Source organism: Chiloscyllium plagiosum, unplaced genomic scaffold (genome assembly GCF_037043375.1).
Source record: "Chiloscyllium plagiosum isolate Xiang-an unplaced genomic scaffold, Cpla_swu_hap1 HiC_scaffold_10, whole genome shotgun sequence".
Classification (NCBI taxonomy): domain Eukaryota; kingdom Metazoa; phylum Chordata; class Chondrichthyes; order Orectolobiformes; family Hemiscylliidae; genus Chiloscyllium; species Chiloscyllium plagiosum.
The window spans coordinates 6,841,597-6,913,685 of NW_028270148.1; the positions used below are offsets into that span (position 1 = coordinate 6,841,597).

The following is a 72,089-nucleotide window of genomic DNA, read 5'->3' on the forward strand; positions in this document are numbered from 1 at the left end:
TGACCTTATAGAGGTATTATGATGGGCGTGGATAGGCTAAATAGACAAAGTCTTTTCCCTGAGGTGGTGAGTCCAGAACTAGAGAGCATAGGTTTAGGGTGAGAGGGGAAAGATATAAAAGAAACCTCAGGGGCAACTTCTCTCACAGAGGGTGGTACGTGTATGGAATAGCTGCCAGAGGAAGTGGTGGAGGCTGGTACAATTGCAACATTTAAAATGCATCTGGATGGGTATATGAATAGGAACGGTTTGGAGGGGTATGGGCCGGGTGCTGGCAGGTGGGACCAGATTGGGTTGGGATATTTGGTCAGCATGGACGGGTTGGACCGAAGGGTCTGTTTCCGTGCTGTACATCTTTATAACTCTATGACTCTGTGGGTAAGGGGGCACTAATGTATTACACAAAGTACACCCTCAGGACAGTGTCACAGCAGCAGCCAGGCCTGTGCTACCATTACTGGTCAACCAGGATCAGACAAAGTCCAAGTCAGCAATAGTGGTAGGTGACTCACAGGTGTTTCTGTGACTGTGTTTGAGACTCCAGCGTGGTGTGTTGCCTCCCTGGTTCCAAGGTCAAGGATTCTCTGAATGGGTATACGAAATTCTTAAGGGGAAGTGTGAGCACCCATAGGTCATTGTACACATTGGTACCAATGACATAGATAGGAAAAGGGGATGAGGTCCTGCAGAGTGAGGCTAGGGAGTTAGGCAGAAGGTTGGACCTTAAGGATAGTAATTTCCCGACTACTTCCATGCCACGTGTTCACAAGGCTAGGAATAAGAAGGTTTAGCAGTTGAATGGAATGTGTGGTTTGAGAGCTGGTGCAGGGGTCAGGGATTCAGATTCTTGGATCATTGGGATATGGATCTCTTCTGGGGCAGAGGTGACCTTACAAGAGGGGCGGTTTGCACTTGAAATGGAGGGAGAGATTTGCTAGAACAACCTCCAGGAGGGTTAAAACCTATCTGACGGGTGGTGGGATCCGAAGCGGGCGAAAGACAAAAGAGGTCGAGAACAGTCCACTGGTTAATGAGAACAAGATAAGCAGTAAAGGCAGTGTTGGTTCTCCTAGGACTAGACCGGGCGGAAGGGAAGCCTGGGTTAAACTGCAGTTATTTCCACGCAACAGGCCTAATAGGTAAGGCGAATGAACTCGGGAAATGGATGGGTACATAGGACTGGGATATTGTAGCTATTACAGAAACATTGAGAAAGCAGATGCTGAAGATCAAAGTGAAGACGTATGGTGCTGGAAAAGCACAGCAGGTCAAGCACCATCTGAGGAGCAGGAGAGTCAATGTTTCAAGCAAAAACTCTTCTTCAGGAATGGAGGGGGTCGGAGTTCAAGGGGGCTGAGAGATAAATGGGAGGGGGTGGGCTCAGGAAGGTAGCTGGAAATGCGATAGGTAGATTAAGGTGGGGGGGGGTGATGGTGATAGGTCAGAGGGGAGGGTGGAGTGGATAGGTAGGAAGGAAGATGGACAGGTAGGACAGTTCAAGAGGGTGGTGCCAAGTTGAAGGATTGGATGTGGGATAACGTGGGTGGAGGGGAGATCAGGAAACTGGCGAAATCGACATTGATCCCTTGTGGTTGGAGGATCCCAAGGCAGAAAATGAGGTGTTTTCCTTGGGTGTTGAGTGGCTAGAATTTGGTGGTGGAGGTGGTCCAGGAATTGCATGCCATGGTGGAATGAGAGGGGGAGTGAAAGTGTTCATCCTGTCTCCCCAGCGTAGAGGAGACCACATCGAGAGGACAGTATCTCACAGAATGTGGAAGTGCGCACTGTGGAAGTGTATGGTGAAAATTTTAAATATAGTGACAAGGACTGCGTTCTGGGACATTTTGAAGAAAAAGTTGAGGTCAAAAGCTGATAACTGCGAAATACAACTTGCCCCTTTATTTCAAATTTAGTCTTGAACAAACTGTCATCCATATGACACCTACATTTAATCTATATGCTTTGTACTAGCTTTCTGTGTTTACTTGGGTATGTAACTAACTGTATCCATTGCTCTGGATGTGGTCTCGTCTACACTGGGGAGACAGGATGCCAACTTGCAGAACGTTTCAGAGAACATCTCTGGGACACATGCACCAGTCAACCCCATCACCCTGTGGCCGACAACTTTAACTCCCCCTTGATGGAGTGGGAGAAGGATTTGAAGTGTTCGGCTACAGGGCAGTGGGGTTTATTGGTGCGTGTGTCCCAGAGATATTCTCTGAAACATTCTGCAACCTGTTTCTCGCACACTGCCTGACCTGCTGTGCTTTTCCAATACTTATAGAAACATGGCTGAGGGTGGGATAGGACTGGCAACTCAATGTTCTGAGGCACAGATGCTACAGAAAGGACAGAAAGGGAGGCAAGAGAGTGGGGGAGTTGAGTTTTTCATTCAGGATATCATGGTCGTACTGAGAGAACATGCTGAGAGTGTGCCCACTGAGTGAACTTGGGTAGAAGTGAGAAATAAAAAGTGGGGGATGGGGGAGGTGGTGGAATCACTTTGACAGAATTGTACTGTGGGCCTCCCCAATAGTCAGTGAGAGATTGAGGAAAGAAATGTAAGGAGATCACAGATAACAACAAGAATAATAGTGTTATAATAGGGGGTGATTTTTAACTTTTATAACATCAACTGGGATTGCCACAGTGTTAAGGGCTTGGATGGAGAGAAATGTGTTAAGTGTGTTCAGGAAGAATTTCTCATGCAATATGTAGATGGCCCTTCTAGAGAAGGGGTAAAACCTGACCTCCCGTTGGGATATAACACATGGCATGTAACAGAAGTGTCAGTGAGGGAGCACCTTGGGACCTGTGACCATCATTCCATTTAAATTGCTATGGAAAAGGATAGGTCTGATCCACAAATTAAAGCTCTAAATTGGGGCAGCATGGTGGCTCAGTGGTTCGCACTCTTGCCTCAGTGTCAGGGACCCAGGTTTGATTCCCACCTCGAGTGACTGTCTGTGTGGAGTTTGCACATTCTCCCCATGTCTGCATGGGTTTCCTCCGAGTATTCCGGTTTCCTCCCACAATCCAGGAGTAGGGACCCCTGGATAACTCAAGATATTGAGGCTCTGGTCTTGAAAAAGGAGGCAGATGACACGTACAGGTAACTGGAGTCAAGTGAATTCCTTATGGAGTACAGCGGGCATCAGAGTACACTTAAGAGAGAAGTCAGGAGGGCTAAAAGAGGACATGAGATAAGCTACAAGAAAATCCAAAGGGATCCATGAAGTTCAAAGAAATATCTAGGGAGAGAATGGGGTCTCTTAAAAATCAACAAGGTCTTCTGTGTGCATAGCCACAAGAGGTGTGAGATCTGAAATGAAGTCGAAGGTGTGTACTATACCTTTAAGAGAGAGAATGCTGTTCTGAACTGAGAGATTACAAACACCTGTGTATATGACTAGATGTCAATCTCAGAGTGTACTGGAAAATTGAAAATATGTAACATTTGGCTGTGAAATGGATACCTAGGTTTTGGTTGCTGTTTTGACAACAATTCAAACTTAACCAATCAGCTTAAATTATACCCAAGGATACTGAAACCCAATTGACTTTAAATTTATTGTTTTGCCAACATCAAACCAATGAGATGATCCGATGTTGGTAGTAAAAAAATGCGGACATTTTGAAAATTGGTCAAAGAGCAAGTGCTGTAGGGAGAGCAACTCATGGCAAGCTAATTACCCATTGAACATCTTGCTCTCAAAGAAATTAGAAAAACACTCTCTTTCAAAGGTACCTTTTCATGTGAAACATACTCACAGCAAAAAGAAAAGATGACCCAGGGAGATCAGCAGCTGAAAGAGGGAAGACACAGAAGAAGACCGAGACTGTGTGGTTTTGAAATTAAGTTGATGTAATTTTAATTAGTGTATTATTGGAATAGTATATTGTGATGAAGTTGGAGGCAGGTAATAAGCAGTTATGAGAAAAGGGGACTTAGAGTTGTCTAGGTGGTACAGGTTCATAGCTCCTTGAAAGTGGGGTCTCAGGTAGACAGGTGATTCAATTGATCAAATTACTAGGCTTCAGCAAAATACATTTCATGCTTACACCACATTGAAAATAAAAACAAAAAGATGGCATAACTTTTTAATTCTGTGGAAATATTTCATAAAATAATATATTATGTAACTACTTCTCATCAGCTGTTTCACTCGTAGAAGTAGCCCATAAACATTATCTTGGCAAAAGCAAATTCAGTAAACAGTTCTATTTTCACATGAGGTCATCATACTCTAATCCAGTGGAATGAAATACTGACAGAAACGGTTGAGTCCAGCAGCAGAGAGAGATCATGAGATTTTCTGCAGCAGCAGAGGGAGAGCTGTATCTAGCAGCTTCAACTCCAAAAGCACAACATCAACAACTGAAAGCAAAAACTAAAAGCCTGGCTCCATCCATCCATGTTTCTTTCATCTAATTTTGCTTTTAAACCCCAAAGCTATTTCCCCTGCTTTCCATGGAGCAGCCATCCCAGTACCAGTTTTACAATACCCCTCTTCTAGAGAAATAGCATGGAACAATTCACACTGAAAGGCACATTTCATCACCAGTTGCTAAGAAATCAATATCAATGTCTGTAGAGCAATGCATCATCCATTAACTGCTTCAGTAATCTGGCCAGTTTGGTTATTTCTCTTTTTTGATTTATCCCTTCACTGTTAATTTGTATCTGTTGTATGAATGGATCTCGCAACAAATGTTCTTGGGTTTAAATCGTAGACATCATGTCAGGAATCTATTATTCTCAAAGTCTGGATTGACCATTCAAAAATTTGGACACTAAACCATTGTGGTTCCTGAAGAAAGGCTTATGCCCGAAACATCGATTCTCCTGCTCCTCGGATGCTGCCTGGCCTGCTGTGTTTTTCCAGCACCACATTTTTCAACATTAAACCATTGTGGTCAATTTTGAGGGTCTTTGAAGGTTGTAATTTTACTGTGCTGCAAATACAGATCTAGAAAGGCAGATTTGATTTGGCTGTCTGTCTGTCGTAAGAAAATAAGTGAAGGAAATAAAGTTTGAACTGTTTAGAAATATTTAACATGATTGTCTAAGTTTAACAACATTGATAATGCCAGCAGATGTGCGAGATACAAGAATAATGCTCAATGATAATTCCTGATCTATCATGTGGTCTCAGTTAATAGGACAGTATCATATACAGAAATGGAATCTCCAATGCCCCTGGTTTTAAATCCACTGGATGGGAAACTGTCAGTGCATCCACCTGCTGTGGACTTGTTAAAGACCATTGATCAGCCTTTGGTGGTTATTGCTCTGATTGGGAAATATCGTACAGGAAAATCATATCTGCTGAACTATCTTGCTGGAAAAAGGAAAGGTAAGTGTTGGAATGTGAAAGAACGTCGACTCACTGTCCACTTTGGAAATGATTCTGACAGTGTGTATCGGGAGAACTGAGCACCGATGGAAGCTTGCTGATTGAAGATCGATTGTTTGAGCGATGATGGCCCAGCAACAAACAGGAGTAAGTTTTCATGAAGTAGAAATATCCAAATCAATGTGATCGGTGACAATGGGGATCACTGACCATTGGTTGAGAAGTCTAGGAATATTTGTGAATATCTCCCATAAACATCATCACCCAATTAGAATAGATGTAAAAACACAGAATTAAAGCATTAATTCATAGGACATTGCATTGTGATAAGTGACACACCTAAAAATGAGGTGTCAAACTGTTGAAGTTATGAAACAGGACTCTTTCTGTGCTAAATGGCATAGACAGCATGTGACAGACAGAGCACAGCGATCCCAAAACCAAAGGATCAGATCCAATCTCTGCAATCCTACCACAGTCAGTGTGCAATGGTGGTGGATAATTCAACAACTCACGAAAGGCAGAGACTACACAAAGACCCCCCACCCTTAATGATGGGGGAGCCCAGTTCCTCAGTCCAAAATATAAAAAGGCTTAAGCATTTGCAACAGTGTTCAGCAAGATATGCCAAGTGACTGAACCATTACAGCTTCCTTTGGAGCTCCCCAGCATCCCAGAAGCCAGTCTTCAGCCAATTTGAATCACATCACATGATGTCAGGAAATGGCTGAAGGTACTGGATACTGCAAAGGCTATAGGCCCTGACAATATTCTAGCAGAACACATGAGCTGCAGAATTTGTAACACACCTAGCCAAGCTGTTCCTGTACAGCTGCAGCACTAGAATCTGGCCAACAATGTGAGAACTTGCCCAGGTGTGTGCTGTGCATAAAAAGCAGGACAAATTCTACCTGGTTTCTCATAAATCTACTCTCATCATCAGTAACATGATGGAAGGTGTCATCAACAGTGCTATCAAACAACACTAACTCAGCAATAACGTGCTTAGCGATGCCCAGTTTGGGTTCTGCCAGGGTCACTCAGCTCCTGCCCTCATTAGAAAGCCTTGGTTCAAACATGGACAAAAGAGCTGAATTCTAGAGGGGAGGTGAGTGTGGCATCAAGGAGTCAGAGCAAAACTGGAATCAATGGGTATCAGGAGGAAGGCAGTCTGCTGGTTAGAGTCATATCTGGCATATAAGAAGATGGCTATGATTGAGGTCAGTCATCTGCAGAGATGTTGTGGAGCTGAGGAGTTCCTCAGTAGTGTCCTAGGCTCAACCATCTTCAGCTGCTTCATCAATGACCTTCCCTCCATCTCCCAGTAAGATGGAGGCAGAGTAGGGCTTTTTGAGCCCTGGGCTTGTCTTCTGTCTGTATTTCTTTTCATTTCTTCCACTTTTTTCTCACTCCTTTCTCCTTTTTCTCTTTAATTTTGCTTTATTTACCTCTTGGTGAAGAGCTTGGTCACGGTGATAGCAGTGAGTAGGCCCGGCAGCACAGACTCAAGTGGGCCCAGCTGTGTGTCCTCACAGCAGTAACATTGGAAATGAGTCTGGGTTGCCCGCAGCTTCTGCATTACTGAGGCGGCCCTAGTGCCGACTCAACATCAAGTTCATCTTCCCTTCATTTGGCGGCTTTGGGTGAGGAGAGAGGTTCTAGGAGGTTGCCGTAGCGGAGCATGTGATGTGGATCCAGCTGTTCCTTGTGGCTGCTTCAGCAGACGCTGAAGACAAGGTAACAATGGGCATGGGATTCCAGTGGTCCGCATTTTCCTTGAGGCTTCTGCAGCATCTTTGCAGCAGCATGGTTGGTCTGGCCTAGCCTGGGACTCCTTTAGGTGGCTTCAGTGGCTCTCTACGTTCGTGTGGGTCTGGGTCTCCACATGGAGATTTCAGTCGGTCTGTGACACTTTATTTTCACCATCGTGGAGATCTGGCCTGAGATTCCAATGAGGGATTGGGTCTGGCCAACCCAGACCAGGAAAATGGATGAAACAGACTCCATCTTAAATTCTCTTTTTTCTATTTTTTTTCATTATTACATTTTCATGGAAGGATTATTATTCTGCTATATCCTTACTTTTCTAATTTATTAGAATGATTTTGTAGTTTTGAAGGTGTGTAATGTGTTTTTTTTCCTAATAATGTGTCATGAAGGTTTTGTACCTAGGTACCTTTGTCCCTCAGATGGCACCCCGTAAGTGGTGACTTTAAACTTTTCACTGCACTCAAAGCTAATTCAATTCCATTCAGAAGAGGGGATGTTCACCAGTTATTGCTATTGTTCAGCACCAGTCATGACTCCTCAGAAACTGAAGCAGTCCATATTGAAATGCAGCCAGACCTGGAAAATATCCAGGCTCATGCTGAAAGGTGGCAAGTAACATTCACATGTCACAAATTCCAGGCAATGACCATCTCCACGAACAGACCATCTAACGAGTGCCCCTTGGTGTTCAATGTTGTTACCATCACCGAATCTCCCTCTGTTGACCTTCTTTGGGTTTCTATTGACCAGAAGTTGAGTTGGATTCACTTAATGACAGGAGACAGAGACAGAGACTGATGATGGAGGCCAGTGGTGTTCCCCAGGGATCAGTACTGGATCTACTTGTTTGTCACTTGTATAAATGATTTAGATCAGATTACAGAAAGCATGGTTACTAAGTTTGCAGATAACACCAAAATTGGTGTTGTAATGGACAGAGATCTTGATCGTTTGGAACAATTGTCTGAGGATTGGTATATGGAGTTTAATTTGGGTAAATGCAAGGTTTTGCATTTTAATAGAACATATAAATAAGGCGAAGACGTATGCAATTAATGACTGGGCATTGGGTACTGTTGTAGAACAGAGAGCCAGGGTTTGGGTACAAATTCATTGACATCTGCATGGTATTTGAGAAAGTGGTTAAGAAGGTGTTTAACATACTTGCCTTCATTGCTCAATCTTTTGAGTATAGGAGTTGGGACATGTTGTTGAGGTTGTACAGGATATTGGTGAGGTGTCCAGTTCTGGCCACCCTGTTATTGGAAGGCTTTTATTAACCTGGAGAGGATGCAGAAGAGATTTACCAGGATACTGATGGGTATGGAGGGTTTGGCACTTTTCTCAGTGGAGCATAGGAGGTTGAGCGATGACCACATCGAGATTTATAAAACAATAAGCGGTATAGACAAGGTGAATGGCAGGTGTCTTTATCTAAGGGTGAGGCATTTCAAGACTGGGTGGGTACAACTCCAACTACACTCAGGAAGATCCACACCATCCAGGACAAAGAAGCCCACTTGATTGGCACCACATCCATCACATACAGGAGCAGAATTAGTCGAATTGGTTAATTGAGTAAACTTCACCATTCTATTGTGGCTATCATGTCTCCCTGTAACCTTTGATTCCCTTACTAATTAAGAACCTCATATGACCACTACTCACATGACAAGCCTTTCATCTGCAGGGTCATTCTTGTAAACCTCCTCTGGGCCTCCTCCAAAGCCAACATGTCCTACTTTAGATATGGGACCAAAAACTGTTCTCAATATTCAGAATGCGGTCTGACGACAGCCTTATACAGTTTCAGTGGACATCTCTGCTCACAAACAAAAGGAGAAATTGCTGGAAAAACTCAACAGGGCTGGCAACATCATGGAGAGAAAACAGAGTTCACAGTTCAGATCTAGTGACCCTTCTTCATAACTGGTTGTGAAATGTTAACTTTGTTTCCTCTCTATAAATGCTGCAGATCTGCTGAGTTTTTCCAATATTTTCTGGTTTTGATCCTGTTTCCAACATCTGCCTTTCTTTGGATTTTCTTCTTTAGTATATCCCTGTCCTTGCGCTCTAGCCCTCTTGAAATGAATGCTAACACTACATTTGCCTTCCTAACCAGGAACTGAACCTGCAGGTTAACCTTAACAGAAATTAGCATCGGACCCTAATTCTCTTGATGCATCAGATTTACAAACCCTTTCCCTGTTTGGAAAGTAAACTGTGCCTCTATTCTTCCAACCAAAGTACATAACCTCCCATTTTCCCGCATTGTATTTCATCTGCTACTTCTTTGCCCACTCTCCCAGTCTGACCAAGTCCTCCTGTAACCTCCCCACATCTTCAACATTAGCTGTCTCTCCACCTGTCTTTGTCATCTGCAAACACAGCAACAATGTCCTCCGTTCCTTCATCCAGATTGTTAATGTATAATGTAAATAGTTGTGACACTGACCCCTGTGGAACTCCAGCAGTCACCGGCTGCCATGCTGACAAAGATCCCTTTATCCCATTCTCTGCCTCTGCCTCTTCCTTTATCTAACCTGCCCATTACCACCCCAAAGAATTGTAAACAGGTTGGTCAGGCATGATCTTCCCTTGATGAAGCCATGCTGACTCAGCCCTATTTTCACACACACTATTCTACAATTTCATTCTTAGTAACAGACTCTAAAATCTTACCAGCAAATATGGTCAGGCTAACCAGCCTATAATTTCCTGTCTTCTCTCTCCCTCCTTAAGCAGGAGCGTTATATCAGCTATTTTCCAATCCACAGGGTCCATCCAGTAATTCCTGAACGATCACCATCAATGCCTGTATAGTCGCCTCAGCTTTTCCCTCCAGAATCCTGGGGTGTAGTTCATCTGGTCCAGGTGGTTTATCCACCTTCAGCCTTTTCAGCTTCCTCAGCACCTTCCCCTCAGCGATAGTCACCTCTGCTGTCCTGACTCTCTCGAAGTTCTGGTGTGCTGCAGACTATGTCTCTAGCTTCATTTACCACTACCTTGCTTCTTGTACCTTTTATATATCTAAAAGAACACCTGCAATCTTACATTGTCAGCTATCCTACACTCATATTTAATCTTCTCCCTTGTTATTGCTTTTTTGGTTATCATCAGCTGGTTTTTAAAGGCTGCCCCATCTTTTAGCTTCCTACTAACCTTCATAACATTGTATGCCTTTTCTGTTGCTTTATTCTGTCTTTAGTGATTGTAATGAGGTCAGCCAGCTGGACCTCAAAGAATATGAGTTCCCTGATTGAGGGTGTTAATCTGGCGAATAAAAGGGGTGAGTGTCAGAGACACTGATCCTCTGGTGCCTGTCTCTGTATGAGGCATTGTTTTAGTCCAAGGACTGTTCATGTGTAACTAAAGGGTGACTTGGCAATGGGATACCAACCTCTGTGAAGTTAGTCCACTGTCCCTGACATCCCTTGATAGCCGTTGTTGCTTCATCCTCCCCTTAGTTTGTTTCTTCCTCCTTGGAATGAATTTCTGTTTTTCCTTCTAAATTACTCCCAGAAGCCTTGCCACTGCTTTTTCTTCTAATTTCAAACCTATACTTTATTCGTAAAACATATCTTTATATACATACATAGTCATGAACCCAGTTCAGTTCTGTATGTAAGGAATAAAACTAACATTGGAGTTTGACTCTATTCAAACAAACCAAAGGCATTTCTTATTTGATCCAGACTATATTTATATGCGTTGAGGCACTAGGGGGAGTCTGATAACTGAATGGACTCCCATGTACCTTCAGCAGGAAGACCTTAGACATTGGCCTTTCCCCACTGCTCCTTGGCAGCAGCTGCCCCAAGATTTAGTGCGTCCCTCAGCACGTACTCCTGGACCTTGGAATGTTCAGGGCCAACTCATTGCTTCGGAAGACCAACAAGTTACCGACAAACCAAAGGGCATCTTTCACCAAGTTGATGGTCCTCCAGTTGATGCTTGTCTCGGCGTGCGCACAGTTCATTTTTATCAAGATGGATTATTTTTTGACCAGTAAAGGAATTAAGGGTGAGAGTGAGAGGGCGGGTAAGTGAAGCTGAGGCCATGAAAAGATCAGCCATGATCTTATTGAATGGTGGAGCGGGATCAAAGACCCAGTTGGCCTACTCCTGCTTCTGTTTCTTATATCCCTCTGAACAGACCTTAGAGCAGAGAGTCCCGTGTCACAGAGCTGCTCGGGATGAACCTTCACACCAACCAGTGCATCTTCCTCTAGACTTCCTTTACAAAGGTGCACTCCAGCAGGAGATGTGTGATAATCCACGAACCCCCACCCCCCACAGCCACTTTGAGGGCAACGTGTGGTGGTGCAGACTGACCAGGCGTATATGAAGGATCTGATGGCAGTGTCAGATCCACCAGCCAAGCAATGTCTTGTTGACAGGTGATACGGAATGGTCCAACTACTTGGGGCGTTCCATTTTAGTGAGGCTACTCCCATCCTTCGCAACACTGGGGACATCCCCTGAAGTATCTTTTTTTTATATACTTTATTCATAAAATAATTTGATGGTCTGTACAGTTGGTCATGCCATACATATGTAAACATGTACATACAGAGATCAGAATTTATCATTTTTATACAGGTCTGTACATTTTTTCAATCATATGCCCATATAATTAGCTGAGGTGTCAGCAGAGCCCAAATGACTGTATGGGCCCCCTGTTCTTCTTTAGGCAGGCAGACTTTACACAGTGGTCTTTCCCCACCGCGCCTTGGCGGCAGCTGCCCCAAGCTTCAGCGCATCCCGCAACACGTAGTACTGGACCTTGGAATGTGCCAGTCTGCAACACTCAGTCGGGGTCAACTCCTTCAGCTGGAAGATCAGCAGATTTCGGACCACCCAGAGAGCGTCCTTCACCGAGTTGATGATCCTCCAGGCACAGTTGATGTTCGTCTCGGTGTGCGTCCCGGGGAACAGGCCGTAGAGCACGGAGTCCCGCGTCATGGCGCTGCTCGGGACGAACCTCGACAAACACCACTGCATTCCTCTCCAGACTTCCTCTGCATAGGCACATTCCAGAAGGAGGTGTGTGACAGTCTCGTCCCCCCCGCAGCCGCTTTGAGGGCAGCGTGTGGTGCGGCTGAGAGTCCTGGCGTGCATAAAGGATCTCACAGGCAGAGCCCTTCTCACCACCAGCCAAGCCATGTCTTGGTGCTTGTTGGAAAGTTCTGGCGATGAGGCATTCTACCAAATGGCTTTGACAGTCTGCTCAGGGAACCGCTTTATAGGATCCGCCCTCTCCTTTTCCCGAAGGGTCTCAAGGACACTACGTGCTGACCACTTCCTGATGGACTTGTGGTCCACGAAGGACAGGTGATACAGAACGGTCCAACTACTCGGAGCGATCCGCGGCAGCGAGGCCAGGCCCATCCTTCGCAACACTGGGGACAGGTAGAACCTCAGTACGTAGTGACACTTGGTGTTTGCGTACCGGGGATCCACGCACAGCTTGATGCAGCCACACACAAAGGTGGCCATCAGGGTGAGGGTGGCATTGGGTGTATTTTTTCCCCCGTTGCCTAGATCTTTAGACAGCGAGTCCCTTTGGACCCGGTCCATCTTTGACGTCCATATAAACTGGAAGATGGCCCGGGTGACTGCAGCGGCACAGGTTCTGGGAATAGACCAGACCTGTGCCACGTATAATAACAATGACAGTGCCTCACACCTGATGACCAGATTTTTTCCCATGATGGAGAGTGACCGTAGCTTCCATCTACCCAGTTTCTGCCTCACTTTGCTGATACGCTCCTCCCAAGACTTGGCGCACGCCCCAGCCCCTCCGAACCAAATACCCAGCACCTTCAGGTGGTCGGTCCTGAAGGTGAAGGGGATCGAGGATTGGTCGGCCCAGTTCCCGAAGAGCATGGCCTCGCTCTTGCCTCGGTTTACCTTGGCCCCCGAGGCCCGTTCGAACTGGTCACATATGCACATGAGTCTGTGCACGGATAGTGGATCCGAGCAGAAAACGGCAACATCATCCATGTACAGGGAGGCCTTAACCTGCAGGCCCCCGCTGCCAGGAATAGTCACCCCTCTCAGGCTCGCATCCTTCCTGATGGACTCGGCAAATGGCTCTATGCAGCACACAAACAAGGCAGGAGAGAGAGGGCAGCCCTGCCTGACTCCAGATCTGACTGGGAAGCTATCTGATTCCCACCCATTGATTGAGACTGCACTGACAATGTTGGTGTAGAGCAGTCTGATCCAATTGCAGATTCCCTCCCCAAAGCCCATTTTGGAGAGAGCATTTCTCATATACATGTGTGATATCCTGTCAAAGGCTTTCTCCTGGTCCAGGCTGATCAGGCAGGTGTCCAACCCTCTGTCCTGCACGTAGGCGATCGTATCCCTGAGGAGTGCGAGACTCTCAGCGATCTTCCTGCCGGGAAAACACAGGTTTGGTCGGGGTGAATCACCGACCCAGAGCAGACCTGACCCGGTTGGCGATTACCTTTGACAGAATTTTGTAATCCGCATTCAACAGTGAGAGTATCCCCTGAAGTATCCCCCTTTCTCCTCAAGTACCTTCAGTAGAAGCTACCTTCATGAAGCAGGACGAGTCGACTGGCACTGTCCCTGCACCTTCTTCACTGTCAGCCTGACTGTATTGTGGGTCTGGAAATGTGTTGCTGGAAAAGTGCAGCAGGTCAGGCAGCATCCAGGGAACAGGAGAATCGACGTTTCGGGCATAAGCCCTTCTTCAGGACCCTGGTCTGAGAATCAGGCACTAGCCCAGGTTATAGCTCTGGTTGGCTGCTCACTGAATGGGTGTTAGGCCAATATAGCAAAGTAAACACCAATTGCAACTCAGTTAAGCTGACAATCCACCACGTTCTGCTCTCAATCACAATCCAGAAAATTTCAACTGGTCTTTTAGTTTGTAACCTGTAAACATTTCCCCTATTTTCCTTCAACCTGAATGTAACCAATAATAGTCCAATTCGTTGCACACACCAAACCATAAGGTTTGTGATATGACTCTTTTGTGCTGTGCCCCTTATCCTGGGCTTCCATTTATCCCATTGGATTCTCCCATTCTCCGCCAAATTCCCCAAACTATATATTCACTCAGACTGTGTCTAGCTCAGGATGTGATCTCTCCTTCTTGACTGTGTGAAGCATTCCACTTGGACTTTGAGAAATCAAATCCATTCACTCAGCCTCTTCCTGTCCCCCATCCTCACAAACTTTCTCCAACCAGGTCCCCACTGTCCCCATACTCAGAGGTTTCTTTGTCCTCTCTCTCTGAATCCCTGATTCAGTTTCTTCATCATAATATTTGTCATCTCCCTCCTGAAACTCCCTTTAAACTGTGGAAAATCATCAAGCTGAGAGTTAATCAAACAATTTCTTCACAGAACATTTTCACTCTCTTTAAAACCATTTCTAGATCACAATCTCTTCCACCATGATGTAATGTGCTCAAGGAACTAGAAAGACTCTCTACATGGAGATGAACTTTGCAAGTTCCTGAATAATGTGGGTAACCATGGGGGAAAGAAGGTGAGATTCTGAAAGTCAAGGCAATAATAGAATAAAATCCCTACAGTTTGGGGACAGGCCATTCGGCCGAACATGTCCACACTGACCTTCTGAACAGCACCCAGCCCTAACCAAGCCCCCTTCCTTATCCTTACAACCCTGCATTTCCTATGGTTAACCCACTGAACCGACTTATCCCTGGACACTATGGCCACTCCATCTATCCTGCATATCTTTATCCTGTGGGAGGAAACCCATGGGGAGGATGTGTAAACTCCACACAGTCACCTGGGGGTGGAATCAAACCTGGGGTCCCTGGTGCTGTGAGACAGTAGTGCTAGCCCCCTTGCCGCCCTCATCAGATTTTATAGTGAAGGCTTTAACACTGAGATGAAAATCTCACTCATGAGGAGTGAGGTACTTATTTGTACCCATTTACAGCTTATCATTACCAACTATCACCGCTATGCTGATTGTTTATTCTTCCATATGGGAGAGAGGAATTGGCCTGCAACAGTTTCCCACAGTGAAACCAGAGCGTTACTCTGCCAGGTGTAGCTAACTGGTCTTTTCATAAAGTCTTCATCTTCACCAACATCCATGGGTGGCACGGTGGCACAGTGGTTAGCACTGCTGCCTCACAGTGCCAGAGACCCGGGTTCAATTCCTCAGGTGACTCTCTGTGTGGAGTTTGCACATTCTCCCCGTGTCTGTGTGGGTTTGCTCCAGTTTCCTCTCACAATCCAAAAATGTGCAGGTTAGGTGAATTGGCCAGGCTAAATTGCCCGTAGTGTTGGGTGAAGGGGTAAATGTAGGGGAATGGATCTGGGTGGGTTACACTTCGGCGGGTCGGTGTGGACTTGTTGGGCCGAAGGGCCTGTTTCCACACTGTAAGTAATCTAATCTAATAATCCCTCAACCTCTCTGGGAATGCTCCAAGGAAACCGAGCTGTCTACTTGGTCCATAGAATAGGGCATCAGTGGGATACCAGTCTCCCAGAATCAGTCTCATAGCTGACCCCCCACTCACTGAGAATACACTTCTGAAGTTTGCATTTCACTGCTCACTTTGCATCCTGACACCCCCATCTCCCACTCCTCAACAGGGGGCCTCTCAGCTTGATTCACTTGCTCTCTTTGCGCTCACTCACTTACTGTTTGCTTGGAGACTATCACCGCTATGCTGATTGTTTATTCTTCCATGTGGGAGAGAGGAATTGGCCTGCAACAGTTTCCCACAGTGAAACCAGAGCGTTACTCTGCCAGGTGTAGCTAACTGGTCTTTTCATAAAGTCTTCATCTTCACCAACATCCATGGGTGGCACGGTGGCACAGTGGTTAGCACTGCTGCTTCATTGAGAGCCTGTAGATTTACTGCACCTCTGCCTTGGCTCACCTTTTAGCACAGAGCCCAGCAGCTTGTTATACCTGCTCACCCTCCACATCCTGGGTATAGACAGGTTGCTATCCAGCATAGTGTTATCTCATTGGAAAACCTAGAGTGTATGTGAGTGACATTCTTGGAGTAGAAAGGGCGAGGAAGCCTCTCAGTGACCTGTGTACATTTCTCTGTGGGTATCTGGTTACCCAGTGATACCATCCTGGCTCCATGTAACAGGACAGTAGTTCAGTGTGGACTGATGGTCTTTTCACAGGAGGAGAGGGAATAAGTTCTGCAATAAGGCTCGAACCTGCACATGTTAAGAATCAGGAGAAAGTGAGGACTGCAGATGCTGGAGGTGAGAGTCGAGAGTGTGTTGCTGGAAAATCTCCTGTCCCTCAGATGCTGTCTGACATGCTGTGCTTTTCCAGCACCACACTCGCGACAGGTTAAGAATCAGTTGACAGCAGTGGGAATGGGACAGCAGCAAAGCAGAGCCCAATGCAGATTGTTGGGTTGCCTGAACATGGAGCTTTTTGGTGTCTCCAATTGAGCAGCCATGATCCTGTCCAGCTCCTCATCGCTGCTGAGCACATGATTACACAAGAGTGGTGCCACAGAAGTGTGGTGCATCCCTAATAATGTGAGCAGGCTGAGGTTGTGAGAGAACTCCCTGCAGCTCTACATGAAGCGGAACTCTGCATGAAACTCCCTGAAACTGACACTGAGCCAATTTCTTGTGAAATTGCATCGTGAAACCAATGTCCCTGTCCTCATGGTGAACAATCCATACATTTATACAAAGAAGTTAGCATTATTCCCATCTCCAGGTCAACTTTCCCTTGACCACGCCATCATGAACAATTGTGTAAAACCCTGTGATCTTCCTGTGCTACATAAATAGAACTGTTTTCTTCCTTTCCTCTTGCTTTATTTCTATCTGCTTTGTCCCATTTTCTCTGTTCAATCTCTCTGCTGACCCTCTTCTTCATAACTAACCATCTCCTTAAATCCATCTTCTCCTGGGTCTCGACTTCCCTACACCTGTCTACCATTCCAATGGTGGGGCAGTCCCTGATCAGAGAAACTGTTCTGTTTCAAAACCATCATGAGCCTGAAACATTAACCCTGGCCCCCTCCTCCCAGACACTGTCAGACTTGCTGAGGTTTGATGTTTTTTTCTCTGGTTTCCATTGTCTGGAATATCCTGCTGCTGTGTCGAAGTTGTCAGGAGTGGCTCCTCCTGGATGTCAATCCAAATCTCACAGCCAGCCTCCCCTGTCCTGAACAGCCTGGAGCAAGGTTTGAAAACTCCTCAAGTATGTCCCAAATTCTCACTCCGAATATCCTGTTCTCACTGACTACAACAATAACACAGCTATTCAACTGATCAAAGCAACCAGCATATGTCTATTTGGATGGTACTGATTCAGGAGAATGTGCTGTTGAGGGGCATGAGCATCTAGCTGAACTGGAAAGTGAGAGCTTTATTTTAAAATCCCATCTGGAAGATTCTGTGTGAAAGGCCATCATTCCTGTCGGAGTGTACATCCCAGTCTAGGTGCTGGGTATAAACAGGAGACAGTGAGGACTGCAGATGCTGGAGATCAGAGTTGAAAAGTGTGGCACTGGAAAAGCACAGCAGGTCAGGCAGCATCCAAGGAGCAGGAGAGTCAATGTTTTGAGCATAAAGCCTTTCATCTGTGCTTGAAATGTCAACCCTCCTGCTCTTCAGATGCTGCCTGACCTGCTGTGTTATTCCAGCATCACACTTCATCGATGCTGTGTATAAACGCTTTCCCCAAAAAGCAAGATGTTATTCACTGAATAAACTTTACACTGAATAACACGGGTGATTATTTATTTGGTTTCACCAGGGTTTCAAGTTGGAGGCAGCATACAGTCAGAGACAAAGGGAATCTGGATGTGGTGTCTCCCACATCCCCAGAAGAAAGTTTGCTGCCTGCTGCTGCTGGACACTGAAGGGCTTGGAGATGTGGAAAAGGTAAAACTGTTTCTTTTCACAGCCACATGAAGAACAGCATTAACACATGGAATGTCCTGTTAATGAATGGTCATCCATTCCCTGGGCAGGAATACGATCAGTCAGGGCCTGTATTCACTATGTTCAGACAATGAGGACAGTGCACCTGAATTTGCTCCATTATTCCCATTCCAGAGCCCACACCATTGCTCGGACTAAAGGCTATTTAAATACTCCGGGTGGACAGCCATGTCATTGCAAACACTGGGGGAAGCCTGACTCTGGGTAAGGTGAGGAAAAGTGATCAGGTAATTTTGAAAAGTGCGATTCCTTCATGGAATTGATCAAAAGCAAGTCAGACATTCACAGTTTCAATGTAATTCTTCATCAATACAGTGAATGCCTCTGGATAACAGGATTGTACAGGGCTCTTATTGAATTAGAGATATTGTGTATTGCCAAAGCTGTGTATAATACCCCTTTTTATAGAGTTCTATTCCATGATCTGTGCTGAGATACCCCATACCTCCCTGTTCCTGGGAAACATTTGTTGGTACTCTCTCCATGACCAGATCATTGTTCCTCAGATAAGGAAACCAGAATCCAGGTCCCCTGGATAGATGCAGCGAGGTACCTCTGCTCTTTTACTCGAATCCTCTCACTTGGAAGGCCAATATACCACTAGCCTCCTTCACTACCTGCTGCGCCCATGTGCTTACTTTCAGTGACTGATGTACAAGGACACCCAGGACTCTCTGCATATTCCCCTGCCTCAGTTTGTAGTCATTCGGATAATAAGTTGCCTTCCTGTTTTTGTTCCCAAAGTGGATATCCTCATATTTATCCCCATTATAATGTATTTGCCACTCCCTCAGCTTGTCCAAATCACTTGAATCTCTACATTGTCCTCACAGCTCACCCTCCCACCCAGCTTTGTCATCTGTAAACTTGGAGAGATTAAATTTTGGGTGACTCCATGAAAAGAGCAAGCTGAAGTTGTGAGTATGGACAATGCTTCATCAAAGTTCTGATGAAGAGTCAACTAGACTCCAAACGTTAGCATGCTGTCCCTCTGTGGATGCTGCCTGACCTGCTGTGATCTCTGGCAAATAGTTTTGTTCACTCAAGTCATGTGAACATCGTTGGCTGGGCCAGCATCTGCTGCTTGTCCCTAGTTGCTCCTTGAGCTGCCATCTTGAATTACTGCAGTCCATCTGCTGGAGATAGTCCCACAATGCCCTTAGGGAGGGAATTCCAGGGTTTGACCCAGTCACACTAATGGAACAGCGATAAATTTCCAAGTTAAGATGGTAAGTAGCTTGGAGGGGAACTTGAAGGAGATGGAGTTCCCATGTATCTGCTTCTTCTAGATGGGATTGGTCACGGGTTTGGAAGGTGTTACCTGAGGATCTTTGCTGAATTTCTGAAATGTATCTTGGGAATAATACACTCTGCTACCGCTGAGTGTCAGTACTGGGGAGGCTGGATAGAATAATAAGAGATGTACAGCATGGAAACAGACCCTTTAGTCCAATTTGTCCATGCCAACCATCAATCCTAAATTAATCTAGTTCCATTGCCAAACCCTTCCTACTCATACACTCATCCAGAAGCCTCTTAAATGGTACCAGTCTTCACCACTACCTCTGGAGTTCATTCCATACGTGCATCACCTTCTGTGAAAAAAAATGGATCTATTAGATCCCTTCAAATCTTTCCCCTCCCATCTTAAGCCGGTGACCTCGAGCTTTGGACTCCCCTACCTGGGGAAAAAACTTGGCTATTCACTCTATCCATGTCCTTCATGATTTTATAAACTTCTGTAAGGTCATTCCTCAGCCTCTGACTGTTTGTGGATGTGGTGCCAATCAAATGGGCTACTTTGTCCTGGATGGTGTCAAGCTTTTTGAGTGTTGTTGGAGCTGCCCCCATCCATGCGAGTGGGGAGTATTCCATCACACTCCTGACTTGTGCCTTGTGGATAGTGGATAGGCTTTGGGAAGTCAGAAAGTGAGTTATTCATTGCAATATTCCCATTCTCCGAACTGATCTTGCAGAGACAGGACATACGACTAATCCAGTTTCTGATCTGAGAAATGGTAATCCCCAGGATGTTGATCGTGGAGGATTCAGTCCCATTGAATGTTGTCAGTGATGGTAAGATTGTATCTTGTTTGAGATGGTTATTGCCTGGAATTATATAGCATGAATGTTACTTGCCACTTGTCAGCCCAAGTTTCAATATTGTCTGGATATTGTTGCACTTAGGATAAAAAGAGGAAAAGAAATCAGAAAAGGAACAGGCTGTGGTAAAATGCAACAACTGTAGACTGGTTATTCAAGGGCAAGTAGCAAATAGGGCCACAGTCCAAGGAAAAAATACAATGATTAAAAATGGGATAAAAACAAGCTTAAAGACTATCTGTCTGAATGCACGAAACATTAGGAATATGATCGATGAACTAATGATACAACTTGTAGTAAATGGATATGATCTCATAGCCCTTATGGAGACGTGATTACAAGGAGATCAGACTGAGATCTGAACATTCAGGGATGTTTGATCTTTTGGAAAGACAGGAAGGATGGAAATGCTTGTGGGATAGCACTATTGGTGAAGGATGAAATGAGGATAGCTGTGAGAGATGATTGAGCCGCAGGTAATATAGAGTCCATTTGGATAGAGGTAAATAACACTAAGAACAAAAAGACATTTGTTGACATATATATGGAGCCTCAAACAATAACCAAGTTTGTAGAATGTAGCAGCAGAATTAGACCATTCAGCCCATCAATTCTGCTCTACTATTCAATCATGGTTTCTCAATTCCATTCTCCTGCTTTCTCCCCACAATGCTTGATCCCCTTACTCATCAAGAGCCTATTTATCTCTGTCTTAAACACACTCAATAACTTGGTCCCCACAGCTTTCTGTGGCCATGAGTTCCATAGATTCACCTCTGGCTGAAGAAATTCCTCCTTATTTCGGTTCTAGATGGTCATCCCTTCACCCTGAGGCTGCACCCTTGGGTCCTAGTTTCTCCTACCTGTGGAAACACTGTATCCAGGTCTCTCAGTATCCTGTGAATTTAAATGATATTCCCCTCTCAACCTTCCAAACGCCATTGAGTACAGACACAGCTTCCTCTGAACCCCTTCCAACATTAACACATACTGCTATAGATACGGGGCCAAAAACTGCTCACAATATTCCAAATTCCAATAGTCTTACCAGAGCCTTGTCCAGCCTCAGCAGTCCATCTCTGCTCTTGTATTCCAGTTCTCTTGAAATGAATGTTCACGTTTAATTTCCCTTCCTAGCTGCCAACTGAACCACATCTTAACCTGAAGAGAATTCTGAACTAAGCCGCTGGGGTGGGGGAGTCTAGCTAGAGGGCACAGGTTCAGGGTGAGATGGGATAGATATAAAAGAGACCTAAAGGGCAACGTTTTCACATAGAGGGTGGTATGTGTATTGAATGAGCTGCCAGAGGAAGTTGTGGAGACTAATACAATTGCAACATTTAAGAGGCATTTGGATGGGTATATGAATAGGAAGGGTTTGGATGGATATGGGCCGGGTGCTGGCAGGTGGGACTAGATTGAGTTGGAATATCTGGGTTGGCATAGACGGGTTGGACCGAAGGGTCTGTTTCCGTGCTGTACATCTCTACGAATCTAAGACTTCAAAGTCCCTTTATAGTTCAGATTTCCAAAGCCTTTCCCCATTTATAAAATAGTCTGCACCTCTATTCTTCATACCAAATTGTGTAATCTCACATTTTCCCACATTGTATTCCATCTGCCATGTCTTTGCCCCATCTCCGAGGCTGTCCAAGTCCTTCTGCAGCCTCTGGTGTCCTCAACATGATTTGTCTCTCCACCAATCTTTGTGTCACCTGAAAACTTAGCAACAATTGCCCCAGTTCCTTTTTCCAGATCATGAATATGTAATGTGAATAGATGTGGTCCCAGTACTGACCCCTACAGAACTCCATTAGTCACCAGCTGCTGTTGTGAAAAAGGCCCCTTTGTCCTGACTCACTGCCTTCTGCCAGACAACTAACCCTGTCTCCATGCCAGTCCCACAGGGTCTAATACCACGGGCTCTTATCTTTACTTTGCAGCTGCCTATGTGACACTTTGTCAAAGGCCTTCTGGAAATCCAAACAGAGCACACCGACTGTCTCTTCTTTAGCTAACTTACTCAGTATTTTTCATTCATTGGATGAAGGTGTCATTGGCTAGGCCAGTATTTACTGCCCAGAGAGCAGTTAAGAGTCAACCACATTGCTGTGGGTCTGGAGTCACATGTAGGCCAGACCAGATAAGGATAGCAATTTCCTTCCCTGAAGGAACCAGATGGATTTTTCCAACAATCAACAACAGGTTAGATCTCATGGAATACAGGGAGTGGCTTGAATGTAGAAGACAGAGGATGATGGTGGCAAGTTGCTTTTCGGATTGGAGGTCCATGGGGAGTAGTGTACCACAAGGATCGGTGCTGGGTCCACTGCTTTTCATCATTTATATAAATGTTTTTGGATGTGAACATAGGAGGTGTAGTTAGTAAGTTTGCAGATGACACCAAAATTGGAGGTGTAGTAGACAGTGAAGAAAGTTACCTCAGATTACAATGGCATCTTAATCAGAAGAGCCAATGGGCTGAGGAGTGGCAGATAGAGTTTAATTTAGATAAATGTGAGGCCTGCATTCTGGAAAGGCAAATTAGAGCAGGACTCCTACCCTTAATGGTAAGGTCTGAGCTGAACAGAGACCTTGAAATGCAGGTTCATTGTTCCTTGGAAGTAGAGTCGCAGGTAGATAGGATAGTGAAGAAGGTGTTTGGTATGCTTTCCTTTATTGGTCAGAGCATTGAGTAAAGGAGTTGGGAGTTCACGTTGCGTCTGCACAGGACTTTGGTTAGGCTGCTTTTGAAATATTGCATGCAGTTCTGGTCTCCTTCCTACTGGAAGGATGTTGTGAAACTTGAAATGGTTCAGAAAAGATTTACGAGGATGTTGCCAGAATTGGAGGATTTGAACTATAGGGAGAGAATGTATAGGCTGGGACTGTTTTCCCTGGACCATCGGAAGCTGAGGATGACCTTATAGAGGTTTATAAAATCATGAGGGGCATGGATAGGGTAAATAGAGAAAGTCTTTTCCCTGGGGTGGGGGAGACCAGAACGAGAAGTCATAGGCTTAGGATGAGAGGGAAAAGATATAGAAGATACCTAAGGGGCAATTGTTTCATGCAGAGTGTAGTGTGTGAATGAAATGAGCTGCCAGATGAAGTGGTGGAGGTGAGTGCAATTACAGCATTTAAAAGGCATTCGGATGGGTATATGAATAGGAAGGGTTTAAGAGGGATATGGGCCAAGTGCTGGCAATTGGGACTAGATTAGATTAGCATTACTGGGCAGCATGGATGAGTTGGACTGAAGGGTCTGTTTCTGTGCTGTATATCTCCATGACACTATAATAACAGATAATTGCCATCATTAAACTCCCAACTCCAGATTCTTATTGCATTCAAATTTCACTGAATGCCAATGTGGACTTCAACAGGGTTCCCAGAACAGCACCTGGGTCTCTGGATTAATAGTTCAGTGATAAGATCACTAGGCTCTCACCTCCCTAGTTAGCTCCTCAAAGAATTTCAACACATTTGTCAAACATCACCACTCTTGACGAAGCTGTGCTGACTTCACCCCATTTTACCATAACTGGCCAATAATCTCCTACATTCTGCCTCCCCCACTTCTTCAACAGGATTGTTACATTAACCATTTTTCAGTCCTCTGGGCCCTTCTGTGACTTCAGTGATTCCTGAAAGTTCCCCACCAATGCCTCTGTGATCTCAGCTATCTCCTCTCGAACCCTGAGATAGTCCATCTGGTCTGGGTAATTTATCCACCTTCAGATCTTTCAGCCTCCTCAGTCCCTTCTCCTTCGTGATGGCCACTGCACTCCCCTTTGACCCCGGACCCTCTTCATGTTCTGATATTCTGCTGGTATCTTCCACTGTGGAAACTGATGCAAAGTGTCCATTCAGTCCCGCCACAATTCTTTGGTCCCCATTGCCACTTCTCCAGCATTCCAATGTCTGCTCTTGTCTCACTGTTTTATCTTTTAGGAATCTACAAAAATCTTTTGCAATATACTTTTATGCTATCTGTTCCCATGTTCTCATATTTCATATTTTACCCTTATTAGTTTCTTCATTATCCTTTGCTGGGTTTCCTTTCCTGAGATCCAATATCAAACTGATTTTCTCAGTCCACCCTATTGTTGAAGACCCTATGGTGATTGTAATACTGCCTTTTGTAATTGCCTTTTTTATCTCCTGATTTATTTTCTTCCTCACATCCTGATTACTGCTCAGAGGCCTGTACATTACTCCCATCAGGGTCATCTTTCTTTTGCCTTTCCTCAACTCCACCCACACTGATTCTATGCCTTCTGACTCGATATTAGTTCTTCTTCTTATCGATTTAATTTCATTTCTTATGAACAAGACATTCTTGCTCCCTCTGCCTGTCTTTTCAATAGGACATGCAGCCTTGGATATTTAGTTTCCAGTTCTGATCCCTTGCAGCCATATCTCTGTAATACACATAACTTTTCTGATTTTAAATGTATGCTTTATTCATAGTAGTCATTCATCTTTATACACATAACTTTGTTATTGAAGATTTCTGTTTAGCCTTTGTACACAACATCATACTCACCAATTTCATTTACCTTGTTTCACATGCTGTGGTATTTAAGTAGAACCCTCAGTCCTGCATTTAACAGCCAGCCTTTTAATAGTTGTCCCTTCTCTGCTGTGCCTGAAGTTAGATTCCTGACTCTTTTCATACTCTCTGTCCTATTGCAAGCTCCAGAAACTTTAATAACCTCTGCTGAACCTTCCCATCCGTTTAATTTTTCCACGTAAATGAACCATTATCACACAACTTAGTTTAAAGCTCTATCTGCAGCCCTAGTTACGTGATTCATCAGGACTGTAATGTCACTACACTGTAGGAAAGGGTATAAGTCAATAGATAATAGGAGCTGATCAAATGAACAGGGTAGTCATTAGGGGTGACTTTAAGCTTCTAGCTGATTAGCCCAATCAAGTTGGAAATGGTAGCTGCAGCAATAAATTCACAGGGTACATTGGGAATCGTTTCTGAGAGCAGTATGTCATGGTGCCAACCAGGGAGCAGGCAATGCTGGGTCTGGTAATGTGTAAAGAGACAGGTTTAATAAAGGACTGCGGAGTAAAGATCCCCAAGGATAGAAGGTTTGAGGTAGAGCAAGGCTGGAAAGGCTGAGACTTTTTCACTGGAACGTATGAGGTTGAGAGGTGACGTTAGATAATCTTATAAAATAATGAGGGGTATAGATAGAGTTAATGGTAATTGTCTTTTCCCTAGGATGGGGGATTTCAAGAGTCTGGGGCACATCTCCAAGGTGAGAGGAGAGAGATTTAAAAAAGACACGAGGGGCAAATCTTTTACACAAGGTGGTTCGTGTGTGGAATGACCTTCCTGAGGAAGTGGTGGGTGTGGGTACCATTGTAATGTCTAAAAGACATTTGGATAAGTAGATGAATAGGAAAGGTAAGTAGTAATCGTGATATGATATAATTTAATGTTCAGTTTGAGAGTGAGAATTCCCATATTAAAGTTATCTTGTTCCTCTGGACTCAATATTGAATTCAGTAATCTTAGGACCTGAGCACCTTCTCCATGTCCTTACCCGAACCCACACACCAGGCCTTGTCGTCATGTGTTCTGCTACTACACACTCCCACAAACTGTCCCCATTCACAGCTACTCATTCTCCCAGGCTGACGTTTACCCATTCCTTTGTCTGCTCAACTTCTTTTTTAATCTGGGCTCCATCTCCACACTTTCCCCACCCCTTCTCGACCAAATGAACCAACCCTCTCCAAGCTGCAATCACTTCTGAAGGAAGTGTTAAGGAATATGGGCAAAAGCAGGTCCATTGAATAGGCCATGATGTTGTGGAATGGCAGAATAGGCTTGAGGGGCTGAATGGCCTACTCCTTGTCCGAGACAACTGGTGGTGAGTTGAAGCTGAGGATCATCCCATTTCAGGGGAGGGGCAGGTTTGAGAAGGTGGGTCTTTCATGGGGACCTCAGCTGGTATGGGAATTGGACATGTGCTGTCAGAGTCACTGTGGATTATACTCCACTCATCAGCTAACCAAGACCCCCAAATAAACAGATCACATTCCTGATGAAGGGCTTATGCCTGCTCCTTGGATGCTGCCTGAACCACTGTCCTTTTCCAGCGTCACACTCTCGAGCTTATAGTTAAAGGTTGCTACATGTTATGTTAAAATTGAATCCACAATCAGGGGTTTAGAACACACCACTCCTTTTTCAACATAAAACTACTCAGTTACAGAAACAAGATGAAGAGACGAAAGAATTCGGCCTGTTTCTCTCTGCCCCGGCTTTCAGAAAGATACACAGCAATTTATTTTATTCAGTTTCAGTCAGTTCATTGGAAACTCTCCTCTCGCAGGTGCCTTATTATTACTTGAGAGTTCAACATGAAACATTCAATTGTAATGCATGGAATGTGGCATGATAGTTTACATCCATCTTAGTTTTCTCTATCTCTGTTTTGCAGGGAAATGAAAGCAATGATAATAAGATTTCGCACTCGCAGTTCTGCTGAGTAGCATGTTTGTGTACAACAGCAAAGGAACAATCGACCAATAGGCTCTACTGGACATCAAGTATCCTTCATATGGTGTTCATTCAAAATGACAGCAAACCTCTGGCACTGTTTTTGATGCTGCTTCCTCTTGTATTGTTGTAAACTAAAGCACATAACAAGGAATAATTTGAGCAATGGGATGGATTTCCAGGGTTTCTGGCCTGGCATGGTGACCTCCTGGCCTGGTGTAACAGCCTCCAGGCCTGGCATGGTGACCACCTGGCCTGGTGTAACAGCCTCCAGGCCTGGCATGGTGACCTCCTGGCCTGGTGTAGCAGCCTCCAGGCCTGGCATGATGACCTCCTGGCCTGGTGTAGCAGCCTCCCGGCCTGGCGTGGTGACCTCTTGTGCTGGTGTAACAGCCTCCCGGCCTGGCGTGGTGACCTCCTGGCCTGCCTCCCGGCCTGGTGTGGTGACCTCCTGGCCTGGTATAGCAGCCTCCCAGCCTGGTGTGGTGACCTCCTGGCCTGGTGTAGCAGCCTCCCAGCCTGGTGTGGTGACCTCCTGGCCTGGTGTAGCAGCCTCCCAGCCTGGTGTGGTGACCTCCTGGCCTGGTGTAGCAGCCTCCCAGCCTGGTGTGGTGACCTCCTGGCCTGGTGTAGCAGCCTCCCAGCCTGGTGTGGTGACCTCCTGCGCTGGTGTAACAGCCTCCCGGCCTGGCGTGGTGACCTCCTGGCCTGCCTACCGGCCTGGCATGGTGACCTCCTGGCCTGGTATAGCAACTTCCCGGCCTGGCGTGGTGACCTCCTGGCCTGCCTCCCGGCCTGGTGTGGTGACCTCCTGGCCTGGTGTAGCAGCCTCCTGGTCTGGCATGGTGACCTCCTGGCCTGGTGTAGCAGCCTCCCGGCCTGGCGTGGTGACCTCTTGTGCTGGCGTAACAGCCTCCCGGCCTGGCGTGGTGACCTCCTGCGCTGGTGTAACAGCCTCCCGGCCTGGCGTGGTGACCTCCTGGCCTGCCTCCCGGCCTGGTGTGGTGACCTCCTGGCCTGGTATAGCAGCCTCCCAGCCTGGTGTGGTGACCTCCTGGCCTGGTGTAGCAGCCTCCCAGCCTGGTGTGGTGACCTCCTGGCCTGGTGTAGCAGCCTCCCAGCCTGGTGTGGTGACCTCCTGCGCTGGTGTAACAGCCTCCCGGCCTGGCGTGGTGACCTCCTGGCCTGCCTACCGGCCTGGCATGGTGACCTCCTGGCCTGGTATAGCAACTTCCCGGCCTGGCGTGGTGACCTCCTGGCCTGCCTCCCGGCCTGGTGTGGTGACCTCCTGGCCTGGTGTAGCAGCCTCCTGGTCTGGCATGGTGACCTCCTGGCCTGGTGTAGCAGCCTCCCGGCCTGGCGTGGTGACTTCTTGTGCTGGCGTAACAGCCTCCCGGCCTGGCGTGGTGACCTCCTGCGCTGGTGTAACAGCCTCCCGGCCTGGCGTGGTGACCTCCTGGCCTGCCTCCCAGCCTGGTGTGGTGACCTCCTGGCCTGGTGTATCAGCCTCCCGGCCTGGTGTGGTGACCTCCTGGCCTGGTGTAGCAGCCTCCCAGCCTGGTGTGGTGACCTCCTGGCCTGGTGTAGCAGCCTCCCGGCCTGGCGTGGTGACCTCCTGGCCTGGTGTAGCAGCCTCCCAGCCTGGTGTGGTGACCTCCTGGCCTGGTGTAGCAGCCTCCCGGCCTGGCGTGGTGACCTCCTGGCCTGGTGTGGCAGCCTCCCGGCCTGGCGTGGTGACCTCCTGGCCTGGTGTAGCAGCCTCCCGGCCTGGCGTGGTGACCTCCTGGCCTGGTGTGGCAGCCTCCCAGCCTGGCGTGGTGACCTCCTGGCCTGGTGTAGCAGCCTCCCGGCCTGGCGTGGTGACCTCCTGGCCTGGTGTGGCAGCCTCCCGGCCTGGCGTGGTGACCTCCTGGCCTGGTGTAGCAGCCTCCCGGCCTGGCGTGGTGACCTCCTGGCCTGGTGTGGCAGCCTCCCGGCCTGGCGTGGTGACCTCCTGGCCTGGTGTAGCAACTTCCCGGCCTGGCGTGGTGACCTCCTGGCCTGCCTCCCGGCCTGGTGTGGTGACCTCCTGGCCTGGTGTAGCAGCCTCCCGGCCTGGCGTGGTGACCTCCTGGCCTGGTGTGGCAGCCTCCCGGCCTGGCGTGGTGACCTCCTGGCCTGGTGTAGCAGCCTCCCGGCCTGGCGTGGTGACCTCCTGGCCTGGTGAGCAGCCTCCCGGCCTGGCGTGGTGACCTCCTGGCCTGGTGTGGCAGCCTCCCAGCCTGGCGTGGTGACCTCCTGGCCTGGTGTAGCAGCCTCCCGGCCTGGCGTGGTGACCTCCTGGCCTGGTGTGGCAGCCTCCCAGCCTGGCGTGGTGACCTCCTGGCCTGGTGTAGCAGCCTCCCGGCCTGGCGTGGTGACCTCCTGGCCTGGTGTGGCAGCCTCCCAGCCTGGCGTGGTGACCTCCTGGCCTGGTGTAGCAGCCTCCCGGCCTGGCGTGGTGACCTCCAAACCCCTTGAAATAAGGGCCAACATTCTATTAACCTTCCTGATTATCTGCTGCCCCTGTGTGCTAGCTTTATGTATTTTTTGCATAAGTGCCCCCATGTCCCTTTGAGTTGCAGCTTTCTGCAGTTTTTCTTTTTGTTCGTTTATTCCCTTTTGCAAAATGAATAACTTTGTATTTTCCCATGTCAGACACCATTTGCCAACTTTTTGCCTACTTACTTAACCTATTCATATCTCTGTGTGAGCTGCTCTCACAATCTGCCTTTCCACTTAAATTAGTGTTGTCTGTAAATTTGGTGACAGTACATTCACTTTCTTCCCCCAAGGCATTAATATGTGAGTAAATATTGCAATGGGAATGGACTTAAATTTGTAAGGCAGGGGATAGGTTTACTATTGGGCCGAGTTTTAGAACATAGAATGTAGAATATCACAGAGCAGTACAGGCCCTTCGGCCCTCGCTGAACTGTGAAACCAATGTGAAGCATTGACACAAGCATAGCTCATGCCAGAACAAAACTAGAAACTGAACATCCCTATTTATACAGGATGGGTCAACGCTGAGGAGGTGTAGTGGGCTTGGTCAAAGATAGTATCATTGCCCTTGAATGAGATACAGTTTCTGAATTAGAATCTACATGGGAGGAGGTGAGAAGCAGGAAAGGAGCAGTGACCTTGTTAAGTCTTTATTATAGAGTTCCAAATAATGGGGAGGAAGTAGAGAGCATTTGTCGGCAGATTATTGTCAGGTAGATTGTGATAGTTGGTGATTTCAGTTACCGTCAGACAGACTGGGGGAAAGGGTAGAGTGTGGGGGTACAAAATGGGAGAAATCTCTGCAATGTGTGCAGGAGAACCTTCTGGAACAGTACATTTCTAGCCCTACTAGGGAGGGAGCTGCGCTGGGTCTGGTCTGAGGAAATGAGGCAGGCTGAGTGGACAATGTCTGAGTGGGGGAGCATTTTGGAAATAGCAGTCGTGATATAAGAAGGTTCAATATCAAGTTGGAAAAGGATAAAAATCAGGGAAGGATGACAATACCAGACAGGACTAGGGCAGAGTTCAGGGGCATGAAAGTTGAACTGCAGCATGTTGATTGGAAATGATTTTGGTGGGTAACCTGGAAGATGAAACGTGGGAGACTTTCAAAAGAGAGAATAGAATAAAGAACAAAGGAAATTACAGCACAAGACGGGCCCTTCGGCCCTCCAAGCCTGTGCTGATCCAGATCCTCTATGTAAACCTGTCACTTATTTTCTATGTGTCTGTATCCCTTTGCTCCCTGCCCATTCATGGACCTGTCTAGATACATCTTAAGTGATGCTATTGACCACCTACGCTGCCAAAGCGTTCCAGGCTTCCACCACACTCTGCATAAAGAACTTTCCACGCATAACTCCCCTAAACTTTTCCCCTCTCACTTTGAACTCATGACCCCTAGTAATTGAGTCCTCCACTCTGGGAAAAAGCTTCTTCCTATTCACCCTGTCTATATCTCTCATGATTTTGTAGACCTCAGTCAGGTCCCCCCCCCCCCCCCCCCCCCCCCACCCTACCTCTGTCTTTCTAATGAAAATAATCCGAATCTACTCAACCTCTCTTCACAGCTAGCATCCTCCATACGAGACAACATCCTGGTGAACCTCCTCTGCACCCTCTCCAAAGCAGCCGCATCCTTTTGGTAATGTGGTGACCAGAACGGTACATGGTATTCTAAATGTGGCCAAAACAAAGTCCTGTAACATGACCTACCAACTCTGTACTCAATACCCCATCTGATGAAGGAAAGCAAGCCACTTTACTGATCTGCATTGCCACCTTCAGGGTACAGTTGACCTGAACACCCAGATGTCTCTGTACATCAGCTTTCCCCAGGACTTCACCATTTACTGTATAGTTCATACTTGAATTGGATCTTCCAAAATGCATCACCTCACATGTTCCCGGATTGAGCTCCATCTGCCATTTCTCTGCCAAACTCTCCAATCTATCTATATTCTGCTGTATTCTCTGATAGTCTGTATTCTCTGATAGTCTGCTTCACTATCTGCTACTCCACCAACCTTCGTGTCATCTGCGATCTTGCTAATCAGACCACCTATACCTTCCTCCAGATCATTTCTGCATATCACAAACAACAGTGGTCCCAGCATAGATCCCTGTAGGTGCAAGCTCAGTACATACCCATGAGAAATATGGTTTTCAGAGCTAATGTACCCTGAAAGATTAAGGAATTAATGAGAAAATAAGGGAGACATATGATTCATACTGGAATAATATTCGTGACAAATGAGAAGAGGGTTTCAAATGCAGGAGAGAAGGTAAGGCTGGAATAAAAGAAAGCATGAGGAAATGATGGCAAGCTGCACTCAAACAGGTAGTTAAATGTTATTCAAACATATTACAGGTAAAAGATTAGTAAAGGATTGTGTTATGGACCTGATCAAACCCCTCTGAAATATTTTAAGAAGGTAGTGTAGAGCCAAACTCGTCCTTATTTTAAAGACAGATGTAAAATGCCTTGTGCCTTGCTTCTTGACGTGAAGCAAAGCACAATTTGTTTAAATACTGTATTTAAAATACAATCAAAGAGGAACTTAGAATAACTTAAACTCTACTGGAAACTTATCAGAATAACAGATACAGTAACTGATATTAATTAACTGTTCCAATGTAGGAACATCCCATAAACACAACCCCTTGGCAAAAAGGTAAATTCATACACAGATTCTCACATGCAGTTCTCCAATTCAGGAGGAAAGGACATCAAGAGAAAATTCAGAGTAGCAGCCAGGAGACAGTCACTGAAACTTCCAACTCTTTTGACACCCCAAGAACTTCTGCTTAAAGCTCAACCTGAAAACTTAAAAATGAGAAATCCTGCTCTGTGAGAGAAGGCCACACCCAGGCTGCTTCCATTGTTCCACCTTAATAAAAAGCCAAAGGCCTCACAAGCTGTTTACTCAAGTGGTCTTTAGAACTGAGGTCAACACCTCTGCCTTACAACCTCTCTTCAAAAGAATGGACAAAATAACCTCCTGAAAGCCACAGCATCATCATAATTGAGTGGCACTCCTAAGGAACGAGTAGAGTAAGTTCTCATTGACACAAATGGTATGACAGGGGTATGAAATAACTACTTTCCTTCTATCTTAACGAAGTTAGAAGATGGTGACAATGAACCAGTTGAAAATGTGGCTGTTGAGTAACTCCGCAGTACAGTGATAGGCAGGGAAGAGACGCTAAAAAGGCTGGCAGCACTCCAGATACAGAAGTTGGGGAACTGGCCCGAATGGGATACATCCCAGATTGCTGAGGGAAGGAAGGGAGAAAATTGTAGAGATGTGGACAGAAATTTTCCAGTTCTTGCTGAACACAGCATTAGTCCTGAGGGACTGGAGGGTCACATATGTGACATTGTTTAGGAAAGAGGCAAAAGAAACTACAGATAGTGGGAAAGCTGATGGAGGACATAACTCAGGATAAGGCAAAGATGCCATTGGAGAAAAATAACCTAATACTAGACAGTCAACATGGCTTTGTCAAGAGCAGGTCATCTTTGATAAATCTCATTGCATTCTTTGATGAGGTGTCACAGGCAGTGGATGGGGATATTGCTGTTGACGTCAATTTCTAGTTTTGGAAAGCATTTAATACAGTGCCACATGGCAGGTCGGTTAACAGATTAGAAAAGTTTGGGATTGTCCTTGGCAGCATAGCTCAGAGGTTGGCTAAAAGACAGGAAGCAGAGATTGGGTATAAATGGGCATTTCTCAGCTTGGAGATGAACGGAAAGTTGTGTACCATAGGGATTGATTTTGGGACCCTTGAATTTCTGATTCATGTAAACATTTTAGAGATGAGTATTGAGAGTAAAATCTCTACATTTGTAGGGAGAATAGTGAATTATGAGAATGAGGTTGAGCAACTTCAGAGGGACATTGACAAGTTGCAAATGGCCAGATGCCTGGCAGATGAATTTCAGTGCAGAGAAAGGTGAGGGAATGCATTTGGTAGAAGAAACACAGAGACAATACAGGCTCAATGGCACAACTTTGAGGGGATTACAGGAGCACAGGGACCTCAGGGTTCACATACATGATTCTCTGAAGGTGTCCAGGCAACTTGAAACAGTTGTTAAAATGGCTAAGAGGATCCTTGCAAAAATAAGTAGAGGCATCGAGTATAAAAGCAAGAAGAGTTACGACACCTGTGCAAATCATTGACAGACCCACATTTGGAGTGTTGTTCTCAGATCTGAGCATCTTATTGAAAGAAAGATGTCAAAGCCCTGGAGAGAGTTCAAAGATGATTTACTACAATGATACCAGGAATAAGGGATTTTAGACACCAAGAATGATTAGAACGAGTGAGCTTAAACTCCTTGGAGCAGAGGTCAGCAAACACCTTATTGAGGTGTTCAAAATTCTGAACATTATTGATCGAATATGGAAGATTATTCTGTTTGTTTTTATTCTTGCACATGGCTGTTACTGACTGGGTCCAGCATTTATTGCCTGTCCCTAGTTGCCCCTGGAGAAGGTGATGGTGAGCTGCCTTCTTAAACTCCTGTAGTCCATGTGCTGTAGATAGACCTACAATGCCCTTAGGGAGGGAATTCTAGGATTTTAACCCAGCAGTACGAAGGATGAAGGAAGGGTGATGTATTTCCACATCAGGATACTGAGCGGGTTGAACGTGAACTTTCAGGCGTGGTGTTCCCATCTATCTGCTGCTCTTGTCCTTCCATGTGGAAGTGACTGTGGGGTTGCACAATAATGTTAAAGCAGCCTCAGTGCATTTCTGTGCATCTTGTAGATAGTACACAGTGCAGCTACTGAGCTTTGGTGTTAGAGGAAGTGAATGTTTGTGGATGTGGTGCCAATCAAGTAGCTGCTTTGTCCTGGATGGTGCCAAGCTTCTTGAGTGTTGTTGGAGCTGCCCCCATTCCAGGCAAGTGGGGAGTATTCCATCACATTCCTCACAAGTTGCTTTGTCAGTTTAAAGGGAGATGGCCAGGAGTAGTATCTCTCGACTATTCATGCAGAGACCCAGATCATGTTCTGGGGATTCTGGTTCAAATCTAGCCATGGCAGATAGTTGAATTTGGATTCAATAAAAAAGAATCCAGAATGAAGAGTCTAAAGATGTCAATGTAGCCATTGTTGTTTGTTGGAGAAACAATCTGGTTCACTAAAGTCCTTTTGTGAAGGTAATTGCCATCTTTACCTCCTCTGGCCTCCATTTGACTCCAGACCTACAGCAATGTGGTTGACTCTAAACTGCCCTCCAGGCAATTAGTGATGGGCAACAAATGCTGGCCGAGCCAGTGACACGCACATCCCATGAATGAATTTGTAAAACGTAACCAGTGGCTACACTTTCAAGATTGTCAACAAGAGAGCTAGGAATGACATAAAGAGAAACTTCTTTACTCAGAAAGTTGTTGGGATTTGGAGTGTGCTGCCTGGGAAAGCAGTGGAGGAGGATTCTATATGAAGTTTCAAAAGAGAGCTGGAATTTGAAAGTAACAAATTTAGAGAAGCTGGGGAATGGAACTCGCTGAGTAGGTCTTTCTGGAGCCAGTACAGACATGATGGGCCAAATAGCTTTGTTTGTTACAGTAAAAATTCTATGATTCAATGAATTTGTATGTTCATAATGAAAACAACAGACAAACAACAGGGACAGTCAATTAAAAATCAAGTGAAACATTTATTTATGTTTTCCAGAGCTGGGTTTTATCTTGCTGAGTTTTCTGAATCAATTTCAAAAATCAAGTTGTGGGATGACACATTGAAAACATGACAGTTCACGTAATTTGAACAATCTTACTGCCATATTGGAAATCTCTCCAATATTTGTAGGTCTCTCAAGTTCCTGAGATTTGAGATTGACTTCAGTCTCAAAAACCTTTATTATTCTCGTGTAAAGGGCTCCAATTAAATACTGCACAATCACGTGGCATTTGGAAGGATGTAGAATCTGTGAAGCTCCCTCCCATGGAATTGTAACTTGCTCTTTGAATGGTTAATTTTGCTCTCGATCATTAAAAAGGCACCAAACTCTGACATGTTTGGAACAGAGGGAAGTAAATTGGGAATATTTAATAATTCACTACAAGACTGGCACAGAGATGTCAACATATCCACAACCTTTACCCTTGCCAGCCATTGATAGAGAGATGGATGAAATGAAGATTTTGACAACAGGAGTAACATTTAATTATAAAAGCAGCAAAAACAGCACAAAGTAGTCATTTGTGTTATATCAGGTGGTTATCTGACCAAAAAGGTGATATAACCAACACACAAGAGTTTATAATGATGTGATATCCAGGAGTGACCCAGTGAGACAAGCTTCAATCCAGATCTTCCAAAGCTAACTTCAGCCTAGTGGCTCCATTCGCAAATACCTCCATCTGGACCACATTCCACACTCTGTAATCATCCTTGTCAAGCTTTGGGAAACTGATCTCTTCCCACTTTACTCTGGCTTAATCCTTCCATACAGCTTGATTATGTTTCAGACTCCTTTTCCCCATTACCACAATTCCACCCGATTGTTCCATTCCACATCCTGTGTCTAAAGCATCAGTGAGTAGGCTACGGGGATAGGTTAGTCAGTTGAAGCTAAACTTTTCATTTCCCTCACATTAATGTTGTAACATACTTGGGGAATGGTCAGAGAGCAAGATCAAACGTAAACGGGTCCTTCTTCAGATTAATCTTCTTCATCTTCTTTGGTCAGTGAAATTGTGACTTTCTAAATACTATTCTTTTTCTCAGTGAGTATTCTGCATCCACTGTAATGGTATGAAACAATTTCAGATCACTTCTTTGGATTCATTTGGTAACTGTCTCTCAAAATACTTTTCATTCTGCCATGCTCAATGTTTATTATTGTTGATGAAGGAAGAAATCAGCGTCAGTCTTTACTTGGATTTGATTTATACACAGGGGGAAACATCACAGATAAATCTTTCCTGGCTCTTCTCCTGTGTCAAGATTTTTCTTTTTGGGAGTACTCAAGTAACCGACAATTCCATTCCCCATGTGTACTTAAGATCAATTGATAGAATTGACTTACATAAAACTAAAGGTATTTCCAACATTCTGAACAAGAAAGCTATAGGGAGAGGTTGAATAGGCTGGATTGTTTTCCCTGGAGCATCAGAGGCTGAGGGGAGACCTTATGGAGGATTGTAAAATCTTGAGGGGCGTGGGTAGGATAAATAGACAAGGTCTTTTCCCTGGGGTGGGGAGTCCAGAACTAAAGGGCATATGTTTAACGTAAGAGAGGAAAAAGTTAAAAGGGACTTAAGGAGTAGCTTTTTCACTCAAAGGGTGATGGTGCGTGTATGGAACGAGCTGCCAGAGGCAGTGGTGGAGGCTGGTACAGTTACAGCATTTGAAAAGCACCTGGATGGGTATACGAATAGGAAGGATTTGGAGGGATATGGGCCAAATGCTGGCAAATGGGACGACAGTAGGTTAGGATATTTGGTCAGCATGGATGAGTTGGACCGAAGGGTCTGTTTCCATGCTGTGTATCTCGGACTCTATGACTTTAATTGTATCGGATTCATAACATGAACTCTGTTCTTCAAGCCAGACTGTAGCAATTGGAATCTGGCGGATCTTATTAACAATGAGGTTTGTGATTGGACTTGTTAACCTGGGCCAATCAGAGTGCCCTGGCTGACTGACATAGCTAGGGTGAGTCTTTCGAGTTTTGGGGACTGACTCTGTGCTACAGTCAGTGGGTGTCTGGGTGTCAGTATGCAGGGTAGCCAGAGACCAGAAGGCTGACTACTGTCCTGCAGGAAGGCTCGCCAAGGATGGTCTGATCAGTATGCAGTGTGGACCAGTGTCAGGTGTTTTTTGAGCTATATTGGGTCTGTGTTCTATGCACTGTTTCTCATTGGATTGGACTGTCTTGTTTGTGATTGTTACCATTTACTTATTGATGACTGGAAGTGGGATTTGAGATTTGCCCTCATTTCCCTGTTAACTGAATGGAGTTTGGGTTTTGGCATTGCTGTCTCTTCCCTGTAAATACTGGTCCTTTTGTGAACTGCTATTTGTTTATTGTGAACTGTTTGTAACTTGCACTGTTTTATCAAATAAAAAGAAATGAACAGGAGATTTAGAATTTTCTCACTTTGGGAACTGACTCTGAGCTGGCTGGCTGGAGCCAATGTACGATGCATATTTAAATAATGGGTGACCGGATACTGGCCTCTGTGTGGTTATTTCACAGACCTAATGAGTTTCTCTGGCACTTCCTTTGATTTAGAACATTAGCGGTTCAACAGTGCTTTTGTGGAGCAGCAGGAGATCTTAGGCTTCAATTTTTGTTTCAGGATTGAGTGTGCAGAAACAAGAGAATTCCTGGCTTTACAATTTTTAAAATGGTCACCTGTACTTCCCCTTTCAGTCCACTGGGGGCAGGTTGGAATGGAAGTGAGGCTGGGTGAGTCGGAATGAGCTGAGGTGGCTGCTACTGGTTTCTGGGATAGATTGCATCAATAATCCTGCTTGGATACTACCTGACCTGCTGTGCTTTTCCAGCATCACACTTGATTCTGATCTCCAGCATCTGCAGTCCTCACGTTCTCCCCTCTGGGGGGAGATTGGGCAGAAAGCCTGCCTTGAGATTCGAGCACAGTGTCCAAACAAAAATGTGAAATGGGCCTCAGCCCTCAGCCCCTTCCTCATTCCCCCTCCCAAACACTCTGTCCAATTCATCTCAACCATGGAAAGCTTTCAACTCATCCATGTCCCTTATACCTCCATGCCAACCTGCTCCCTATACATGGCCAGGCCCCTCAAATCCCACTGGCCACTCTATCACCTTATCCATGCCCCATTATCCCTCATACTTCCTGAGCAACTTCATATCCCTCTACCCATCTCCATGGGTTCCTACATCCCCAATTAGACCTTTAATGGATCTACCCATCCTGCTTTGCTCCTCAGGCCTTGATACCAACTTTGCACCAATATCCCACACTCTCTCCCATTATCTACCTTGCCAGCCAAACATCCACAAAGATACATATGCACAGGAGAAAAACATGAATTTCTATTCCCTAAATCCTACATTTCAGACCACATTCAGTTAAGTAGATCACAATTCATGAAATCACATTTTGACAGGTCTTCAATAATTTGACACTTTTTTGACAGGTCTTGCCAGGTTTGACATTTCCACGGGATACATGTACCTTTACACACACTTGTCTCCACAGCTAACAATCCCAAATGATACCTGAGTCCCACCACAAACCTGTGAGGTTTCCCAGGACAATATTCACAGGAATATCCCACTTTTCCAAAGGAATATCATGGCTCCTGAAAAGAAATGCACAGAACAAGCCTGAGCTGAGCTGCTGTCCTGTGCAATCCTGGTTCCGTACAGCAGGGATCTCAATGGGATTTCGATGGAAACAGCTGACCAATTGAATGGCCAGTTGCATCTGGGAATTACACATGTGGGAAGCCTGTACTGATGCCTTTTGGGAAGTGCTGGGTTCAGAGGTGGGCATATGATTTCAGGTCATTTCTGCTGTTTCCCCAGCATTGTAAAGGCTTTCTGATGTAATGGGAATCTGAGCATTATCAGTATATTAGTGATGACTAGAAATCCAATGTTCATCTGCTTCTAAGTTATTCTCCTTATCAATGGAAAAGTTACGTGACAGAACTGACCATAATCATTCGATCCAAGTCCGGAGTGGAAGATGACGATGGAGAAGGGTTCATGCTATACTTTCCTGGCCTTATGTGGGTTGTACGGGATTTTTGTCTGGAGCTGAAAATTAACTTTAAAAGAGTAACAGTGGATGAATATTTGAAAAATGCCCTGAAACTGAAATCAGGTAAGGTTGGGGGTGGCACGGTGGCTGTGGTTAGCACTGTGTCTCACAGCACTAGGGACTCGCCTTGGGCGACTGTGGGGAGTTTGCACATTCTCCCCATGTCTGCGTGTGTCCCCATGTCTGCGTGCGTCTCTGTGTCTGCGTGGGTTTCCTCTGGATATTTCGGTTTCCTCCCATAGTCCAAAGATATGCAGGTTAGGTGAATTGGCCATGCTAAATTGCCCAAAGTGTTAGATGCATTAGTCAGAGAGAAATGGGTCTGGGTTTGGTTTCTCTTCAGAGGGTCAGTATGTACTTGTTAGGCAGAAGAGCCCGTTTCCACTCTATTGGGAATCTAATTTTAGATGAAATCAAATAAGGAAGGCAGTGAATCAAGAAAGCTCCCCGAATCGAGTGCTGTGCATATTAAACACGTTAATTTATTCTTCAGTCTGTGCCTTCCACAACCCTTTTGAGTAAGATTGAGTCTGTAATTACAAGTTAGCCAGGAAGGACTTTGAGAGAGCTAAGAGGAGACAGGAGGGGAACATGAAGTTGTTGGCAAATAGGATCAAGGAGAATCTAAAGCTTTCTTTGGTATGTCAGAATAAAATCACCAGAGATTAGGACCAGATGACAGTGAGGACTGCAGGTGCTGGAGATCAGAGTCAAGATTATAGTGGTGCTGGAAATGCACAACAGGTCAGGCAGGAAAACTGACGTTTCAGGTAGGAGCGCTTCATTCGGAATGAGGCTGGGAGCCTCCGGGGTGGAGAGATAAATGGGAGGGAGGGTGGGGCTGGGGAGAAGGTAGCTAAGAATGCAATAAGGTGGAGATGGTGTTAGGGTGGAGCAGATAGGTGGGAAGAAAGATTGGCAGGTAGGACAGGTCATGAGGATGGTGCTGAGCTGGCAGGTTGAAACTGGGGAAAAGTCGGGAGGAGGGGAAATGAGGAAACTGGTGAAGTCCACATCGATGCCCTGGGGTTGAAGTGTTCCGAGGCGGAAGATGAGGCATTCTTCCTCGAGGCATCAGGTGGTGAGGGAGTGGCGACAGAGGAGGCCCAGGACCTGCATGTTCTCAGCAGAGTGGGAGGGGAAGTTGAAATGTTTGGCCACAGGGCAGTGTGGTTGATTGGTGCGGGTGTCCCGGAGGTGTTCCCTAAAGTGAAGGGGTCCAGTCTCCCCAATGTAAAGGAGACCGCATCGGGAGCAACAGATACAATAAATGATACTGGTGGAAGTGCAGGTGAAACTTTGGATGTGGAAGGCTCCTTTTGGGACTTGGATGGTAGTGAGGGGAGGAGGTGTGGACACAGGTTTTGCAATTCCTGCGGTGACAAGGGAAGGTGCCAGGATGGGAGGGTGGGTTGTTGGGGGGCGTGGACCTGACCAGGTAGTCACAGAGGGAACAGTCTTTGCGGAAAGCGGAAAGGGGTGGGGAGGGAAATATATTCCTGGTGGTGGGGTCCGTTTGAGGTGGCGGAAATGTCGGCAGATAATGCAGCTTATGCAGAGATTGGTGGGGTGGAAGGTGAGAACTGGGGAGTTCTGTCCTTGTTGCAGTTTGATGGCGGAGGTGCGGGATGGGGATGAGATGCATTGGAGGGCATCTTCAACCACGTGGAAGACGAATTACAGTTTTTAAAGAAGGAAGTCAGCTTGTGTGTTCTGTGGCGGAACTGGTCCTCCTGGGAGCAGGTGCAGCAGAGGTAGAGGAATTGGGAATATTGGATAGCATTTTTGCAGGCAGTAGGGTGGGAGGAGGTGTAATCCAGGTAGCTGTGAGAGTTGGTGGGTTTGTAAAAAAAAGTCTGAGTTTGTCATTGTTGATGGAGATAGAGGTCCAGAAAGGGGAAGGAGGTGTTAGAGATGGTCCAGGTGAATTTAAGATCAGGGTGGAATGTGTTGAAGTTGATGAAGTGTTCAACCTCCTCGTGGGAGCATGAGGTGGCGCCGATGCAGCCATCAATGTAGTGGAGGAAAGGGTGGGGAGTGGTGCCGGCGTACCTAGGGAAGATGGACTGTTCTACGTAGCCAACAGAGACCAGCATAGCTGGGGCCCAGGCAGGTGCCCGTGGCTACCCCTTTTGTATGGAGGAAGTGGGAGGATTAGAATGAGAAATTGAGGGTGAGGACCAGCTCAGACAAACGAATGTGTCAGTGGAAGGGTACTGGTGGGGACGTTGGGAGAGGAAGAAATCGAGTCCTTGGAGGCTCTGGTCATGGCATATGGAGGTGTAGAGGGATTGGATGTCCAATGTGAAGATGAGGCATTGGGGGTCGGGGAAGCCGAAGTTGTGGAGGGCATGGGTGACCTGCTGCGCTTTTCCAGCAACACATTTTCAGAGGAGAAAGGAAGGCAAGTTCGTTTTTGATAAAAATCTTTTATTCTGTTGACTGAGAATTTCTTGGAGTATTTCCCACTTTGCCCCCCTGAAAAGGTTAGGGATGTTAAAGATGTAATCCCAGTTCCATGTCCACGTGCTACACTGTTCTTGGCTGATGGTCTACTTCAGAGAACCTAGATAAACCCAAGAAGAAATCTTCACCTCCAGGAGCCCATCGCTCTGACAGAGATCTGCCATTACACTCATGGAATATACAGCAGCTCCCATCACTGCAGGATGGAGCCTTCAGTCAGTTCAATGTGAGCATTCCTAACGTAGAGTCTGAAGGTGCAGGATGTGATCCACACTGTAGACTCCTGGGGGCGGGTCGGTTAGCTCAATTGACAGCACAGCTGGTTTACAATATAGACATAATGCCGACAGCATGGGTTCAATTCCTACACTGTAAAAGACTGTCCATAAACAGGGTGTTTTCTTTGGAGCAGAGAAGGTTGAACAGGATCTGATTGAGGTGTGTACGGTTGAGGGGCATGGACAGGTTGTATAGAAAACAGCTGAAAGGTCCATAACAATGAATAATAATTTGGAAGTGAAATGCAGGAGGTTTAGATAGGATTGTAATCTTACTAACACACGACTTCTGAGGGAAATGTGTGAAGATGCAACCCGCCAGCCCAGGAGTGGGGGTGTGTTATAAGAAATATATACCAAGTGAATTCAAAACCAACAACTCCATCTCTTATACCCAAGGAGCAGTATGGTTTTGAATCACATGATATTAGCCATGATCGAGGCACCAATAAATGAGACTCTGAGTTCAATCCTACGCTGCTGAGGCACTGCTCCATTAAACTATACGGTCTTCACTAAGTCTGAAACATCAAGGTCTTTGTCTTATTTACAATAGCCATCGTCTGACACATAGTTGTCCTGACGCCTTATTTCTGCACCATTACACAGAACATTGACTACAGTCTCCAGTACAAATTATTCCATTCTCAAATCTCAGAGGCTCGATGGTGTGTCACTGATTGTCTCAGTGCTACATCATCATGTCATTAACATAAGCTCTTTCATCATACTCACATTCAGTTCAAATTAGTGCATGTTCTTCCAAAATGCAATCTGTATCATTACATTTCCCACTATTTCCCATATTCATCATCATCACAGAATCACCATCATTATAGAATTTCCCACTTAAATGCTTTGCTCTCAAACAGATTTGCAAATCCTAATGACACGTTACAACTGGAGGGCGAACCCCTCTGTAAATGAAAACCAAACACCCAGAAAAGCTTACCTCGCCTCAGAGAACCTCGTGTCAGAGAACTCCTAATTTTCACTATTCAAAGAAAAAAATAACTATTTATTTTCTTAATTCTAATAGTGAAGACTAAATAATAAGTCCAAGCCCCCCTTTTTTACTGTCTGACCCCAATTCTATTTTAAAAATGCTGTTTCAATAACACACTTGTTAAACATTACATTTAAATAATCTCAAGACCACACAGCCTTTGTCTTCTCTGCGATCTTCAACCTTCCATCTGCTGATCTCCCTGGGTCGTTTTCCCTTTTTACTGTGAGTCTGTTTTATAGGAAAAGGTACCTTTGAAAGAGCATCTTCTAATTTGTTTGAGAGCAGTTAGCTCTCCAGCTCTATGGCAGTTACTCGGCTGATCGATGGCAATTGCTCTCTAATTTTCCAAATGCTGGGTTTATATACCCCACTTGACACATTAAATTCTTATAATTTGACTGATTTCCAGGTGTCAAAACACTAAAATTCAAATTCCATTGACTTCTGGTATCCTGGGCATGATTTAAATGAATTGGTTAAATTTGAATTGTTGTCAAAACAGCAACCAAAACTCAGGTATCCATTTAACAGCCAATGGATGCATGCATCTATTCAGGAACAGCCTGACTCCCAGCCTTTCCATTCAGGCAGCTGAGCCTGCAATTTAAGATTACTTCAGTATTCAGAAAACACTCTCACTTTTAAAGTGAACATACATGCTTTTGACTTCCTAACACACCTCACGGAAAAACATTTCAATCGGGTGGTAACAGTAGGGGATTTTCACTTTCCCAACATGGACTGGGCCTGCCATAGTGTTAAGGGGGAAAATAGAGAGGAATTTATTAAGTGTGTAAAGGAAACTATTCTTTTTCAGGTTGTGGGCGCAGCAATTTGCGAAGGAGCAAAACTTGACCATCTCTTGGGAAATAAGGCAGGGCAAGTGTCTGAGGTGTCAGTGAGGGAGCATTTTGGGGCCTGTGATCATAATTCCATTGGTTTCAAAATAGTGATGGAAAAGGATAGACCTGATTGAGAAATTAAATTTCCAATTTGGAGGAAGGCCAATTTTGATAGTATTAGGCAAGAACTTTCAAAAGTTGACTGGGGGCAGCTATTTGTAGATAAAGAAACAGCTAGAAAATGGGAAACCTTCAAAATGGAGATAGCAAGAATCCAGAGACAGTATATTCCTGTTAGGGTGAAAGGCAAGGCTGGGTAGGTATAGGGAATGCTGGATCACGAGAGAAACTGAGGTTCTGGTCAAGAAAAAGAAGGAAGCATGTGTCAGGTGCAGACAGCAGGAAATGGGTGAGTTACGATTTGAGTATTTTGCATCAGCGTTTAATGTGGTATAGGAAATGGAAGATGGAGAATGATGACTGACATAAAAGAGCCAGAGTCAGGGAGATTGGAATATAGCAATGCCTGACTCTGTGGGAGGCTGTGCTATTGTCAAAGGCTGTGCATTTGTAAATAAAGTGTGATTGGTGATGGGATGTCAGCTAGTGCCCCTATCCTCCCACCCCACTCCTGTACTCTCCTATCTCTACTCTACTCTCCCCCCACACCCGTCTCTCACCCACCCATACTTCCCTGGTTCCCCTCCTCTGTACTCCCATGTCTCTCCCCACATCATGTTCCTCCTGTCCATATGAACCCCACTGTACTCCCCTCCCCCATCTCCCACCCTTACTTCACCATACTCCCCCCGCCGTCCTCCCCCTTCTCTTTCCATCCCATCCTCCCCTTCCCTCCACCCCCGTCCTCCATCCCTCCCTCCACTGTTATACCACACCTCCCTCCCCCATACTCCCCATCGCTCTGAACCCCTACTGCACCCTCTCTTCTCCCACCCACTCAGTCCTCCCTTCCCTCCCCTTGCGTCCTACTCCTGCATCCCTCCCTCCCCTGCCATCCTTCCCCTTTGTCCTCCCCACTCCCTCTCCTTAGTCCTCTCCCTCCCCCATCCTCCTTTGTTCCCTCCCTCATTCACCCATCCTCCTTCCTTCATCAGTCCACCCTCCCTCCCTCCCCTGTCCTCCCTCATCCTCCCTCCCTCCATCCTGTCCTTCCACCCTCACCCGTCTTCCCTCCCTCCCCTGTCCTCACCTGTTCTCCCACCCCTGTCTTCACCTGTCCTCCGTCCATCCATCCCGTCCTCTCCCCCCGTACACACTCTATCCCCCAGCCCTGCCAGTCTTGTCAAACTGGCAGATGGCTCTGCAGCACAGCTTCTCCTCCCTCCCCTTTTGATCCTCCAGCCTCCTTGTCTCCCCTCCCTGTTTCTAACAATGTCCTCTCCTTCCTACCTCACCATTCCTTTCCCTGTCCCCTCCTCTGCCTCCCCGTTCCCCAACCCACATCCTCATTCCTCTTCCCCCACCTTTTGCTCTCTCCTCCTCTCTCTTTCCCTCTCAATCCCCTATCTCCCCACCCCATTGCCGATCACCCCCTCCGTATTCATCCCATTCCTCCCCCTCTCCCTCCCAACCTTATTTCCCCTTATCCCCTCTTCCCCCCATTTGTTTCTTCATTTTAAAACAAATTTGAAATTGAATTACAATCGCTGCAGACAATGTTGTTAAAAACGTCCAAGTGATTAAGTTTTCAAACCTTTGCAGCTGAGAAAGACAGACAGGCCCAGATGGAGCTCCAGAAAGCTGCAATGGAGCAACAAATGCAAATGATGAAAGACATCATGGCAAGTGTGACACAAAGTAATGAAAAAAAATGGAACAATTCATGCAAATGATGAGAGAACAAACTGAATCCCAAGTGAAACTAATGCAAGTTATTCAACACAAACAAAAGCTAGAGCATGCAATGATGAGAAGGGAATCAGGTTGCGTTATATCATAAAGAAAGAGATGGAAAAAGGTGACAAAAATGTGCTTGTGTTTAAAATCAGTCCCAAAAGTTTACATGTTTCTAATTTTTACTTAGTGGATTGATGGGTGTCTTAGTTTTTTTTCCCCAATCACTGTTTCTTTTCCGGGTTGCATATGCTTACAAGTGCACGTCTGTCAATCGTTTTTCAATTTACTTGTGGGATGTGAGTGTTTCTGGCTGGACCACACTTACTGCCCGTCCCTAGTTGCCCTTGAGAAGATGTTGGTGAGCTGCCTTCTTGAACTGCTGCTGTCCACCTGCTGTGGGTTGACCCACAATGCCCTTAGGGTGGGAAATCCAGGATTTTGACCCTGCGTCTCTGAAGGAACGGCGACATACTTCCAAGTCAGGATGGTGAGTGGACAGGAACTTGCAGAGGATGGTGTTCCCATGTATCTGCTGCCCTTGTCCTTCTAGATGGAAATGGTTGTGGGTTTGGAAGGTGCAGTCTGAGGAGCTTTGTTGAATTTCTGCAATGCATCCCATAGATATTACACACTGCTGCTACTGAGTAGCGATGGTGCTGGAGGGAGTGGAATGTTTGTGGATGTGGTGCCAATCAAGTGGCTGCTTTGTCCCAGGTGGCGTCAAATGTCTCGAGTTTTGGAGCTGCACCCATCCAGGCAAGCGGGAGTATTCCATCACACTCCTGACTTATGCCTTGTCGATGATAGACATCCTGTGGGGAGTCGGGATTCCCTGCCTCTGACCAGCTCATGTAGCGATTGCATTTATATTGGCCTGGTTCAGATTCCAATCAATGGCAACCCCCAAGGATTTTGGTCCTGAGGAATTCAGTGATGGGAATGCCATTGAATGTCATGGGGCAGTGGTTACATTGTCTTTGATTGGAGATGGTCATTTCCTCGTATTTGTGTGGCATGAACATTATTTGCCACCTTTCAGCCCAACTCCAAATATTGTCCAGATCTTATTGCATTTCAACATGGGCTGCTTCAGTATCTAAGGAATCACAAATGGTGATTCCCACAGAGATGCTCTGGAGCGGAGATGATTGACCTCCAATCACCTACCCATGAGCCAGCTATGACTCCAATCAGCACAGACCTTTCCCCCAGTTCCCATTCACTCCAGTTTTTAACAGGGTCCTTGATGCCACACGCTATGGAATGCAGCCATGAAGTGAAGGGCTGTCACTCTCACCTCACCCTCTGGAATTCAGCTCTTTTGTTCATGTCTGAACCAAGACTGTGTTGTATTCAATGCCTCAACATCTCCAGTTTCTTGCTGTCACGTGGAGTCAATCAAGTTGACTGAAGACTGGTATCTGCGATGGTGAGGACCACTGGAGGCAGAAATGGATCACCCACTCAGCACTTCTGGCTAAAGATTGTTGCGAATGCTTCAGGTGTATCTTTAGCTGATGTGCTGGGCTCTTCCATCATTGAGGATGGGGATAGTTGTGGAGCTTCCTCCTCCAGTGAGTTGTTTAATTGTCCAGCACCATTCACAACTAGATGTGGCAGTTCTGCAGAGCTTAGATCTGACCTATTGGTTGGGGGAAATCGCTGTGGTCTGCCAGTGGCAGAAATACAGAAAGCCAAAATAGTGGACTTAAGCTTTTCAGGATTTGTCAATCAAAACACCAAAAACATCCTTGTAACTGGAAAAGACTTTGCTAAATCTAGCTGAAATTAGGGGGGTGATAACAAACACTGCCCCATAGGCACCGTACTCTTGCCTCTGTAAAATGCCTCATGGAGTTGCGAGCTTGTAGAGAGTGCTGACAGGGAGAATACAAACCCAACCCTTCTCTTCTTGGCCCTGAGACCATTGGCAAAATTGTCCCGTCTCAATTTAAATCTGAGCGAGAAGGGAAGTGCAGTTGCTAGCACAGAGAATATTAACTCCTCCCAACATGATGGGTCACCACATCACCTGTCAATCAGCTTATTAAGAACTGACGGGTGCCTGTGGATGACCTACCTTACCCAATCACAGGCCTCAATACTGGTGTCTCCAACTGCCAGAGCCTGCCAGCCAACTGTCGTGGAGATTATGGAGAGAGAAGGGGGTTATGAGGGGTTTAGGGGCATGGGCAATGGGGTGGCTTCCAGGGACAAATCCCTTGCATCCCCCATCCTTTCCACTCAATGTCCTGAGATTTGGGTAAATAGAGCCCCTCACCATTTTCCTGGCAGGCTGGTCACCCTGACACCTCCCCTTTCCCAACCAGAGCTACATTTCTCACCCAGTAAGCCAGGGACATGGTGGTCAGGGACATGGTGAGTTGAGGTCTCTGAGTGATGATGGAACAAGTACATCAGCACCTCCATTAGGCCAGGCTGAGACAGTGACTCATGGATCTTCCTGCCCAGAATGTAATGAGACTGGGTATGATCAGAAGAGACGGGATTGCTCTCCAACATCCACTCACCCCACTGTTTCCCGTTCTCGCCACAAGCCCTGAGGGAGGGGGAGATCACACCCACATGACAGGCAACTGATTATGCAGCAAGTCTTTGCTCATTCACTCAGCTCTTCATGATTTGAAATCTTCTCCAAGATTTATCTGGTCCCAAGCCAGACAGAAGGTAATATTCCTTTCAATCATGGATTCTTCGATACGGACGTCTTGTTGATAGTGAACATACAGAGGGACAATGGAGAACAACTCACTGAACGTTCACAGTACTGTTCCTCATGAATAATGACTCAGTCCAGGATCGATTTGGAATGAAATTTGTACAAACATATGGGCAAGTAGGAGGAAGCCATTCAGCCCCTCAGCCTGCTGCTCCAGCAATAACATTTTGGGATTTTATTTTTTGTGCTTGTTATCATTGAATTGTAACACAAGAATGCTTATAATGATTTTAGCACTGTATACAATACAAAACGCTGTTCCTGCTTTTGCTCAGCTGTCTATTGTTTCTGGCCAATAAAGCTTGCCATTGAAGCACATGTTGGGTGTTTGAGAGCTTCGCCTGTCTACAGAAACATTCCTGTCTCACAGCCAATATCCAAAGGAGGGGAGGGGGGAGGGAGGTGGGGGAGGGAGGAGGGAGGGGGAGGGAGGGAGGTGGGAGGGAGAGGGGTAGGGGGGAGGGAGGGGGGTAGGGAGGAGGGAGGGAGGGAGGGAGGTGGGAGGGAGGGGGGAGGGGTAGGGAGGAGGGAGGGAGGGAGACGGAGAGGGAGGCGGGAGGGAGGAGGAGGGGGAGGGAGTGGGTAGGGAGGGGGAGGAGGGAGGGAGGAGGGAGGGGTGCGGGAGGGAAGGAGGGAGGATGGAGGGAGGAGGGAGGGAGGAGGGTGGGGGCGTAGGGAGGATGGAGGAGGGGAGGAAGCAGGGGAGAGGGGGAGGAGGGTGGGGGGGAGAAGGGGGAGGGCGAGGGGGAAGCAGGGAGTAGGGGAGGAGGGAGGGGAGGAGGGAGGGGGAGGAGAGAGGGGGAGGAGGGAGAGGGAGGAGGGAGAGGGAGTGGGGGAGGGAGTGGGAAAAGAGGGGAGTGGGGAAGGTAGGGAGGGGAGGGGGCGGAGGTGGGGGAGGGGAGGGAAAGGGAGGGGAGAGGGGAGGGAAGGGGAGGGGAGGTGGAGGAGGGGGAGGTGGAGGGGGAGCAGGGGGAGGGGAGGGGGAGGAGGGGGGAGTGGGGAGGGAGGGAGGTGGGAGGAAAGGGGGGAGGGAGGGGAGGGATGGAGGAAGGGAGGGAGGGAGGAGAAGGGGAGGAGAGGAGGGCAGGAGAGGAGGGGGGAGAGGGAGAGGAGAGGAGGAGGAGAGGGAGAAACGGAGGGAGGGAGAAAGGGGGGAGGGAGAAAGGGGGGAGGAGAGGGAGAAAGGGGGGAGGAGAGGGAGAAAGGGGTGAGGAGTGGGGAGGGGGGAGGAGGGGGAGAGGGGGGAGGAGGGGGAGAGGGTGAGAGGGGGTGGAGGGGGTGGAGGGGGATGGGAGAGGGGGAGGGGAGAGGTGAGAAGGGTAGGAGGGGGGAGGTGAGAAAAGGGGAGGTGAGAAGGGGGGAGGTGGAGGGGAGAAGGGGGAGTGGGGAGGGGGGAGGTGAGAAGGGGGGAGGGGGAGGGGAGATGGGGGGAGGAGGGGGTGAGGGGGAGGGGGAGGGGGGAAGGGGAAGGGAGGGGAGTGGAGGGAGGGGAGGTGAGGGGAGGGGGTGGTGAGAGGAGGGGGTGAGGGGAGGGGAGGGGAGGGGAGGGGTGAGGGGAGGGGGTGGAGAGATGGGGGAGGGGAGGGGGAGGTGGGGGGAGAGGGGGAGGGAGAGGGTGAGTGGGGAGGGGAGAGGGGGACGAGGAGGGGGGATGGGAGGGGGAGAGGAGTGGAGGGGGAGGAGGGGGCAGGGGGAGGAAGAAAGAGGGGAGGAGAGGGGGTGAGGGGGGAGAGGAGGGGGGAAGGAGGGAAGGGGAGGGGAGGTGGGGGGGAGGGGAGGTGAGGGGGGAGAGGGGAGGGGAGGGGGGAGGGTGGGAAGGGAGGGGGGGAGGGGAGGGGGAAATATCACGGTTACCGGGCAAGGAATCCGCAGGGTCCTAGAGATACACTTCCCCAGACAACATTATTGAGGGAGTCCGCAGGGTCCTAGAGCTACCTGGGTCCCACAAAATATCACTGGTGAGTTCTGCAGGACCCTGCGGACCCCTGGCCTGGTTATTATGGGAAACGAGGAATGAGATTGCTGTGCCTCTGGCGATGATCTTTGCATCCTCACTCTCCATGGGAGGAGTAACGGATGATTGGAGGGAGGTGAACGTTGTTCCTCATTCAAGAAAGGGATAGGGAAATCCCTGGGAATTACAGACCAAGTCAGTCTTACGTCTGTGGTAAGCAAGGTACTGGAAAGGATTCTGAGACATAGGATCCATGACTATTTGGAAAATCATTTTTTGATTAAAGATAGTCAGCATGGCTTTGTGAGGGGCAAGTCACTTATCACAAACCTTATTGAGATCTTTGAGGATGTGACAAGACAGGTTGAGACATGTCAAACAGTGGCTGTGGTGTATATGGATTTCAGTAAGGCATTTGATAAGGTTCCCCAAGGTAGACTCATTCAGAAAATTAGGAGGTATGGGTTGCAGGGAAATCTGGCTGTCTGGATACAGAACTGGCTGGCCGAAAGAAGCGAGTGGTAGTGGATGGAAAGTATTCCATCTGGAGGTTGGTGACCAGTGGTGTCCTGCAGGGATCTGTTCTTGGGCCTCTGCTCTTTGTAGTGTATGTAAATGACTTAGATGAAGAAGTGGAAGGGTGGGCTAATAGGTTTACTGATGACACAAAGGTCAGTGGTGTTGCAGATAAGATCGAGGATTGTTGTCGGTTCAACAAGATATTGACAGGATGCAGAGCTGGGCTGAAAGGTGGCAGATGGAATTCAACCTGGATAAATGCAAAGTGATTCATTTTGGAAGGTCAAATTTGAATGCTGAATACAGGGTTAAAGACAGGATTCTTGACAGTGTGAAGGATCAGTGGAATCTTGGGGTTCATGTACATAGATCCCTCAAAGGTGCTACCCAAGTTGATCGGGTTGTTAAGAAGGCATATCATGTTTTGGCTTACATTAACAGGGGGATTGAGTTTAAGAGCCCTGAGGTTTTGCTGCAGCTTTGTAAAACCTGGTTAGACCACTCTTGGAATATTGTGTCCAGTTCTGGTCACCTCATAAGACCATAAGACATAGGAGTGGAAGTAAAGCCATTCGGCCCATCGAGTCCACTCCGCCATTCAATCATGGCTGATGGGCATTTCAACTCCACTTACCCGCATTCTCCCCGTAGCCCTTAATTCCTTGTGACATCAAGAATTTATCAATCTCTGCCTTGAAGACATTTAGCGTCCCGGCCTCCACTGCACTCCGCGGCAATGAATTCCACAGGCCCACCACTCTCTGGCTGAAGAAATGTCTCCGCATTTCTGTTCTGAATTTACTCCCTCTAATTCTAAGGCTGTGTCCACGGGTCCTAGTCTCCTCGCCTAACGGAAACAATTTCTTAGCGTCCACCCTTTCCAAGTCATGTATTATTTTTTTTTTAGATTAGATTACAGTGTGGAAACAGGCCCCTCAGCCCAACAAGTCCACACCGACCCGCCGAAGCGCAACCCACCCATACCCCTACATTTACCCCTTACCTAACACTACGGGCAATTTAGCCTGGCCAATTCACCTGACCTGCACATCTTTGGACTGTGGGAGGAAACCGGAGCACCCGGAGGAAACCCACGCAGACACGGGGAGAATGTGCAAACTCCACACAGTCAGTCGCCTGAGGTGGGAATTGAACCCGGGTCTCTGGCGCTGTGAGGCAGCAGTGCTAACCACTGTGCCACCGTGCCGCCCACAATTACCTTGTAAGTTTCTATTAGATCTCCCCTTAATCTTCTAAACTCCAATGAATACAATCCCAGGATCCTCAGCCGTTCCTCGTATGTTAGACCTACAATTCCAGGGATCATCCGTGTGAATTTCCACTGGATACGTTCCAGTGCCAGTATGTCCTTCCTGAGATGTGGGGACCAAAACTGGACACAGTACTCCAAATGGGGCCTAACCAGAGCTTTATAAAGTCTCAGTAGCACAACAGTGCTTTTATATTCCAACCCTCTTGAGATAAGAGACAACATTGCATTCGCTTTCTTAATCACGGACTCAACCTGCATGTTTACCTTTAGAGAATCCTCGACTAGTGCTCTCAGATCCCTTTGTACTTTGGCTTTATTAATTTTCTCACCGTTTAGAAAGTAGCCCATGCTTGTATTCTTTTTTCCAAAGTGCAAGACCTCACATTTGCTCACATTGATTTCCATCAGCCATTTCCTGGACCACTCTCCCAAACTGTCTAGATCCTTCTGCAGCCTCCCCACTTCCTCAGTACTACCTGCCTGTCCACCTAACTTCGTATCATCGGCAAACTTCGCTAGAATGCCCCCAGTCCCTTCATCCAGATCATTAATATATAACGTAAACAGCTGCGGCCCCAACACTGAACCCTGTGGGACACCACTTGTCTCATTGTAGGAAGGATGTGGATACTTCAGAGCGGGTGCAGAGGGCTCGTCTGATGGAGAGAGGTTGAGTGAGCTTGTGCTTTTCACACTGGAGAGAAGGAAGAGAAGTGACTTGATCGAGGTGTACAAGGTAATGAGAGGCATGGATAGAGGAGATAGTCAGAGACCTTTCCCCAGGGCAGAAATGGCTATCACGAGGGTGATTGGAAGAAGTTATGGAGTGGATGTGAGAGGTAGACTCCTTACGCAGAGCACGGTGGCTGCATGGAATGCACTGCCAGAGGTGGTAGGAGAGTCAGAGACATTAGGGACATTTAAGCGACTGCTGGACAAGCACATGGATGGCAGTAAATTGAAGGCGTGTAGATTAGATTGATCTTAGATCAAGATAAATGCTCGGCACAACATCGTGGGCTGAAGGGCCTGGACTGTTCCATGTTCTATGATGTTAAAAATCACACAACACCAGGTTATAGTCCAACAGGTTTAATTGGAAGCGCTAGCTTTCGGAGCGACGCTCCTTCATCAGGTGATTGTGATGAAGGAGCGTCACTCCGAAAGCTAGTGTGCTTCCAATTAAACCTGTTGGACTATAACCTTGGTATTGTGTGATTTTTAACTTTGTACACCCCAGTCCAACACCGGCATCTCCGAATCATGTTCTATGATCTATAACTGAAGGGATCTGCAGGGTCCTAGACATACCCATCCCTGACAACGCTACTGAGAGAGTCCGCAGGGTCCGAGAGACAGACCCATCCCTGACAACATTACTGAGGGGGCCACAGGGTCCTAGAGGCATACTGGCCCATACAGTAAAATTGAGGGAGTCCGCAGGGTCCCAGAGACACCCTGTCCCAGTAAACATTAGTGAAGGGAATCCACTCTGTTCTAGAGACGCTATCCCAGCCCACATTACTGAAGGAGTCTGCATGGTACTATGGACACCTCATCCCATACTGAGGGAATCCGCACGGTCCGAGAGACACCCCAGGCCTATCAACATTCCTAGTGGAGCCCACAGGTTCATAGAGACACCCTGTCCCTCTCAATATTACTGAGGGGGTCTATAGGGTCCTGGAATCACTCTGTCCCTCTCAACATTACTGAGGGGGTCTATAGGGTCCTGGAATCACTCTGTCCCTATCAACATTACTGAGGCAGTCCACAGGGTTCTGAAGATACCCTGTCCCTGCCAACATTACTGTGAGAGTGAAAGAGTCATTGAGATGTACAGCATGGAAACAGTCCTTTTTGCCCAACTCGTCCATGCCAACCAGATATACTAATCTGATCTAGTCCCATTTGCCAACACTTGGCCCATATCCCTCTAAACCCTTCCAATTCATGTACCAAACTAGATGTCTTTTAAATGTTGTAATTGTACCAACCTCCACCATTTCCTCTGGCAGCTCATTCCATACACACACACCCTCTCCATGAAAAAGTTGCCCCTTAGGTCCCTTTCAAATGTATCCCCTATCACCTTAAACATGTGCCCCCTAGTTCTGGATTCTCTCACCCCAGGGAAAAGATTTTTCTGTTTACCCCATCATGATTTTATCAACCTCTATAAGGTCACCCCTCAGTCTCCAATACACCAGGGAAAACAGCCCCAGCCTGTTCAGACTCTCCCTGCAGATCAAATCGTCCAATCCTGGCCACATTTCTGTAAATCTTTTCTGAACCCTTTCAAGTTTCACAACATCCTTCCTATAGGAAGGAGACCAGGATTACACAGAATATTCCAGAAGTGGCCTAACCAATGTCCTGTACAGCCGCACCATGACCTCCCAATTCCAATACTCAATGCTCCCTCCAAAAAAGGAAAACATCCCAAATGCCTTCTTCATTATCCTATCTACCTGTGCCTCCACTTTCAAGGAATATGAACTCTTTTCCTTTCTCTAGCTGTTGCTGCCAAACCTGCTGAGTTCCTCCTGCACTGCCTGGTTTTATTCCTGACCAATGTGCCTGGTGTTAGTTCCCCAGCTCTCTGTCCATGTTGGGCATGCTCCTTTTACACCATGGGTTCTGCTGACAAAGCTCCTGTGAGAAACACTCTCGGAGCTCCATGTGACATGATGGCAGAATGAGAATTATTCCAGACCAGAACGAGCTCTTTCAGCTTGTGGTCTGTGTCCCAGCTCCCCAAACAAACAGTTGACTTTGTGCACATTCAGCTTTTCCAGCTGATAATCCAATTCCAACTCGAAAGCCATGCTTGAATCTTCCTTCACCACGCTGTCAGGAGGGTGTTCCAGATCCCTGACACTCACTCTCTGAACAGGTTTCCTCTCTGATGCTTTTTTTTTAACAAATTGCTTGAAATCTTCACTGGCTTGGCCATGATCTTTTCACAAATAGGAATAGTTTCTCCCTGTCCATTCTGCCCAGACCTCATGATTCATGTCGGATGTCCATTTCCAATGAGAGCCGTTCCAAACCAGCTCCATAACTGCAATTCTTCATCACTGGAAACATTTCTGTGAATCATTCCCACACTCCCTCCAGTGTCCTCACATCCTTCCTAAAGCACAGCACCCAGAACTGCACACAATGCACCAACTGAGACTCAACAAGTGTCTTATGGAAGATCAATATGACCAGAGGCCCACTGAGTCTGCTCCACCATTCGATTGCGGCTGATATATTTCTCAATCCTATCCTCCTACCTTCTCCCTGTGACCTTTGATCCCCATTACCCTTGTCAGCATACAAGACCTCCATGCTGTTCAGCTCTATCCCCCTACCCACCGTACCAAACGGCACTTTATCTTTCAACTTTCTGTCCCCTCATCAAAATGTCAACTGAATGAGTGAACCATTGTGTTCCTTTAAGATATCTGTGCTGCCTTTCCTTAATTAACCTCTGCCAGTGAGGGTCCGCTGCATCCACACAGACTGGAGATTGTACTCAAGTTTACACAGGATTACATATTCATCAGCTCAGTGAAAGGGATTGTGGGACCACGCAGCCAATATCTGATTGAATGGTGGAATAGTTCCCAGGAGCAGAATGGATCGAGAGCTTGGTGTTATTTTGCACTTGCGGGGCTACACTTGCAAAAATTTCAGGGAGTGTAAAAGTGAATAGTGAGGGCCAGGGGTCAGGTATAATTTGATGTGATTTATTGTAATCACATGCACCTAAATACAGTGAAAAGTTTAGTTTTGTGAGCAGTACAGGCAGATCATAGCAAACAAGGACATACAGATTGTAGAGCGTTTAGACAGAGAGAGGCGTACAGGGTTATACTGCACAGGAAATGTGCAGAGCAAGATCAACATTAACAAGATCTACATTCCTGGGGGCTAGAGAGTCCATCCATCAGTCTAATAACAGCCAGATAGAAGCTGTTCCTGAACCTGCTGGTGTGTGTGTGTTCAAGCTTCTGTATCTTCTGCCTGACGGAAGACGTTGTAGGAGAGCATTAGCGGGGTGGGAGGAGTATTTGACGATGTTGGCAGCCTTTCCACAGCAGTGAGCCGTGTAAATGGAGTCCATGGATGGAATGTTGTCCTCCATAACAATCCGGACTGTGCGCACCACCTTCCGTGGTTTCTTATGGTCCTGGGCAGAGCAGTTGCCATACCAGGCCATTATGCACCTGGACAGTATGATGGTATGTATAAATATCCATAAATATAAATATAAATAAATAAGTGTAAATATCCATAAATATCTACGGTGTATCTGTAGATGTTGGTGAGGGTCTTTATGTACATGCTGAGTTTCCTGAACCTGCTGAGGAAGACGAGGTTTTGTTGGACCTTCTTGACAGTCACATCTCCGTGGGAAGTCTAGTACAGGTTGTCTGCTATTGTTACTTTGAGGAACTTGATGCTGTCCACCATCTCGACCTCAGCTCCATTGAAATAGAGTGGGGCGTGTTCCCCTCTTTTCTTCCTGAAGACAATGATCAGTTCTTTAGTTTTGCCGACATTGGGAGAGAAGTTGTTCTTACTGCACCACGTTACCAAGCCCTCGATCTCCCTTCGGTATTTTGACTCCTCGTTATTAGATATCCTTCCCACTACGGTGGAGAAAGTGAGGTCTGCAGATGCTGGAGATCAGAGCTGAAAATGTGTTGCTGGAAAAGCGCAGCAGGTCAGGCAGCATCCAGGGAACAGGAGAATCGATGTTTCCTGAAGAAGGGCTTATGCCCGAAACGTCGATTCTCCTGTTCCCTGGATGCTGCCTGACCTGCTGCACTTTTCCAGCAACACATTTTCAGCTTCCCACTACGGTGGTGTCATCAGGAAACTTGTAGATGGTGTTCATTTGGAATTTAGCAACACAGTCAGTGTACATGGAGTATGGCAGGGGGCTGAACACCCATCCTTGGGGGGCTCCAAGGATGGAGGAGGTACTGTTCTCTCTCCTCACTGATTGCGGTCTGTGGGTCAGAAAGCTGAGGATCCAGTTACAGAGACCGGAGCCAAGACTAACATCATGGAATTTTGAGAAGAGTCTAGGGGGGATTATGGTGTTGAGGGTGGAGCTGTAGTTGATGAGCAAGAGTCTGACGTAAGTGTCCTTGTTATCCAGATGTTCCAGGGATGAGTACAGGGCTAGGGATATGGCATCTGCTGTGGACCTGTTATGTCGGTAGGCTGATTGTAGGGGATCAAGGCAGGCTGGGTGACTGGAGTTGATGTGGGCCATGACCAGCCTCTAGAAACGCTTCATGATTATTGAGGTCAGAGCCATTGGGTGGTAGTCATTAAGGCACATTGCATGTGCTTTCTTTGGCACATTGAAGAATAGAGACAAGGTAGGAAAGGAATGCAACACTGTGGGGAAGGAAGGTCAGAGAAAGCAGGAATGGACAGAGAAAAGAAACTAGGCACATGCAAACAATCAAGACCAAATATTAGAAAGGTAACAGAAAGACAAAAGTAACAGCTCTGTGTCTGAATGCATGTGGTATTTGCAACAAAGTCATTGAATTGACAAGGCACATTGAAGTGAGTAACTATGACAGGAAAGCCATTCCAGAGATGTGGCTACATGATCTCATGGATTGGAACGTGAATGTTGAGGGCTATAGGATGTCAAAGGGGAATAGGAACCTCAATAAAAGTAGAGCACGAGGGTTAGGGCTGTTCAATACTTCGCAATGACTCTGCTTGAGGAGGTCAGTGTGTGGAAACAGTTTGAGTAGAGATGAGGAATAGTTAGGGAATTAAGGCATACCCCCTGAACAGTAACCACAATATGGGACAAAGTAAAGAAGGAAAATATATTTGTTGCTTGTGATCAAGGAATGGCATCAATCATGCATGACTTTAATCTGTACATAAACTGGAAATATCAGCTTGGCAGGAGGAGCCTGCATGAATTCAGCGAATGGTTTTTGAGATTGTTCTTAAACCAGCACCTCCCACCCTGACCAGTACACAGGTTATGCTGGACTTGGTGTTGTGAAATGTGGCAAAGTTAATTAAAGACCTCGGGGTAAAAGCACCTCTAGGCATCAGTGATCATAACATGATTGAATTGTATATCCAGCTCGATCAGGAGAAGACTGAGTCTAAATTTAATGTTTTACATCTAAGTATAGGCAACAATGTCAATAGACAATAGGTGCAGGAGTAGGCCATTCTGCCCTTCGAGCCTGCACCACCATTCAATATGATCATGACTGATCATCCTTAATCAGTATCCTGTTCCTGCCTTATCTCCATAACCCTTGATTCCACTATTCTTGAGAGCTCTATCCAACTCTTTCTTAAATGAATCCAGAGACTGGGCCTCCATTGCCCTCTGGGGCAGAGCATTCCACACAGCCACCACTCTCTGGGTGAAGAAGTTTCTCCTCATCTCTGTCCTAAATGGTCTACCCTGTATTTTAAGCTGTGTCCTCTGGTTCGGCACTCACCCATCAGCGGAAACATGGTTCCTGCCTCCAGAGTGTCCAATCCTTTAATAATCTTATATGTCTCAATCAGATCCCCTCTCAGTCTTCTAAACTCAAGGGTATACAAGCTCAGTTGCTCCTGTCTATCAGTGTAAGGTAGTCCCGCCATTCCAGGAATTGACCTCGTGAACCTACGCTGCACTCCCTCAATAGCCAGAATGTCTTTCCTCAAATTTGGAGACCAGAACTGCACACAGTACTCCAGGTGTGGTCTCACCAGGGCCCTGTACAGCTGCAGAAGAACCTCTTTGCTTCTTACTCAATCCCTCTTGTTATGAAGGCCAGCATGCTATTAGCCTTCTTCACTATCTGCGGTACCTGCATGCTTACCTTCATTGACTGGTGTACAAGAACACCCAGATCTCTTTGTACTGCCCCTTCACCTAAATTGATTCCATTGTGGTAGTAATCTGCCTTCCTGTTCTTGCCACCAAAGTGGATAACCATACATTTATCCACATTAAACTGCATCTGCCATGCATCTGACCACTCACCTAACTTGTCCAGGTCACCCTGTAATCTCCTAACATCCTCATCACATTTCACCCTGCCACCCAGCTTCGTATCATCAGCAAATTTGCTAATGTTATTACTAATACTATCTTCTATATCATTAATATATATTGTAAAAAGCTGCAGTCACAGCACTGATCCCTGAGGTACCCCACTGGTCACTGCCTGCCATTCCGAAATGGAGCTGTTTATCACTACTCTTTGTTTCCTGTCAGCCAACCAACTTTCAATCCAAGTTGGTTCTTTGCCCCCAATACCATGCACCCTAATTTTGCTCACTAATCTCCTATGTGGGACTTTATCAAAAGCTTTCTGAAAGTCCAGGTACACTACATCTACTGGATCTCCCTCGTTCATCTTCACAGTTACATCCTTAAAAAATTCCAGAAGATTAGTCAAGCATGATTTCCCCTTCATAAATCCATGCTGACTCTGTCCTATCCTGTTACTACTATCCATATTTGTCGTAATTTCATCCTTTATAATAGACTCCAGTATCTTTCCCACCACTGAGATCAGACTAACTGGTCTATAATTTCCTGCTTTCTCTCTCCCACCTTTCTTAAAAAGTGGTATAACATTAGCCACCCTCCAATCCGCAGGAACTGATCCCGAATCTATCGAATTCTGGAAAATAATCACCAATGCATCCACGATTTCTCGAGCCACCTCCTTCAGTACCCTGGGATGTAGACCATCAGGCCCCGGGGACTTATCAACCTTCAGACCTAACAGTCTCTCCAACACCAATTCCTAGCAAATATAAATTCCCTTCAGTTCAGGTCCTTCAGCCACTGTTACCTCAGGGATGTTGTGATGAAAGCTGAGCTATTCTTTATTACAAGGGGAATTGACCATGAAAGTAAAGATGTAAAAGTTGCTTTCTCCCTACAGATGCTGTCAGACCTGCTGAGTTTTTCTGTTTTGTTTGAGGAAGTAAAGATGTAATGCTTCAGTTATACAGGGCTTTGAGGAGACCATATATTAAATTCTACATGAAGTTTCAGTCTCTTTACTGAAGGACAGACGTAAATGTGTTGGAGGTGGTTCTGAGGAGGTTTGCGAGATCGATAGCTGGAATGAGCAGGTCGTCTTAGGAGGAAAGATTAGACAGATTGGGACTGTTTCGCTGGAGTTTTGGGGAGTGAGGGGGGACCTGATTGAAGTCTATCAAATCCTGAATGATCTTGACAAGGTGAATGTGGAAAGGATGGTTTCCTCTTTTGGGTCAGTCCAGAATGAGGAGGCACTGTTTAAAATTAGGGAAACCGAGGGAACGATGAGAATATGGAATTCAAAACACAGCTAGATCTGCCAGAATCGTAGTGAATGGTACTGCATGCACAAGAATCAAACGGTCATTTCTCCTGCCTTTAATTCGTGTTTGTTTGTACCTTTATAAAGCACTTTGCAGTATGTTGAGATCATGAGAGACAGGAGGAAAGGACAAGTTTTTTATTTCTTAACAACATGTTCCACAAACATAAGAATAATACAAAGAATTGGTTAGGAATAGAAAGAGGCCATTCTGCCCCTCCAGCCTGCTGCACCATTTGATAAGATCATGACTGACCCGAGGGTAGTCCAATTTTCCTGAGCAGCCGGAATGCTGTTCTGAATCAATTCATCTCCACTTTCCAAATCTTCATTGACCCTTCCTCCAGCACTCTCTGGGGACGATAGTTTCATAGATTCACCCTGAGACAGAAGCATTCTCCTTGTTAAAGGATCTTTAACAAAAGATCCTTTTTCTGAAAATAAGGTTAAAGAATTGTGGATGCTGGAAATCTGAACCAAAGACAGAGAGTGCTGGAGAAACTCAGCAGGTCTGACAGCAGCTGTACAGAGAGAGAGAGAGAAGCAGTTTGAGCCTGTTGAAGGGTCACCGGACTCAAAACATTAATTCTGCATCTTTCTCCAACACATGCTGCCAGACCTGTTGAGTTTCTTCGGCACTTTCTGTGCATGTTTCTTTCATTTTTCTAAACTGTGTCCTGGCATTCCAGTCTATCGGGCAATGAGAAGTATCTTTTCAGCACTCATTTTCAGTCTTATTTTTAAAAGAAATTGTTTAATTATTTGATACCTAACAATCTTTAGACCGTCCCCCTTGACCAATCTTCAAACTAATACCAGGTTTCCAAACACTGCATGGACATCAAAACGGATCCAAGCTGCAGTAGCTTCACTTGCCCCCATTTACCAGCAGAGGGCAGTGCAGCAGCCTGCTCTTCCCCCAATTCACCACCAGAGGATGCTGTAAGCACATAGAAACAGGAAGTGACAGAGCATGGCAATATATCCTTTCCTCTGGAAATTATTCCCAGACCTGAGCCACCCTCTGGGTAAAAAAAAAATGCCCCTCACGTCTTTTTAAAATTTTTCTCCTCTCACCATAAAAATGTGCTGCCTCGTCTTAAAATCCTCATCCTCGGGAAAAGACACCTATTGTTAGGCATGGTCAATAAACCTCTATAATGTCAACTCTCAACCTCCTACACACCAGTGAAAAAAGTCCCAGCATATCCAGCCTTTCTTTAGAACTCAAACCTTCCATACCCATCAACATCCTGGTAAATCTCTTCTGAACCTTGTCCAGCTCAATAATATCATTCCTATAACTGGACACAGTCCCCCAGAAGAAGCCTCAACAATGTCCTGTACAATCTCAACATGACCTCCCAACTCCTGTACTCAAAGGGCACAGCAGTGAGGGCAGGTATGCTAAATGCCTTTTTAACCACCCTGTCTATATGTCCTGCTAAAGGCTGTCCAATTAACATTTGCTCCAAATTTGCCAAACTTCTCCTACCTCTGTCCACGGGGAAAAGGGTTCTCATGAGGGTCTTGTGGTGGGAAGGTAGTGCCCCGATCTCTAGGCCAGAAGGTCTAGATTCAAGTCCTCCTGCCCAGAGGTGTGTTGTACCAAAGAACTGCAGTTGCTGGAAATGGGAGACAAGAACAGGAATCGCCTGAACAGTGCGGAGAAAACAGAGTGAACGTTTTGGATCCAGTGACCCTTCCTCAGAACTGATGGTAGCTGGGAAAAGGTGGTGTTGTGCTGGAGATAGGTGGGAGGATGGAGTGAGTGGATTGGAGGAGACGGAACCCAGAGAGAGGAAATGACAGTTAGGGAAGTAAAGAGATGGATAATAGTCTGCTTAGGAGAAAATCAAGCTGATGATGGGGTGGTGTATAAATAGGAGGGAAAGGGTTGGTTGTGCTGAAAGCAGCCCATGTGAGAACAAAGGCATGGGGTGTGAGGGGATAGGGGTAAGGTCCTGGGAGAAGGTCTTTCAAAACCTAAACATATTGAACTCGACATTGAGTCCGGAGGGCTGCAGGGTCCTCATGTGGCAAATGAGGTGTTGTTATTCCAGGTTGCATTGAGTTTCACTGGAGCACTGCAGCAAGCCTGGGGCAGGGACGTTGGCCAGGGCATAGGGGGTGGGTGGTGGTGGGAGGTGTTTAAGTGGCAGGCATCTGGGACTCAGGGTCTTTTTTGCGGGCAGAACTGTAGATGTTCTGCAAAGCGGTCACCCAGTCTATGCTTCTTTTCCCCAATGTAGAGGAGACCACATTGTAAGCAGGGAATACAGTAGACTAGATAGTGGGAAGTGCAGGGCAAGTGCTACTTCATCTGGAAGGTTTGTTTGGGCCATTGGACACTGAGGAGGGAGGAGGGAAAGACAGTTCTTTCAGACCCTCCAAACCCTTCCTATTCATCTATCAATCCAGCCTCCACCACTTCCTCCAAGACAAAAAATCTGCAAAATATTCTAGAATTCCAAGGTAGATAGGCAGGAGGCTGGAAGAACTCAGCAAGCCGGGCAGCATCAGGAGGCTGGAAGAACACGTCAAGCCAGGCAACATTAGGAGGTGGAGAAGTCAATGTTTCAGGTATGCACAGTTTTAGTTACGCACAGGTGTTATCAATTCTAGAAGGAGTGAAAGTAGACAAGTCCCCTGGCCGGATGGGATGTATCCGAGGATTCTCTGGGAAGCTAGGGAGGAGATAGCAGAGCCTTTGGCTTTGATATTTGAGTCGTCATTGTCTACAGGTTTAATACCTGAAGACTGGAGGATTACAAATGTTGTGGCCTTGTTCAAGAAGGGCAGTAGAGATGACCCAGGTAATTATAGACCAGTGAGCCTTACTTCTGTTGTAGGAAAGGTTTTGTAAAGGACGATAAGAGATAAGATTTATAATCATCTAGCAAGCAACAATTTGATTTCAGAGAGTCAACATGGTTTCATCAAGGGCAGGTCGTGTCTCACAAACCTCACTGAGTTTTTTTAGAAGGTGACCAAGCATGTAGATGAGGGTATGGCAGTTGACGTGGTATACATGGACTTGAGTAAAGCCTTTGATAAGGTTCCACATGGTAGGCTGATGGAGAAAATGCAGCGGCATGGAATTGAGGGTGATTTAGCAGTTTGGATTAGAAACTGGCTTTCTGACAGAAAACAGCGAGTGGTGTTGATGGAAAATATTCAGCCTGGAGTCTTGTTAGTAGTGGTGTGCCATAAGGATCTGTTTTGGGACTACTGCTGTTTGTTATTTTTATAAATGACTTAGACACAGGCACAGATGGATGGATTAGTAAATTTGCAGATGGCACTAAAGTCGGTGGAGTAGTGGACAGTTTGGAAGAATGTTACAGGTTGCAGGGGGACATGGATAAACTGCAGAATTGGGCTGAGAGGTGACAAATGGAGTTCAATGCAAATAAATGTGAGGTGACGCACTTTGGGAAGAATAACAGGAAGGCAGAGTACTGGGTCAATGGAAAGATTTTTGGTAGTGTGGATGTGCAGAGGGATCTTGGTTTCCATGTACATTGTTCTCTGAAAGTTGCCACCCAGGTGGATAGTGCTGCTAAGAAGGCATACGATGTGTTAGGTTTCATTGGTAGAGGGATTGAGTTCCGGAACCGCAATATCATGCTGCAACTATACAAAACGCTGGTGTGGCCACACTCAGAATATTGTATACAGTTCTGGTCCTCATATTTCGGGAAGGATGTGGAAGCATTGGAAAGGTAAATGGTCTGAAGGAAAGGTCTTATGAGGAAAGGCTGAGAAACTTGGGTATGTTCTCATTGGAAAGAAGACGTCTAAGAGGAAATTTGATAGAGACATACAAGATGATCAGAGGATTAGATAGGGTAGACAGTGAAAGACTTTTTCCTAGGATGATGACGTCAGCTTGTATGAGGGGACATAACTACAAATTGAGGGGTGATAGATTTAAGACAGATGACAGAGGCAAGTTCTTTACTCAGAGAGTGGTAAGGGCGTGGAATGTCCTACCTGCTAATGTAGCCAACTCAGCCACGTTAGGGAGATTTAAACAATCCTTAGATAAGCATATGGATGGTTTTGGGATAGTGTAGGGGAATGAGCTGAGAATAGTTCACAGGTCGGCGCAATATTGAGGGCCGAAGGGCCTGTTCTGCACTGTATTGTTCTATGTTCTATGTTCTATGAAGTCCTGAAGAAGGGTTACACCCGAAACATTGACTTCGCCACCTCTTGAAGTTGCCTGGCTTGCTGCGTTCTTCCAGCCTCTTATTTGTCCACTACTTCCGCTGGCAGCTCATTCAAAACACACACCACCCTCTGTGTGAAAAAGTTGCCCCTTCGGTCCCTTTTAAATATCTCCTCTCTCACTTTAAATCTATGCTCTCTAGTTTTGGATTCCCTCCACACAGGGGAAAAGACCTCGAGTACTTCCCCTATCCATGCCCCTCATGACTTTATAAACCTCTATAACGTTGCCCCTCAGCCTCCGACCCTCCAGGGAAAACTGTCCCAGCCTATTCAGCCTCTCCCATAGCTCAAATCCTCCAATCCTGGCAACATCCTTGTCAATCTTTTCTGAACCCTTTCAAGTTTCACAACATGTTTCCGATAGGAAGGAAACCAGGATTGAACACAATATTCCAACAGTGGCCTAACCAATATCCTGTACATCCGCAACATGACCTCCCAACTCCTGTACTCAATACTCTGACCAATAAAGGAAAGCATACCAAATGCCTTCTTCACTATCCTATCTACCTCGACTCCACTTTCAAGGAACTATGAACCTGCACTCCAAGGTCTCTTTGTTCAGCAACACTCCCTAGGACCTTACCATTAAGTGTATAAGTCGTGCCCTGATTTGCCTTTCCAAAATGCACATTTATCTGAATTAAACTCCATCTGCCACTCCTTGGTTCATTGGCCCATCTGGTCAAGATCCCATTTAACTTCTTTGTGTTCCACTATAACTCCAGTTTTGCTGTCGCCTACAAACTTAATAACCAAGACTTCTTTGTTCACATCCAAATCATTTATATAAATATGAAGCAGTGGACCCAGCTTGTGGCACAGGCCTCCAGTCTGAAAAGCAACCCTCTACCACCACCCTCTGTCTTCTACCTTTGAGCCAGTTCTGTATCCAAATGGCTAGTTCTCCCTGTATCCCAAGTGATCTAACCTTGCTGACCAGTCTCCCTTGGGGAACCTTATTGAATCCCCTACTGAAGTCCATAAAGATCAAGTCCACCACTCTGCCCGCATCAATCCTCTTCATTACTGCTTCAAAAAACTCAATCAAGTTAGTGAGACATGATTTCCCACGCACAAAGCCATGCTGACTATCCCTAATCAGTCCTTGCCTTTCCAAATACAAGTACATCTGTCCCTTAGGATTCCCTCCAACAACTTGCCCACCACCGATGTCAGGCTCACTGGTCTATAGTTCCCTGGCTTGTCCTTACCACCCTTCTTAAACAGTGGCACCATATTAGCCAACCTCCAGTTTTCCAGCACCTTACCTGTGACTATCGATAATACAAATATCTCAGCAAGGAGCCCAGCAAACACTTCCCTAGCTTCCCACAGAGTTCTAGGGTACACCTGAGCAGGTCCTGAGGATTTATCCACCTTGATGTATTTTAAAACATCCAACACGTCCTCCTCTGTAATATGGACACATTTCAAGATGTCACTATTTATTTCCCCATGTTCTCTAGCTTCCATGTCCTTCTCCACTGTAAACACTGTTGCAAAATACTCACCCATTTCCTACAGTTCCACACATAGGCAGCCTTGCTGATCGTTAAGGGGCCCCATTTTCTCACTAATTACTCTTTAGTCCTTAATGTATTTGTAGAATCTCTTTGGAAACTCCTTAACCCTTTTTGCCAAAGCTACCTCATGTCCCCTTTATGCCGTCCTGATTTCCCTCTTGAGTATACTCCTACTTGTGCTCCTCCAGGGATTCACTCGATCCCTGCAGTCTACACCTGACATATGCTTCCTTCTTTTTCTTGACCAGAACCTCAATTTCTCTAGTCATCCAGAGTTCCCTTCACCTACCAGCCTCGCCTTTCACCCTAACAGGAATACACTGTCTCTGGACTCCCATCATCTCATCTTTGAAGGCTTCCCAATTTCCAGTCATCCCTTTACCTGCGAATAACCACCCCCCCAATCAACTTTTGAAAGTTCTTGCCTAATATGGTCAAAATTAGCCTTCCTCCAATTTAGAACTTTAACTTTTAGAGAAGGTCTATCCTTTACCATCACTATTTTAAAACAAATAGAATTGTGGTCACAAGTCCCATAATGCTCCCCTACTGACACCTCAGTCACCTGGCCTGCCTTATTTCCCAAGAGTAGGTCAGGTTTTGCAGCTTCACTAGTAGATACAGCCACAGACTGGATACTGAATCAGAACAGTTTCTTGTACACCCTGAGCACAATTCTCTCTATCCAAGTCCCCCATGCTTTGGCTGATCCAGTCTCTGTTTGGAAAGTTAATATCTCCGACATAATCACCCTGTTAGATTAGATTTGATTACTTACAGTGTGGAAACAGGCCCTTCGGCCCAACAAGTCCACACCGACCCGCCGAAGCGCAACCCACCCATACCCCTACATTTACCCCTTCACCTTACACTATGGACAATTTAGCATGGCCAATTCACCTGACCTGCACATCTTTGGACTGTGGGAGGAAACCGGAGCACCCGGAGGAAACCCACACAGACACAGGGAGAATGTGCAAACTCCAAACAGTCAGTCGCCCAAGGCGGGAATTGAACCTGGGTCTCTGGCGCTGTGAGGCAGCAGTGCTGACCACTGAGCCACCCACTATTACTCTTACAGATAACCGAGATCTCCTTACAAATTTGTTTCCCAATTTCCTGCTGGCTATTGGGGGTTCTAAAGTACAATTCCAGTACGGTGATCAACCCTTTCTTATTTCTCAGTTCCACCCAAATAACTTCCCGGGATGTACAGCCCAGAATTCCTCCTTACCTACAGCAGTAATGTAATTCCTAATCAGAAACGCCACTCACCCTCCTCTTCTCCTGCCCCCCCCCCCCCCCCCCCCCCCACCTTTCTATCCTTCCTATAGCATCTACACTTTGGAACATTAAGCTGCCAGTCCTGTCCGTCCCTGAGCCACGTCTCTGTAATTGCTATGATATCCTAGTCCCACATCCCATCCGTGCCCTGAATTCATCTGCCCTCCCCATCAGGCCCCTTGCATTGAAATAAATGCAATTTATTTTATCAGTCCCAATTAGTTCTCTGCTTCGCTCCTGTCTGCCTTGACTATTTGACTTGCTCTTTTTCCCAACTGTATCAGCTCCAGACAGATGTCTCTTCTCCCTATCTCTCTGCCCTCTTGTCCTCCCCCAACCCCCACTAGTTTAAATCCTCCCAGCTGGCTCCAGCAGATCTCCCCTCTGGAAAGATCTGTTTTAGGACCACTGCTGTTTGTCATTTTTATAAATGACTTAGACGCAGGCATAGGTGGATGGATTAGTAAATTTGCAGACGACACTAAAGTCGGTGGAGTAGTGGACAGTGTGGAAGAATGTTACAAGTTGCAGGGAGACTTGGATAAACTGCAGAATTGGGCTGAGAGGTGGCAAATGGAGTTCAATGCAGATACATGTGAGGTGATGCACTTTGGGAAGAATAACAGGAAGGCAGAGTACTGGGTCAATGGAAAGATTCTTGGTAGTGTGGATGTGCAGAGGGATCTTAGAGTCCATGTACATAGAATTCAGCTCTTTTGTCCATGTTTGAACCAAGGCTGTAATGAGGTGGCTGAAAGTTGCCACCAGGTGGATAGTGCTGTTAAGAAGACATAAGGTGTGTTAGGTTTCATTGGTAGAGGGATTGAGTTCCGGAACCCGCAATATCATGCTGCAACTATACAAAACGCTGGTGCGACCACACTTGGAATATTATGTAGCATTCTGGTCACCCCATTACAGAAAGGATGTGGAAGCATTGGAAAAGGTGCAGAGAAAATTTACCAGGATGTTGCCTGGTCTGGGTGGAAGGTCTTATGAGGAAAGACTGAGAGACTTGGGTCTGTTCTCATTGGAAAGAAGAAGGCTAAGAGGGGATTTGATAGAGACATACAAGATGATCAGAGGATTAGATAGGGTAGACAGTGAAAGTCTTTTTCCTAGGATGATGATGTCAGCAAATACGAGGGGACATAACTACACATTGAGGGGTGATAGATGTAAGACAGATGTCAGAGGCAGGTTCTATACATAAAGAGTGGTAAGGGAATGGAATGCCCTACCTGCTAATGTAGCCAACTCAGCCACATTGGGGAGATTTAAACAATCCTTCGATAAGCACATGAATGATTTTGGGTTAGTGTAAGGGGACGAGCTGAGATTAGTTCACAGGTCGGCACAACATCGAGGGCCAAAGGGCCTGTTCTGCGTTGTATTGTTCTATGTTCTATGTTCTAAAGCTGGCACCCAGTGTGCTGTTTGCCTCCCCAGTGTAGAGGAGAGCACATTGTGAGAAGTGGATGCAGGAAATGAGATTGACTGAAGTGGATGTGGGGCTTTGGATACTGAGGAGGTGTCTGTTATTGGCGAAGGTCATAGCCTAATGGTGTGAATGTTACTTTTCACTTGTCAGCCTAAGCCTGGATATTGTCCAGATCTTGTTGCATTTGAACGTGGACTGCTTCAGTATCCGAGGAATCGCAAATGGTGCTGAACACTGTGCAATCATCAGTGAACATCCCCACTTCTGACCTGATGACAGACGGAAGGGCATTGATGAAGCAGCTGAAGATGGTTGGATCTCGGACACTTCCCTGAGGGACTCCTGCAGAGATGTCCTGGAGCTGAGCTGACTGACACCTCCAACAACCACAACCATCTTCCTCTATGCCAGATATGACTTTAACCATCAGAGAGTTTCCTCCTGATACCCATTGATTCCAGTTTTGCCAGCGCTCCTTGATGCCACACTTATTTGAATGCAGCGTTGATGTCAAGGGCTGTCCCTCTCCCCTCCCCTCTGGAATTCAGCTCTTTTGTCCATGTTTGAACCAAGGCTGTAATGAGGTCAGGAGCTGAGTGGCCCTGGGGGAACCCAAACTGGGCGTCACTGAGCAGGGTATTGCTGAGCAGGTGCTGCTTGATAGCCCTGTTGATGACACCTTCCATCACTTTACTGATGATGGAGTGATTGGGTGCGAATTGGCCGGGTTGGATTTGTCCTGTTTTTTCTGTACAGGACATACCTGGGCAATTTTCCACATTGTCGGGTAGATGCCAGTATTGTAACTGTACTGGAACAATTCGGCTTGGGGAGTGGCAAGTTCTGGAGCACGAGTTTTCAATACTATTGTCAGAATTTGTCAGGGCCCACTGCCTTTGCAGTATCCAGTGGCTCCAACCATTTCTTGATATCACGTGGAATTAATTGAATTGGCTGGAGACTGGTATCTGTGATGCTGGGGACCACTGGAGGCAGAAATGGATCACCCACTCAGCACTTCTGGCGAAAGATTGCTGCAAATGCTTCAGGCGTATCTTTAGCTGATGTGCTAGGCTCTTCCATCATTGAGGATGGGGATAGTTGTGGAGCTTCCTCCTCCAGTGAGTTGTTTAATTGTCCAGCACCATTCATACCTGGATGTGGCAGGACTGCAGAGCTAAGACCTGTACCGTTGGTTGTGGGATCCCTTAGCTCTGTCTATTACTTGCTGCTTATGCTGTTTGGCATGCAGGTAGTCCTATTTGGTGGCTTCACCAGGTTGACATCTCATCTTCAAGTTTGCCTTGTACTGCTCACGACATGCCCTCCTGCACTCTCCATTGAACCTGGGTTGATCCCCTGGTTTGATGGTAATGGTTGAGTGGGGGATATACCGGGCCATGAGGTTACAGATTGTGCTGGAGTACAGTTCTGCTGCTGTTGATGGCCCACAGCATCTCATGGATGCCCAGTTTTGAGTTGCTAGATCTGTTTGAAGTCTGTCCCATTTAGCACGGTGATAGTGCCACACAATGTGATGGAGGTTGTTCTCAATGTGAAGGTGGGACTTTGTCTCCACAAGGACTGTGCTGTGGTCACTCTCACCGATACTGTAATGGACAGATGTATCTCCATCTGACAGATTGGTAAGGATAAGGTCAGGTATGTTTTTCCCTCTTGGTGGTTCCCTCACCACCTCCTGCAGACCCAGTCTAGCAGCTCAGTCCTTTAGGAGCCGACCAGCTCCATCAGTCGTACTGCTGCTGAACCGCTTTTGGTAGTGGGACATTGAAATCTCCCACCCAGGGTATATTTTGTGTCCTTGCCATCCTCAGTGCTTCCTCCAAATGTTGTTCAACATGGAGGGGTACCGATTCATCAGCTGAGGGAGGTCAGTATTGGTAATCAGCAGGGGGTTTCCTTACCCATATTAAACCTGAAGCCACGAGACTCCACAAGGTGTGGTGTCAATATTGAGGACACCCAGGATAACCCCTTCCCAAAAGTATCTCACTGTGTTGCCCCCTCTGCTAGGTCTGTCCTGCTGGTGGGACAAAACATATCCAGGTTTGGTGATGTTGGGGTCTGGGACAAGGTATGATTCTGTGAGTATGACTATATCAGGTTGTTGCTTAGCTAGTCTGTGAGACAGCTCTCCCAATGTTGGCACTAGCCCCCAGACATTAGTGAGGAGGACTGAGTAACAAGTGAAGGGATGACCAATAATCTAACTAATTGAGACAGAAAGATAATTACACAAAATTAAAAATAAGATGGTGCTAGAGACAAACTAAATGGCTCGAATGGGTATAAGAGGTGCATGATGAAGGCCTTTTGTCGAAATAACAATAAATGCAATTGTAAAATTGATGGGATCCTCCAATTAGACTTCAGTTCAGTTGGAAAGCTAGTTAGACTGAGGTCTTTGGAGGGAAGTAACAAGTCAACTTCCCGAGCTTAAGAGAATGTTAAACCTACTGATTTCTGGAACTTTCTCTGGTTCCCATATACTTTACAGGGTTTTCTTGCAGTAAGGTTATCTCTTTCCAAGAAATTTTTGCTGCTAACTTCTTGGATATTTCCTTCTAACTGACAAAACAAATTTTGTTGTAAAAACCCAGAAACTTAAGTTCAGAAGCTATTGCTCGGCAACCTTCAACATAGGGCCACTTCCAAAACTCAATTCAGTTTGACTTACAATTGTGAACCTTAAAGCAATCCCTTACTTCTCTTTTCAAAACTTTTCTTTCCTTGTGCACTTGAACGTTTGTGAAGAAAACAGCCGATCAAAGCTCTTTTCCCGGTTCCAACAGTCACTCTTTGTAACTCAGGAACTGTCCAATTAATTGATTTTCCGATTTTCAGAATTCATCAATATATGTGTACACTTAAGACCACGTCTCCATGTTTTATTTTATCAGTGGGCCAACTAAATATCAGTCAGCCTCAGAGCAGTTGAGGGTGGAAAATATCCTGGCTGCACGGAAGTGCTGAGTGGCATGGTGGCTCAATGGATAGTGCTGCTGCTTCACAGCATCAGGGTCCTGAGTTTGATTCCAGCCTTGGGTGACTGTATGTGTAGCGTTTGCACATTTTCCCCATGTCTAGTTGGGTTTCCTTTGGTTTCCTCCCACAATCCAAAGGTGTGTGCAGGTCAGGTGAATTGGAAATGCTAAATTGTCTCTAAGTGCATTAGTCAGTGTAGGATAAGGGAGTGGGTCTGGGTGGGTCACTCTTTAGAGGGTTGGTGTATGCTAGTTGGGCTGAAGGGCCTGCTCCCATAC

At 46.4% G+C, this 72,089-nt stretch overlaps 1 pseudogene across 1 annotated transcript; it reads left to right on the top strand.

The window, feature by feature from the left end:
- The first annotated feature begins 5,110 nt into the window (after positions 1-5,110).
- Positions 5,111-45,593, top strand: LOC122552576 (guanylate-binding protein 1-like; annotated as a pseudogene). The gene is made up of 5 exons (XR_015758335.1): positions 5,111-5,360; positions 17,894-18,021; positions 26,655-26,763; positions 38,896-39,083; positions 45,338-45,593. The product of XR_015758335.1 is annotated as a guanylate-binding protein 1-like (transcript).
- The last annotated feature ends 26,496 nt before the right edge of the window (positions 45,594-72,089 follow it).